General features: G+C 37.4%; 3 protein-coding genes across 5 annotated transcripts; 1 reads left to right on the top strand and 2 right to left on the bottom strand.

The window, feature by feature from the left end:
• Positions 1-15,728: 15,728 nt before the first annotated feature.
• Positions 15,729-33,439, top strand: LOC122667250 (integrator complex subunit 9). The gene is made up of 11 exons (XM_043863498.1): positions 15,729-15,777; positions 15,869-16,255; positions 16,341-16,555; positions 20,877-21,233; positions 21,412-21,622; positions 30,023-30,115; positions 30,227-30,318; positions 30,469-30,586; positions 30,716-30,801; positions 32,311-32,362; positions 32,513-33,439. Exons 1-11 carry the CDS (start codon positions 15,769-15,771, stop codon positions 33,059-33,061), a joined length of 2,169 nt encoding a protein of 722 aa, XP_043719433.1. The 5' UTR covers positions 15,729-15,768; the 3' UTR covers positions 33,062-33,439.
• Positions 33,440-34,814: 1,375 nt separating this feature from the next.
• LOC122667251 (CBS domain-containing protein CBSCBSPB3-like) lies at positions 34,815-45,243 on the bottom strand. 2 transcript variants are annotated; one of them, XM_043863499.1, is made up of 14 exons: positions 44,808-45,241; positions 44,530-44,698; positions 44,294-44,426; positions 41,931-42,101; positions 41,034-41,112; positions 40,799-40,912; positions 40,592-40,658; positions 37,961-38,066; positions 37,832-37,890; positions 36,009-36,115; positions 35,781-35,911; positions 35,593-35,675; positions 35,417-35,506; positions 34,815-35,230 (listed from the first exon to the last, which is right to left on the bottom strand). In XM_043863499.1, the coding sequence occupies exons 1-14, from the start codon at positions 44,948-44,950 to the stop codon at positions 35,057-35,059; spliced, it is 1,626 nt and encodes a 541-aa protein (XP_043719434.1). In that variant the 5' UTR covers positions 44,951-45,241; the 3' UTR covers positions 34,815-35,056. The 2 variants fall into 2 exon arrangements, 1 of the variants encoding a protein (XP_043719434.1); XR_006333779.1 differs by lacking the exon at positions 34,815-35,230 and having other exon boundaries at positions 35,490-35,506; positions 35,593-35,701; positions 44,808-45,243.
• Positions 45,244-50,549: 5,306 nt separating this feature from the next.
• On the bottom strand, positions 50,550-63,165 carry LOC122667253 (probable E3 ubiquitin-protein ligase XBOS32). 2 transcript variants are annotated; one of them, XM_043863500.1, is made up of 10 exons: positions 62,352-63,165; positions 62,159-62,218; positions 61,914-61,985; positions 61,633-61,808; positions 61,378-61,538; positions 60,385-60,443; positions 60,231-60,277; positions 56,699-56,839; positions 52,631-52,722; positions 50,550-51,232 (listed from the first exon to the last, which is right to left on the bottom strand). In XM_043863500.1, the coding sequence occupies exons 1-10, from the start codon at positions 62,544-62,546 to the stop codon at positions 50,727-50,729; spliced, it is 1,509 nt and encodes a 502-aa protein (XP_043719435.1). In that variant the 5' UTR covers positions 62,547-63,165; the 3' UTR covers positions 50,550-50,726. The 2 variants fall into 2 exon arrangements, with proteins under 2 accessions (XP_043719435.1, XP_043719436.1); XM_043863501.1 differs by lacking the exon at positions 56,699-56,839.
• Positions 63,166-63,408: the final 243 nt, after the last annotated feature.

Genomic DNA, 63,408 nt, shown 5'->3' with positions numbered 1-63,408 from the left:
CACATATCGAGTTTTAGTCAAAACCAAACAAACCACGTGGAAAAATAGAACTTTTAAATTTTGTTAGCAAATGATTGGAAATGTGTAAAATTTGAAAATAGTTGGAAAAAAAACCCTAACAACTAGAAATAGAAGAGATAATGCCACTTCATAGGATTTAGTGACATATGTTTAGATTTTACTTTGAAATGTGACAAGTGGCCAATCCTAACCATTTTTTATCAATCCACTTGTTAGAAATTCGACATCACCCGCTGCATGGTAAAAATAGATATGATGTGTAAAGGACCTTTCACCTACAAATATTTCATGATAGATTTTGCTATGAATAAAACGGTAATATTGCAAGGAAAACATGATTGAAAATAGAGAGAAATTTTTTTCTAAATGGCTCACTTAGGAAGGCCTTCTATGTGTCTCTAAAAATTTGCCACATGAAAGATGGGGCCTAAATGTTGTGGACGGATAGCACCCAACGTCGTCTAGATCACATATCAAGTGAGATCCTAGATAGAGTGGCCATGCTGCATTGTACAACTTCAAAAGGCTATTGTGCAAATGAAACTTTTAAAAGAATAATTGAGAACAAATGGAGGATTGGAAAAAACGAGCACATATTTTATTAATGGTGGTATATGAAGACTTTGAAATTTTAGACCTATGTAATTCAATCTACCTTATTAACCCAACTATCAACCTTGCTATGTCACGCTTCAATTATCACAATTTGGCATGTCAAATAGAAGGCAGTTATGTGTGGTATGCAGAGAAAACATTTTAACATAAGGGGAAAAGAAAAAGAATACGAGTAGCTACATTGCAAAGGCTTGTTTTGTTGCAAGTGGGACCAAGTGAGAGTGGTCGTATAGCTCAATCTCGTTAATGGTGGCATATGATTGGATTAGACTTTGAAATTTAAGATATATATGCAATCCAATACATCTTATTCATCCAAACTATCAACCTTGCTATGTCATCCTTCAATATATCACAATTTTTTTAATAAATAAAAAGAAAATAACTAAATTAAAAACGAGCAGCATCACATTTCGTAAAGTCAAATAGAAGGCAGTCATGTGTAGTATGTGCATATAACCTTTTTAACATAGGATCCAGATCCTCTACTGTCGAGTTGCGTATATACGCAAGGTGGGAAATGATCGCCTTACCCCCACTCGGGCAAGGCGTTTGGGCAAGGGTAAGGCGGTCAATTCTCGCCTTGATGTGTTTGCACAACACGATGGACATGGCAGCTTGGCAGTAGAGGATCCAAATTGTTTAACATAAGAGAAAAATATCATATCATACTATTATATAAAAGCACGTTGTGGCAAATATTTCAATTACCTATTCTACCCTTTATTCTTATATAAAATTTTATTATTTAATTCTTAATCTTTATGTCATTATTTCTTATAATTTCATAATCTTAGATATCCTTAGTATTAATTAATATTAATAATATTTATTTTTATTTAAAATAAATCTTTCCATAAAATTAGATTTATCAAAAATAAATCGATTAACAATTATGGAGAGAAAATCTCTTCAATTCTCTCTCATAAAATAAAATCTACCTTTAGTATTAATTAATATTTAATATTAATAATATTTATTATTATTTAAAGTAAATCACTCCACAAAATTAGATTTACCAAAAATAAATCAGTTAACAATTATGGAGAGAAAATCTATCCAATTCTCTCTCATAAAATGAAATCTTTCACTCTGTATCTCATGTATTCTATAAGAATCCTTCGGATCATTTTTTTGGTAGGAAGAATCCTTTACATTTTAATCGTGTAATTTTAATTTGAAATTTTTTTAATACCCTTATTATTCTATTTGCTTAATTATTATTATTATTTTTTTTTGTATATTGTGTCTAATCTTTTGGAACCCTTTCGTTATAATTTTCATTTGTTCTCATTTATTGCTTTTATTCTAAAACCCTTTACAATTATATTAAAATTTTCTTCGAATTCTCTCGGGGCTTTGAAGTCTTCTCCCAATCTCCCCTCTTCCCTCTCCCTCTCCCATGGGTAAATCTCTCTCGCTCTCTCTTGCTATCAGTCTAATCTCATTCCCTCTACCCTGCTTCTCTCTCTCACCCTCTCCTTAAATTTCCCTTTCTATCGTCCCTCTTTGAGTTAGGGTTTATACATTGCTTTTTTCTCTCTGTAATCTATTTGATTCTTACCCCATTGCAGATTTTAGTTGGGATTTTTCTTGCGTTTTCGACTTCAGGCATTTGTCCGTATTGAATTCGGTATGTTGTTCTCTATAATTGTAGCTTTTCAATTTGAGTTTTCCATTACCTTGTTATCGATTTTTGTGGCTTTTTTCTGTACATCATCTGCCTCTCTCTTTCTCTTTTCCTTTCTAGTTGTTTTTGTATGTGGTTCTTCTGTATTTATTGGATGCCCTATATATATTTTTGGGATTAATTCTGCAAGGAATCTGGGTTTTAAGCACTAATAGATCTCTCCTTTACTGTATCTATTTGTATGTTTTTCTGTGTTTAAGCCCTCCAATTGGATCTCTCTCCCCTTCACTTTCTGTGTATCGATTATAAGGCATTGGTTTGAGGAGAGAGCATCTTATCGATTTCTGTGGCTTCTGGCTTCTTTCTATACATCATCTATCTCTGCTTCTACGACTGTGTCAGTGCAGTCCATCCCCCAACCTCTATGAATTGGCATCGATGTTTAATGGGATTTTCTAAGAATTTTCTTTATCTTTTGACTTTAAATTTGCAGTTATCAAAAATAAGATTGTAAGGACATTGCCTTGTGTGGGGAGAATTTTTCTTTTTCTCTTGATAGCTAGGATTGTTCAAATGGAAAATACTCTTCTTTTGTTTTTTGTCTAGGTGATTGCTTGAGACATGCTGGCCAATTATCTTTGATAACTCCTGAACATTGTTTCAAGATGTTCTAGAAATGAATCTAGCTTCAGTCCAAATACTATACAAAATCAATTTTGATAAAATAACAAAAAAGTGCTTTGCAAGACTACTAGAATTGAAGTTCAAATTAATTGTGGAGGCCTACCATCAATGTATCATCTTTTTTCGTTTTTTTGAATAAATATATCAGTGTATCATCTTTATCAGCAACCAAGCAGATATGCAAATCCGATGTTCTAATTGAATCCCCTCCCCCATCCCTCTCTCTAACTTTCTACCCTACCATTCTGCTCCATAAATCAGGAGGGATTCTGTGAAAGTATTCAATACCGTATCGATCTGGTTTGGGGCTAAATTTCTTTCCAACTTCCTAATTTATTTATTTATTTGCTTTGCATGACCAACATAAACATGGATATGAATAATCTACATTCTTTTAGGGAAGAAACATTTGATCGTAATAGAATGTGGGTGCATGATGTGAATACCACCTGTAGGAGACGTTGCCCCCATTTGCAAACCCCACAACTCTTGATATATTTGGCACTGACCCGGTGAGTTCACACATCCATTTTTGAGGTTTTTTATTTCTAATAGAGAGCCTCCAAAATAAGACTTGTCCACTCTGTTGTCCTTTTCTGCCTAATTGTTGCCTCTGATTTATTTGGTAACATGTTTTGGACATATAGTTATAAATTACGAGATTATTTTGTGAAAGGTCTCCATGAAGTTCAACGAGTTTCAGTAGCAATATAGATCCAGTATGTTGGACTCCTGTTGATCCTAACATTTGTAATTCTGCAAGAGCAAACTTCAAACCAGAGTTGTCATGGGATCTGATTGTTGATGGTCTTCAAATAAGATTTGTTTTTTCTGTTAGGCAAGTAGGCCATAGTTTAGTTCTTAGATGGTTATGACAGCTTTTGAACGAAACAGTGTCATATGGCTCACTTCTGGATCATTGGTTAGACCTTAGAAGGTTGAGCCTTATTTGGGCAGTGAGGGATGTTTCTGAATGTCATATATTATGATTTTGATGATGCATTAGGTGGTGAGTGATCAAATGATTATAAATGTCTGAAGCAAAGTATGAAATTCATGTTGAGATGGATCAATAAGTTTATTGATTACTTGTTTGCATGAATCAATGAGCACGAGTTGTATATATAACATTTATCTCTCTAATATTTGATCATAAGAGTTGAAAGACAGGTTGCATGTCTTGAATCTTCAGGAAATAATGCCAGCTTGGGGTATGGCCAACTGAATATATAGTCCAACATAAGAAGATACAGATCATTTATGTTGCTGCTTGTAAAGCTCAAGTCCTGAATGGGGACCTCATACAAATTGGTTTGCGGCTTTGAAGAGGTATGGATTTTAGAAACATGTTGATATGATGTGAAGATTCAGAATGAATCTCAAAATTACTGAAACGAGTTAATATCATCCTCTTCACTGTAATTAGATTTGACTCTCTCTGTCATGATTGATAAGCTCTACCAGTAATTCTATGTGATAGTGGGCTTTGGTAGCTCATAACAGTTTAAGAAAAAAACAATAGAAATGTTTTATCATCAATGGTTAATGTCCTGAGAGCATACCTTCTACAACAACCGTGGATTTACTCCACAAAAAAACATCTCATTGATCAAGGCATGTGATAACTGAAGTATTGTTCCTTCAATTTTCCTTTCTTTCTTCTTCAATTGGTGTTGAAACCTTTAAGAAGTTAGTTTATAGAGTTTAGGATGAGTCGGTTATAGAGTTGGAAATGGCACAAAATGGATTAGTACCCTATACTTTTGAAAGGGCATGGTCCAGTTCCTATGCATGATCACCATCTAACAAGGTGAAAGGGCACGGTCCACTTTCGATGCTTTCGATAATTTCTATTCAAACCTGAATTGTCATAAGATCTGATTATTGAATGTCTTCAAATAAGCTTGGAACTTTATGTTAGGCAAGTAGGCCAGGTGTTAGTTCTTATTTTGTTAAGACTGAAGTCAGCTTTTGAACCAAAGTCTATCATATAACTCATAACAATTCCTTCGATTCTGGGTCATTGGTTAGTCCTTAGAAGGTTGAGTAATATTTGGGCAGTGAGGCATGTTTAATTGTTTCAATTTCTGAAGGTTAGATTGGTAACTTGATCCATGGTGTTGTACTGTTGTTTCAAGCTTTACATCGTAATTCTTGGTTCTGATGCTTATTGCACTGAGGTTTAGAAAGTTGGAAAGAACCATCTGTGCAACATAAAATGAGATTAAAAAAAACATGAAATGTGATCCCAAGAACTTGTTGAGATGGGTATTTTCTCCTCAGTCTCAATAGATTAGGCAACCGATACTAAATGGCTTCATAATTTGTTTTCGAAACCTTAAAAAAGTGAAATTATAGAGTTTAGGAGTACCAATTACTATATCCCATTGCAGAAGCAACTACATAAGATAGAGTAGAAACTGAATCTCTTTTTTTTTTTTCTTTTGGAAAGAAGAAAGAAAGTTTTGGCAAATTCTGCAGTACTGTCAACTGGATAGGGGGGGTTGGGGCAGAAGGGAATGGGGTACCTATTTTAATTTAGACCTAGAACTGGCACTATTTGGTACTTCATGTCTGACTTGAAAAATGGCATTCACTCACTTACCAATCTTCTAACCTAGCCATTTACACTGAATTCAAGGCCAATGTAACCATTTCCTACAATTGCTATTCAATCAGGAACAAACTGCAGAAAAAACCTGCTTTTCATCCATAACCAAGAGTTAGAAGAGAGGTACTAGAGTCAGTCTTGTTTTAATTATTTGTTTTTCTCCTGCAATTTATCCCATGCATTGAACATGAAGTTAGGGTCTAATGCCATTTAGAGACTTAGGAGAGTAAAATAAAATAGGTTGGGGTGTGTTAATTGACTAAAACAAGGGGTGAAAGAATTGGTTGATTCTCAGATGTGGATCCCTATCACTTTTTGGATAAGTTCCTCATATAATAGTAAATCATTCTCTAAACACGATCAGTATCTCTCTAAAAACTTTGCATGAATGAAGTTCCAATCAAAATACAGCCCATGCACCTCTACTGCGTAGTCAATCTACTTACTCAAGAACTAAGGGGCCCTTGTCTCTAGGACCATTGTGTCTCACTTTCATGTTGTCATCTTTGATTAACATTATTAAAAACCAAAACGACAACAAACTTTATAGTTATTCCCCTCATTTCAGTTTTCACTGAAAATTTTTCCCATCACACCATACTCTTCTGTTTTAAAGAAAGGAAGTAGTTAAATAAGAACTAAAAGATGAAGCTAACTTGAATCAATTAGACATTTACTTGGTTGGAATTTTCATATTTTAGAGGCCGGATATGGAAGAATATGGCCCATCAAGGTCAGGAAAGACAGTATGAAGATGTCAAGATCGGATATATAGGGTGTCTGAGGATATTAGATTATTTTGAAGAAGAACCACCATCAAAAGAATTTCTATTACGACATGCCAACGGGCACAACGATCTGGAAAAGATGTTTATTCCCTGGAGAAGTCTGATTGAGTTTCCAATTGGGCTTTCCCTGCCACAGCAAGTAGAGAAGAAGGCTGCTAGAGAATCGGAGGTCTGCCTGCCATTTAATATTCAATAATATTTGTTATTGTTTGAGAACAATTGGATTTGCTTATTTTCTTATTTGATTCTTTCAGGCTGAGGTGATCAGGAAAATTCTAGGCCAGGACTCCAATAAGAAGAGGCATTTTTTCACCAACAACTGATAATCAAACATCTTTGTTCTTGTTATTTGACTTGAGAACCAAGCCAAGCAGGTTAAAATCGGTTCTATTCTCTTTGTTCTTGTTATTTGACTTGAGAACCAAGCCAAGCAGGTTAAAATCGGTTCTATTCTCTTTCAACCCAAAAACAGTTACCCCCTCCGGGTGATAAGTGTGTGGAGCCTTACCGGGATTCCAAGGATGAGATTGTTTTCTAAGATATTTGAATTCCCATGTATGACTCACTATACAAAAAATGTTAATTAAAATAGTAATAGAAATTTTCTGTCCACCACCAAACAAGTGCCTACACGTGCAAGTTTGCTAGTATATATATATATATAGCAAAATTTTATGGGAGGGGGGAGTTGTATAGGAGAGAATATAATTTCTCCCCACCCCTTAAAAGCTATCAACCCCATCCAGTGGAGGAAAGTGTCGATCCTATGACCTCCTTGGACCCCTACCATCAACTGTGTTGAGTGTTGACAATGTCCTCAAATCTATCACTTTGAATCCAACCAACTGTACCATCTAACAAAATAAAGAAAAAAAATTATAGTTAAAGCAAAAAATCCTTAAAAGACTTTGGATTGTTGAGAATGCCATGCCAAGAAGATCACTACAAACTGTCCACGTACTCTAATGGTCTTGGCTGTACCCATTTGACTGGCAAAATGTGGGGTCATACCTGCTGATTTTGTCTACATCTTGTAGAAAGACATGTTCTTCATAAGGACCAATTATTTATAACTATAAAAGTATCTGTGGCACAGAATATTCATCTTCTTCGTCTCCTTCTCCTTCTCACCCCCCCCCCCCAAAAAGAATAAAATAAAAAAACAATATATATATATATAAATAAAATAAAATAAAAAATAATGGTTTTATTGAAAGTAGTTTCAAATAAGGAGGTTTGTTGTTTTAGCTTGATCGTCCTTTCCTTGGTTTTCTTGAAGCTGTTTGTGGATGTTTTTTCTTTAACATTTTATAGTAGAATGGTGAAGTTGTATTAAATGAGCACAATAAAAGACAACATGGATAATCCTTGCGCATCCATAGTTGATATTGTGATTCAAAAATTTGGGTGATGTTTTGACACGTCGAAATGCTAGTGAAATAACCACTAACATCCGTAGTAAATTTGTGCTTCTTGTTAATATTTGTTGGGAAAAAGTTTTGTATAATGTCAGCTCAAAAATGAAATTGCACATCTCCTCAGATATCATTGTTCATGTGAAGGGGTGATGTCATAAATACTTATCCCTGGGGCTTCCCTTATTCATGCGAAACTGCATTCAAGCAGTGTAGGGAACCATCTCCAATTCTTTTTACTTGTTGAAAACAGTAGTTTTCCATTTTTTTAAAATTTTATACAACAATCAAATCTTCTTTTTTTTTTTTTATCAGATCATGAGCCTAATAGTTGTTTATAATTTTCAAATCATCTACATCATATCAGTATGTGCCCAAATTTGTTGGTTAGATAGGCCTCAATCCTAAAGGACCCTTGTAACATGTCAAGTATTATTGCAACAAAATTGACCACAATACTGAACTCATAAATAAAAAAAAGGGAGAAAGTTCTCTGTCCGGGAGTGTGGCCTATGCAGCACTCCCATGAGTCTATCTCTTTCCTCTCCATATGAAAAGACACATTTGCTCCCTTGTTTTGAGGAGAAGAGAGATAGACACATGGGAGTGCTAGCGTAGGTTGGAGAACTACTTCCCTAAAAAAAAATTCAAATACTATGTTTGGATGTCAATAAAAAAACAAAAAAAAAAGACGATAGATTGATAGACATATAAATCAATCATTACTTCTCATGATTTTTTGTTTTTTCTTTTCCTAGCATCCAAACATAATCAAAGATGTATTTGTGGCAAAACACAAATCCCTCTAAACCCCATCACTCTCAAGTCTCAACCTCCAAAACTCCGTCTCACCTCACAACCGTCGACGGAGCACCTCCACCCTTCTCCGCTGCCTATATCAGTTTCTGCTCATCCATCTCTTCTCCTCATCCCGGACTCCATTGCATGCGCAGGTTCGTTCTTCTCTCTCTATTTCACTCTTCTTCTGATATTTTTATGTTGTTTTTTTATATGCTTTGTTCCTGGTTTTGGAACAGCTTCGGTACTGTTTTGTTTTTGTTTTTTTTTTATCTTGCTGCCTAAATGGTAATGGCTGGTGGTTCATTATACTGCAAGATAAAAATTTGGGGTTTTCTTACGGCAGTAGTAATGGCGTCTACAGTATTAGGAGTGGGGTCAGTGTGACATCAATAGCTTAGTAGTCTTTCAGTCATTGTTTCCTTGTATGGCAGACGCTAATCCTTATTAGTCATGTAGCATAACACCTCCTCTATGTTTGAAGCAGATATGGTTTTAGATCTTTCTTTCGTCCATGTCAGTTTCTGTGTCAACTACAACATTTCTGTTTTATTGAAGTCTGGTTGATGGATTATTTCCTTGGCTGTTCACTTGTCTGGCTTACTGAATGATACTTTGCCATTCTTTACCATTTTTCTACGCTGCTATAAGGATCTAAAATCCAGTTAAGGAAGTACTAGCCTTTTCCTGTAATAAATACTACGAGCTTTTGTGAATGTTAGCTGCCCTCTTCTCTCATTCTCATAATTGTGGGTGGATTTGCTAGTCCTGCCTGTCAGAATTTTCAGTTCTGTCTGAAGCAAGTAATTATATATATATATAAAAAAAGTGAGTGGGGTAAGAATGAAGTTAGTGTTTGGCCTGCTATTGGTGGAACCTTTACTATCCTATATCAGTTCCACTTTCCCGAACTTGAACATGAGAATCAAATGATTGTGCTGTGCTTAAAAAACTGCCAATATCGATAGCTTGAATGGATTATCATAGTCATGAAAAAGCAGATGTAGGTCCTTCTATCCTTGTGAAATTTAGCAGTGCATGTTATTACTTATGTTGCCACTACTCTCTCAATGATTTAAACTCCTTATCATACATATTCAGATATCCTCATGGTATGGATCTTTACCATTTAATAACATTTTTTTTTGAATGATGCGCATGGCATTATTGCCTAGTTAATGAAACAAAGTTTTAAACTCCTGGGAGGGTCAAGGTATTTAGGGGGTCCACCTCCACCTCCACCTAGCCAAGTTGTGTAGGAATGTAGGTGGTTTATAAATCTGACAAATGTGCAGGGGATGATGTTTCCACTTTATTTGTTGGATCCATGGTACTAAAAATGTTGGATTGAATTGATTCTCTAAAATTTCATACTGCATACTCCAATATCTTGCACCTCCATGTGTCGGTCTTTTCTCTTTGCATTGTTAGTTATGCAACTATTTCTCAAAGCATAACTCTGCCAGATGCATATGATGAAACACATTGGGTTAGAATTTCTTTATGGATGGTGGTGACTTGGGGTGGGTATCTTCATCTCCTTGATTAAGCTAGCACATGGTACAGGTGAGGCGAAGCAAGAATGTTAATAGAGTCAATTTCTGAATTTTGATGACAGTGAAACGTCAAAGATACTTTTTATTTTAACTAAAATAGACAAGCTCTCTCCATTGCCATGCATCTAGGCTCTAAAACATGGGCATTGTATTTCCCCCCCCCCTATTGATACTTTATTCTACTGGCATTGAAAAAATAGGTTTATGGAGCAATTGTCTATTAATCCTACTTAAAATTGGTGTTGTTGAAGTGCTTTTGATAAAGTACCTTCTAAATGTGCCTCTGTTTTATAAACACTTTTTACGCCTTGTTACCAAAGAGTCCGGCTCACCTCCTCATACGAGGTCGCTCCTTGGGAGCTGGCCTCCACTCAGATGGAATCCACTGGACCCACTTGATGGTAGTGGATTTCATCTTAGCCTCGTACGAGGAGCTGAGCTCGACTCGATACCAAACGCCTTTCACTCCTGTAAAAGTGTTCCCCAAGAACAAAAATAAGTAAAAACACTTCTAGCTCATAAACACTTATGCAAAACAAAGTGTTACCAAACGAGGCCTCAACGATGTAGAATGTAAGAGTGATAAAGCTTGTATCATACAATGACTCGTGCCAACTGCCAAGTAATATAGCAGGGTAAGTAGGTTGCAGTCAATAGTCATCTTGCGTGGGACCAATGCAAACAACAAATCCAATTTAAACCCTAATTTTGAAATCATTTTCAGCGTTTATTTTTTATTATTACATCTTTACCTCAATCGCTTCTAGTGCCTAACTCGCCCGTTCATTTTATCTGCTATGAGCCCTAGGGTTTTTCCTTCCCCCTCCTATTTTTAAGGTTCTACTTTCTAGGGTTTAGTGTTTTTTTTCTCCTTTTAGTGGGTGCCTCTCTTTGAGTATGGACTGTTTGTTTCGTTTGCTGTGAACCCTTGGGTTTTTCCTTCCCCCTCCTATTTCTAAGGTTCTACTTTTTCTAGGGTTTACCATTATTCTTCTTCTTTAGTGGCTTCAGTTCTTTTGCACTCCCTTCTATTCATTTCTTCATTTGATTTCTTTTTATCCTGATCTGTGCTTGTAGACAATGGATTTTGGACCGCTCGTAATGGCAATGGAGGACCTAAAAGATCCAAGCAAGGTTTGAGGTAATGTCTCAATTTCTCTGTCACGTTGACTATATGCACCTGCATTTAATTTGATCAAATGTGAGAATGTTTCAAGGTAACATCTCATTTTTTTTTTATGAAGCTCCATTGTTTTGTAACTGTACATGTCATACCATTCATGATGTAGGTAAGTCACTTGGGGCTTATTTTAGTGGAAATAAGCTTTGTTTGGTTATATGTATTGAGACTTTGATCCCATGGGTTTACTTTGTAATTGGCCAATTTAATGGGCCTAAAATATGGATAGAAAGTAGAAAAAGGGATTTACTTCCTTAGTTTGGTTAGAGTCCTGTTTTGAGTCTCATTTCTTTATCTTAGTCAATTTAGGTTACCTTATTAGTTAAGGATAGGGTTAGGCCTTTCCTTTTTAGTGTCTAAGTTTATTTTTGAGTCTTCTATATAAGTTTGTAAGAGAGGCCAGCATTGTAGACGAATTTGATTAATGAAATATTGGCTTTAGCCTTTATGAAAATCATGAGATAGGATGAGTGAGATGCCCAGGCTGAGATAGCCAACCCCACTTTTCCCCATCCCCTTCCATCGGTTCTTGATTCTAAACCTTAGTTTCAGTCAAATCAAGTTCAAGAGTGCTGCAAGTTTTTGGGATTTCTTTTCAACAAATTGGTACATCGGTTTCTTGAAGATTATTGCATCAAGATCATTGCTGCTTCAACAGGTTACAAATTTGTGGGTTTATATTTGTTACTTCAACCAAGCAAATTGTTCCCTCATTTGAGTTTCCATTGTTCTCTTGGTTCCCTCACATGATTTCTTCGATTTTCAAGAGAGAAGTTAAGATTTCTTTTGAGATCTCATTGTTCTCTTTGGTTACTATTTGATCCTGTCTGGGATTAGACCTATTCTGGTATAGTCTTACATTAATCCATGGTTTCGGTAAAGGTAGAAGGCTGTATACAATACTTTTTCCCCTCGTATTTCAGCTTTCAAATTAGTGGAGGGTTGATAGTTATCTTCGAAAAAGAACACCTAGTGGCAATCGTCTTGTCTCTACCGAAATGCCTTGATGCACCTTCGGCATGCAACACCCATATAAGTGATATAACAAACTCTCTAATGGATGTACTCAGAAGGCATAACTGGGAGGGTATATTCTATGCTCATTTTTTAGTATCCCTCACTTAAAGATGCATAAATGTCCCCAAAATCTTGGCACAATGCATAGTCGCATACATTTCTCTCGAATCCAGTCACCTTGACACTCATAGAATGTAAAAGGGCGGAATACGACTCAAGGCATCAATGGGTTTATTTTCTACACCTGCTTTGTATTTCAATACAAATGTGTATTCCTACAGAACTTCAACCCTCTTTGCGCATCGAGGACTAAGCTTCTTTTGCGAGCTTAAATACCGCAAGGCCTGATGATCAGAGTAGAGAACAAACTCATGTGGAAGTAAGTAATGTCTCTAATACCTCAAAGCTTGTACTAACGCATGGAACTCTTTATCAACTCTTTATCATGGGTGGACTACCTTTGCTTGGCACAACGGGAAGGTTGCTCCATTGTGATCTTCGAGTCTAGAAACAGCCTCTCCGCAAAAGAGGGGGTAAGGCTGCGTACATTATGACCCTTCCTAGACCCCGCAGTGGCGAGAGCCTCGTGCACTGGATACACCCTTTTTTTTAGTAGCATTGCTTGGCCTCATTTAATTTTTCGCTAAAAAAAGCAACGAGATGTCCTTCCTGACTTAGGACACCAGCTATTCCTACTCCAAATGCATCACACACCACTTCAAAGAATTTAAGAAGTCTGGAAGGCGTAACACAGACACTTCGATCATTCGCTTCTTGATTTGTTGAAAGGCTTTGGCAGCAACCGTTGTCCAACTGAAATCTCATATCCGGATGCAATCGGTGACTGGACCCATAATCGACCTGAAGCGTCGTATGAAACCTCTTATAAAGCGTGGCTAAACTGTAAAAGTTATGCAGTTTAGGCCACTCAGAAATCGCTCTAACCTTCTTAGGATCAGCAACAACTCCCACAAAAGACACAACAAACCCCAAGGAAGGCCACTTGGGGACTCAGAAAGGTGCACTTTTTCAAATTCACAATCAATTTCTCTTGTCTGAGAACAATGAAAACCTGCCTCAGATGAGAGACATGATCATTCCTGGTTCAGTGGTTCTACTCTAAATGAGAATGTTGTCAAAAAAGACGACCGAAAACCTTCTTATGAAAGGCCTTAGCACCTATTGGATGCATTTGTAAGGCCAAATGGCATGACTAGCCACTCATACAAAGGACACAAAGGACATGTCCTTTGTTTTTAAGGCAGTTTTCCATTCATATCCAGGCCGGATGTGTAGCTGGTGATTTTCACTTCTCAAATCTATTTTGGAAAATATCTTCGAACCAACCATCATGTCGAGCATATCGTCAAATCTGGGAATTAGGAAATGATACTTTATGGTAATCGTATTGATTGTTCGAGTGTCTACACAGATGCGCCAACTGCCATCTTTCTTGGAGTTAGTAACGTGGGCACTGTGCATGGGCTTAGAGTTTCGCTGATGAATCCTTTTCTCAAGAGTTCATCAACTTGTCTTTTCAACTCAGGCTGTTTTGTAGGATTCATTCGGTAATATAGAAAGATTGGGAAGAGATAATGCCGAAACAAGGTCATCGCATGTTGAATTTCCCTCATGGGAGGAAGTTCATCTAGCAACTTCTCGGGGATAATGTTACTAAACTCAGAGAGTATAGGAGCACAACCTCTCTTGGGATCTCTAATGGAACATCTAGGGAACATGCTTTCACTTCTTTTGACAACTGGATATAAACTACTTCAAATGCTTTGCATTCTCTCTCAAACTTTCGTCTGTTAAGGAAGTGCAGTTGCTTCTATTGATTAATTTTAGAAGGATTCACTGTCTCGCCACTCACTTGCAACTCTTGAGGTTGGGGAGGATTGAGTTTGATTTTCTTCCCTTTGTAGACAAACATATAAGTGTTTGACCTACCAAAATGTGTCACACCAAGGTCAAATAACCAAGGCCTTCCCAATAGGATGTGTGTCACATCCATGGGAAGTACGCTACACCAAACGATGTCCCTATACTCAGGAAATTGTAATGGAACTAAACGACGCTGACTAACTAGAATGGTAGTCTGATCTACCCATGCAACATTGTAGAGATGTGGATGAGGCTCCGGCTTAAGGCTCAATCATGAAATGGTGGCCTGAGAAACCACATTCATACAATTGCCGCTGTCTATAATGACCTTGTCTTAACTCCACACTTAGTGTATGGAAGATACTGGTTCTTCGCCAGTCATCCTCTGACTTCTGTTTTGTGACCATACACCTCACAATATTCAGTTGGGGTGTCACTTCTCTAGGTTTTTGGGCTTCTTCATCATTGGTCCCTTCTTCAGGCATGTGTACATACCCATCCTCAACATGTTCAGACTCTTCTGCACTTTCCTCGACTCTAGTATAAAGGTTACGGATTGGGCATTCATAGGCATAATGCCCAGTGCCATTGCAGCGATAGCACGTATCTTTGCTGCCCTTAGAACTTTCCGTAGAAGATCCTTTCCCTTTTGCATCTTTAGGTGTGAATTGGGAAGAACTGCTTCCTCTAAATACAGCAGGGACAGATTAGATGCCCGTTTACCATCAGAGAATTTCTTGAGAATAACTCTACTGATTGGGACCCATATATCCTCATGAATGGTTGCCTAACGTACTGTTCTAATTCCAGTGCCAATTGGTAGGCCATTTCAACTGAATCCACTGTTTGTGGAATCATTTCCTTTCTAATCTCAGGCTTAAGACCAGTGTGAAATTGAGAAAGAGTCTCTTTGGGATCTTCATTCACATCACAATGGAGCATTATCATCAAACTTATTCATATAATCAGCAACAGACATGTTACCCTGCCGAGGATTAATCATCTGGTCCAAAATCTGATCTCCTAAAGGATTTTGGACCAGATGATCAGACATAAACCTATAAAATATTGGACCTATAGAAAGGGGGCTTGGCTCCACACCAACTTGGATTCACTCCAAGGTTTGCAGGGAATCACTCATGCTGCAGAGAATGGGAGGAGATCACACAAGTGCCAACATATTTTCATTGTCTTCCATCCCAGAATACAGTCTTTTAAAAACCAAAATTAGAAAAGAGAAATAACTCCCTAATAACTACTTTTCTGTTAATAACTTCCTAATTACTACCCCACTTAGCATTACAACATTAGTAGATAACAGTTTTGACAGCAAATAAAATAAAATGCAACAAAATAAAATAAACTACACATAAATAAACAGAAATATGCATCCACACAAGTTAATAAGGGACATCTAGACACAATGAAGTGATGTGTGGCTGTGTACATCCGCATCTCCTCTGATATGTCCTAAATCCCTAAGTGATGTCCTCATCAGTTTCTGAATTTTTGTAGGGTCCTCGTGGAAGTGCTAGTGCAACAACACTGATTTTGTGTCTTCTTGTCCCGATGAAGTTTGTAAGTCTCTTTCCACCCCCTCTCCTCTCTGTCTTCTCTATGAATGTGTGTTGACTTGTTTCACCATTTACTTTTACTTAATCTTCTGCAGACATGTTTGAGCAAAGGGAAGGGCTTCCATTTTCCGCCATGTCAGATGATCAATATGTGTGGGTTTCAGATTTTAATTGATTGCCCAATTGACCTTTCAGCCCTGGGAATCTTTTCTCCTGTTCCCACTTATTCTTATCAACCCCCAAACATCCAGTTCCCAAATTCATCAATACAGAATTCAGTTTCTGATTCGAGGGATCAGAAAAGGCGTAGAGTCAATGAAGCCCTCGAAGCAGATGATCTGATTAAAGCAGTGCCTTGGTATAAGACTGTTAATACAATGCACTTACTGGATATTTCATTCATTGATGTTATATTAATCTCCAGTCCAATGGGTATCCTTGGGCTGCCATTTCTTACTCGAAATAAGAATCTCTCAGCTAAGGTAAATGAAAGGTATAAAACCAAATTTGTTATTAACTTCTTGATTTAATGTGTATTAAATTTGTTGATTTTGGATGACTTGTCAGATTTATGCAACTGAGGCAGCTGTAAGGATTGGACAGCTTATGATGGAAGATCTTGTTTCAATGCATATGGAATATAGGCAATTTTATGGGCCTGAGGAGGACAGGTTCCCTCATTGGTTGAAATGGGAGGAGCTTGAAACGCTTCCATATGAATTGAGGGAGATTATTATGGGAGAAGATGGGGCAGATTTGGGTAGCTGGCAGCCCTTGTATAAGTAAGTTCTCTATACATGTTAATTCATGGAACAATTGAACTATTCTTAGAAATATTTGTTTCTTCAGTTTGATTATTTGTGCCTTATCCATGTTTCGGTTTGCTAAATCTAGTATCATGTAATGATTCTACATTTTTTGTGTTTTGATGGACTAAAATGGTTACAATAAATTGAAAATGTTTGAAATTGCTAATGCTTCCTATCTTTGATATATTGGAGTATTTTCTGCCCTTAGGTAGTTGTAAATACAGCGGCATGAATCCTCCTGAATTTTGTGGCTTCGGAGACTTGATTGCATTTTTCATTCTTCTTGATTGAGCCTCATGTATCGGTTGTTACCTCAATAAACTAATGATAATAGAGCACCAAGGTACAATTTTAGCAGGTAAAAATGTTTCAAATTGTAGTGGATTAGCATTGGATTGTGTTGTTGAACTTGGGTGCATCCCCAAGGACTAAAATATTGATACAAAATACCTCTTTTGTATTGTTTGCATACGAAATGGGCGTGAGATACCAACATCTAGAATCTGTAGCTGATGCGATCCCGAGTTCGAAAACCCTGTTTGGGGTTGCTAGGGCTCCCCACCCAAGCTAGTAAAGGGATCAAAATGCAAAGGTAATGTCAAATATGTAATTTCAAAAGCAGGTAAGGCCCTTAAGGGTAAAGCAATTGAAAAAGGGGGACAAGTTGGGAATTAATTCCAAAGGTAGAGGGTACTTCTGAAACTAACAATAATAAAGATATTGAATGAATTAAATCAATGTATGAAGGGTAATATGGAAAGTACAAAAGAAAAAGAGTAAATAACGAGAAGAACTCTCCTTCCTTCGTGAAACAGAACCTGCGGAGGGTTTGCTTGTGTACGGGTGCTAGAACTCTCCCAATAGGAACCCAATCGTCTTGAAATTTTAAGAGAAGAATCCCAACTCCTAATCCTCTTGAATGTAACCAACAATAGGTCAAATCTTCCACCAAATAATTGGGATTGATGCTCTGAAAATCAGATCAGGTCGCTGATACAGTTGCAAATCCCAACAGCAGGTTGGATCTTACTACACATGTGAGATGTGTGTGCCAAACTCTCCAGGTTAAGTCACCTCAGGTAAGGATTACACACATGAAATTTTAGGAAGGTTGAGGGTTAAGGGAGTTCGAACCAATCTCTACTGCAATTAACACCCACGACAGGGGTCGCCTGAGAGTGTGGAAAAGAAACCAAGTAACTAGAGAAAGATGGAAGATAAGAACAATCAGAAGAAGTAATAGAAGAAGAAAGAGAGAAGTGAGAGGAGTGAGAGCTGCAGAAGAGGAGGAAGGCACACGGCCACCAATTGCTTCACATTCTCAGATCGTGAGAATTCTCAAAGTCAATTTCATTCATTATCAAATCTGTTCAATGCATTGGGTTACAAGCATATTTAAAGTAAATACAGATTCTTACAAATGTAAACTACTATAAAGCTAGGAAACTAATTCAACAAGGAAACTAAGCCACTAGGAAACGTGAAATAAGGAAACTAAATCCTTACGTATTTCACTTTAACTAAAACGTCAATAAAAAAAGATAATTAAAAATTACAAAGAATCCCAAGAACAGAAACGTATAAAATCCTAAAATATTCTACTAGATTAAAGGCCCAAATTTGGACTGGGTTCTCAAACAGGTTCATTCCGGTCTAAGGAAGTGATCCTGCAGCAGTAGCGTTCTATGCTTTTCATAGAAATTTTATGAGAAAACTTGTCTGTTAGAAACAGAAATCTTTATTGTAGACATGTTTTCTGTAATCTTTGCCCTACAGTTTTGTTTTTCAGTAATACCTATATTGGGATGTGTTTAATATTCTCTATTATTATCTGTGCCTGCCCTTTTTCCATTATTTTTCGCATCAGTCCCATCGCCCCTTAAATATCACCTTAGAAGCTTATTTTTCTTTTGTAATATGATAGATCAGATACCAGAGAGAACTTGATTAGAGCTTCCTGGCCTTTGATTCATTGGATTATCATATCAGATTTCCCCTTAATGAAAGGGTGTACCCAGTGCACAAGGCTCCCGCCACTGCAGGGTCTGTGCACAGCCTTATGGCCCTTACCCCTGCTTTCGTAGAGAGGCTGTTTCCAGACTCGAACCCGTGACCACTTGGTCACAATGGAGCAACCTTACCGTATCAGATTTCTCCTTATTTCTCTTTAATGTTCCCTGGTTTCTGATTATTGATTTCCTCTATTTCTTATATCTGAATTTCTAATTTTCCGTACATTATGTTATTCCATTATTCTTTCTGTTATTTCTGTTTAGTTTCATAACTGTATATTTTTCTACATGTCTGTTCTGTTCTCCTGGAATCCTACCAGCAGATCCTGTTATCCTAATTTCAAAATTAGGCTTGGGGTTATTGATCTGCATTACTTATGTAAACAGTTCACCATTTTTGTCGTCGTAAAAACAATTAGGGGGTTTCTCTTCTCATTATCAGCATAATTAACCCTTTCTTGTGGGGATGCATAAGAAGTGTTGTGCCTCTCTTTCTCAAGATTCAGGTGACAAGTTGCTGGTCCCATGTGAAAAATATTTGACTGCATGATTATTAATTTGTGGTCTTGTTGGTTTCTTCGCTATTTCTGCATTTGTAATCAAAGATGGGGCTATATGATTTCTCTGAGTGGCTACTCGGCCAATCAGACCACCCCTAGCATTGTGATCCTTGATTCCTTGTGATTCCCATCTCATCTCTGAACAATTGATATCCATTTATATATATATATATAGCATGGTATCGGATATTTGTTGGTTTCATGCAAGCCAACAAATGTAGATAAGTTGATGAATTCGGCTGTATCCTTTTTCTTGTAGGTGAAAACAAGAGTTTATTAAGAAAGGGGTTTGGGTTTTTTTTTGGATGGGGGGCGGAAAAGAAGAGAGAGCAGAAGCAAGGCCGAGCCAAAAGAGGGCAACAAAAGATAAAAAAAGAGAAAAGAAACAAAAGGAGGCACTTGCTTTTCAAGCCCCTACCCTCTAGCAGATTACCTATTTCAAACATGGCCATCACCTAATCTACAATAGCAGCACCCTGTACCAACACCCACTCCCTAACAAGAATGAGCACACCCGAAGAGAACTGTCAAAGAAAAGAGAAGGAACAGAAATGAAATGGAAATGGAGAAAAACCAAAGTCAAGTGACAGGAAACTTTCACAACTGAAAAGCACTCTGCTGTTTGTTTCCTAGACTCGAAAATTGTAGTGGTGTAATAGTTGAGGTCCTAGAGGTGACAGTGCTTCCTCAATTTTCATCTTCATATGCTTCCAAATTCTAACCTTAATTTTCCTTGCCTAGCCCTTTATTTTTCATACCTTTCCTGCCATTGTAATGCTGCCCCTTTTACTTCTAAGTTTCATGAACAGAACCTTTGTTCCACTATGTATTTCCACTCAAAATAGTTCTGAAAAGTAGTATCTCAATCTAGAAACTTCTCAACATAGCTATCCATGAAGATTAGGTACCCCAGTCCTGAGATCTTCAACATTCAATGAATTTCAGGTTGTTCATGAGTGGCGGGAGCCGTGGGACAATGAAATGGATTTTCTTCTTCGTTTTTGGATCCACCTTCTGGTAGATCTGAAGGTTATGGTCGTCTTCTGGTGCCTCCATTGACCACCTATGATTCTTGGCACTGCAAATTTTGGAATCGCAACCTAGTTGATCAAGGCATGATTGTAGCCCGGTAAATGGTCCTGTAACTGAGATTTCATACTGATCTACTTTGTCTATGATGCCATATTTGACACAGGAAGAAGCAAATTCCAAATGTATCATGATTTTGTTTGTCAGGAAATTACAAAAAAAGTGAGAAATAGATGGAGCTAGGGAATGATTAAACACAACTAGTTGCTCTTCTAGTTCAATGGTCCAGGTTTGAAGAGAATTATTTCTCTTGTTCAAGGGAATATTTCAAAGTCTGTGTCTACATCCATAATAGCACTTCTATGCCTTAGGTGACTTGCTCAAGAGGCTAGAAGTAGCTTGATCATGAAATCAGTCTTAGACTCACATGGCTGTTTAACAAAATAATAGGTCATAAATCACCTTTAGAAAAAAGATAAGATTGATACCCATGATGACATCTCTACATTCGACTAGCTATTTCGTCTCACCATAAACCGTTTTCTAGTTCTGCAATGGGTCAATTGGTTTCTCATAAGACTGAGTATGCATGGTTTCTAGTTTAATGGTAAGGATGTCAATCCATAATTGCAAACTATAGTGTTTTCTGTTTATTTCGAATTTAGTTATGTTTATTAATGAATAATGTGTCAGTGTAACAGATGTGAAGGATTGTATGCAGAAAGTACAGTCTGTTAGATTTGCCGAAGAAGTCTGCTACAATGGAACATTGATTTTAAAAGCATTCAGTTCTGGCCTGGAAATAGGAACATCTAACTGGACAATACATGGTCCAAGAAGAAACATTACCTGTTTGTCAAGCTCCATCTTCGAATCTGCTCATGCAATGAGTTTTGACTACAGTTCTCTTCAAGGGAATGATCTGATCCTATTTTCTGATTTCTCATTGTTGCATGATGAAGTTGATGTTAGTAAGGATTCCCTTGCCCATATGAATCAGATAGAGTCTGAGGTCAACCACCCAACTGCCTGTAGTTTCTCAGCCCTAAGGTATAACCCTATTTAATTTTAATGTAGTTTATAAAAGGCTTCTCATTGTTTTACTGGTTCCATATCATTTAATTCATTTAGAACTCGATCATCTGCCAGCTTTAGCTTTTCTCCTTTCCCTGCCCCTTTTTAATAGCTGCAGTTGGAGATTCAAATTTCAATGCTTGACATGTTGCAGGAATGATGATAATGATGGGAAGAATTTCATCCAATCACTCATTGGTACTGAAGAATATTCAGAGGAGATGGACAAGCTTGCTTTCATCTGCTCCTGCGCCATAGACTCTGTTACACAAGGAGGTTCTGTCCTTGTACCCATTGGTCGACTTGGAATTGTGCTGCAGCTTTTGGAGCAGATATCACTATCTCTTGAATCTGCAAACCTAAATGTAAAGTGCTTATGCTTGGAGTCTGAACCAAATTGATGAATTATTACTTTATTGCTCGAGATTAAGAAAAGATTTTGTTTTTTTTTTATGCGGCAGGCCCTTGTTAGCCTAGTCACGGGCTCTTTAGAGCCTCGTTTCCTATTGCATACTACTTATTTTGTAGCTTAGGTGATCAGTTTAGAAGTTATGTTTGAATTAGGAGTTGAGACTCATTGGGAAGTTGTGACGGCATTAGGATTTTCTAATCTCCATGTAACTAGTATAAGAAGCCATTTACCCTGCCCTAAGGAGGCCACGGATTTTTATTGATAAATCTTAGAAGTTCTTCTACATGGCTTTACGGATTTACTAATGTGGATCCCTTAGTTTTTTTGGGTGGATTTCTATTGATAAATTAACTAGTCAGTAGCCCTTTAAATTTGTGCCTGCAAGTTGGGCTTTGTTCTCTGCTACTATTCTTTAAATCTTAATATGAAACTAAAATTCTTCTCAGTTTGAATTGTTCTGTACATTTTAGATTATGTAGCCTTTTTCAATCAATTAACCTTCTTTCAAATTAAAGTTCCATTGTACAGTTTAATATTGTCTGCAAAACCTTGAAATTCATACCAGAAACCAGATCAGGTTCGGTCACACCCTTTCAGATTAGAGAGAAAATTTTCTAATTGAACTTCTCATTCAATTGGAAGGCAAAGACAACTACTAATATAGTAGACTTGTTAGCTAGGCCAGAGGTTGCATGCGGGGCACTCCCTTCCTTTGCTCTTTTAGTCATATATTTATCTGTTCTTTTCTTTATGGTCATGTCTTGGAAGGTAGAGTAGGACCCCTAGACTGTTGACCTAAACTTCAGAGCTATTGGTATTTTAGTTGTCAAGTTGTACTGCTGCTCCTGAAGACCCTAATTTTTAATTCTCATAATTTCTTATATTTCTGCTAAATTCCTATTCTGATTTGGATTTCTCTTAGTGAATTTGTAGTCCAATTCAATATCTATCTCTCTTGTCATTGTTCTTTAGTTGTCATAGCCTAAGCAGGAAGCTACATTTTTAGTTCTATTAGTATTGGTAATTTTGGTTTCTATATAATCCATCAGGTTTTATTGATTTCTGTTAAGAAAATGCTCAAGTATATCAAAAGATAGGTAGCTGTGGCAGCACTTTTTTTGTTTTTACATTATAATTGAACTTTTCTCTTCTGTTGATAAAATTTAACTCATTTTATTATTGGAAATTGGGAACTTTTAACATAATGATCCTATTTCTGAAATCTTCAAAATTTAGAAAATTCTTCTTGGAGTATTAGAACAGAAGCAGAATTGCCCATGACAAGAATGACTTGTATGCTATTTGGAGAACATGGCATTGGGAACCTTTTACTTTGCTACTGCCTAGGGGGTGGGAATTTGATGGTTGCTTTGGTAGGCCCTTCTGGTAGTGGGGGAAAGTCTTTTAAAGTCCTTTAGAGATTCTTTGGGTTTTTGTGTGGAGGTTCTGTCATAGTATAGAATCAAATAGGCCCACCTTGCTCTAGATGAAGATGCAAGGGTGGTGTTACTAAAAGACACCTTCTCAGCCTTACTATCTAACACAACGGTATTAGCTAATTTTTTAGCCCATTCTGGTTACCATGTCTAGCCCAACATGTCTCAACTTTATGATTGGGCTTGCAACAAAAGGAACACTGTATGGATGAGGAAGTAGCAGTGGATGACTCAAGATTTGGAGATGTTTAACTATTTGATTATAGCTGTCTCGGAACACAGAACCTAATGGAGAAGCTCTAGATGAGGATGCAAGGGTGGTGTTGCCAAGAGACACCTTCTCAACATTACTATCTGACACAACAATATTAGCTAATTGTTGAGCCCATTCTGGTTTACCATGTTTAGCCCAACATGTCTCAACTTTATGATTGGGCATTTGGGCTTGCCACAAAAGGAACATTGTCTGGAGGATCAGTCAGTCTGTTGTTCATTTGTACCATGACCACGACCTCTCATAGGAAAGGTAGAACCTTGGCCACAACCAACGACAAACATAGAACCTTCCTTTGGAGAGGGTGAGATGTCAACAATATGTTGAAGAGGAGAGAAGGTCTCATTCAGGGAAAGCACCTTCTCCCGGTAAGCAACTGGCTCTTAATAGACTGATAATTAGAATTTAACCTGGCCATAAATATAGCAACCTGAAATTCAACCCGTTGAACCTTTAACTTTTCTAGATCAATAGTGAGAGATTGATGAATATTGAGCTCCTCTCACATTCCCTTAAAAGCACTGAAATACTCATTCAAAGATTTGTCCCCTTGCTTGAAGATAAATATTTTTATCATATAGATCATAAATACATGACATATTCTTCTCCTGGGAGAAGCTTTCCTTCAAGTCATCCCAAACCCCTTTGTCAGTGGTGTGGAACATGACGTTTGTTGCAATAGCTGGGTGCCTGGGTCCATACTACTCCACAACCATATGAAAAGAGTGTCATTCTCACGCATCCACTCCTCATAGTCTTTGGAATATGAGGAATGACAGTTCAGATCTGTGATACTGCATTTGTCCTTTAGCATTAATATAAACCTTAACTGCCTGGGCCCATAATAGATAATTAGAAACTCCATTGAGTTTGATAGTAGTAATCTGGACATTAACATTGTCCAAAGTAGGTTCGGAATCAGCCATCGTGATGAAAATAAAATAATCAGCAGTGTAGGAGAATGCAACAATCGATATACTAAACCGAGGAATATCACAGGGCAGATATGGATTCAGCCACAAAGCACAGAACAGAACAATGCTGCTGAGAATAATAACTCAAAAGATATCACAGTAATCTGTCAAGAGGGGGAAAAATCTAGCAGCAAAGAAGTCCAACTCTGAAAATGTAAGTCCAGATTCAAGAAGATTTTAGATCCTATAAAATCCCGGTTTCAGATTGACACCATATTCTTCTCAAAGGACTGAAATAGGGGGTCCTCAATACCCCCAAAATATCATGCAACTCTAATGTACGGATTCAAAATAATCTCAGATATCAATTTTGTCCAGGAAACCAGTGTATCGCCAATCTTGAGAGAATGTAAGCCACAGTAAATCAGGGGCTTTGGCCAGCCCCAGATTTAAGGTTGAAGGACCTTACCAAGAGTTAGGAGGATCTGATGGTCAGATCCTCAACTGGAGTAGATATTATTCTGCTAAAAAACCCAAAAAACAGAGCATCTGCCAGCTCTGAAATCGACCAGAAAAATCCAGATTATGTGAGCTTCAGGTGGAGAACCAATAACAACAGCCATAACCTTATCCCAACCAAATGGGGTTGGCTACATGGATCCGATAGAGGCTATGACAATAGTAGAAAAGAGAAGTAAAAAGTAAAATAAGTAAAGAAAAAAATAAAAGCATTAGTCAAAGCAGCATCCCAGAAACATCCCCCTACAAAGGGTCGGCGACACGGGTCCTTGTCCTCTATACAACTCTATCCGCGGTCATACTAAGATTGAGTCCTACCACATGCATATCCTTTCTTACCACTTCTCCAATAGTCATATTAGGCCTGCCTCTACCTCTTTTAGCTCCATCAAACTGAATCTGGTCACTCCTTCTTACTGGTGCATCCGTAGGTCTCCGTTGTACATGACCATACCACCTCAAGCGGCTCTCACGGAGTTTGTCCTGGATTGGTGCAACTCCCAATTCGGTTCTAATAGAAACATTTCTTATTTTATCTCTCCTAGTTGCTGCACATCCTCCTTAGCATCCTCATCTCCGCTACACTCATCTTATCTATATTACTCTTCTTAACTGCCCAACACTTCGCACCATATGTCATAGCCGGTCTTATTACTGCCCTGTAGAATTTCCCCTTAAGCTTAACGGGCATTTTGTTTGTCACACAATACTCGGATGCACCTCTCCACTTCATCCATCCTATTTTAATTCTGTGGGAAACATCGTCTTCTATATCACCCTCTTTGTTAAAGGTTGACCCCAGGTATCTAAAGCAATCACTTTGTGGTAGCTCTCGCTCCTCAATTTTCACCACTTCCTCCCCTCTCCTGGTTTGACTGAAGTTACACATCATATATTCTGTCTTGGTTCTGCTTAACTTAAATCCTCTTGATTCCAAGCTTGATCTCCATAATTCCAGTTTCGCATTAATCCATTCTATTGTCTCATCTATCAAAACAATATCATCCGCGAATAGCATACACCAAGGAACCTCATCTTGAATGTGCCTAGTTAGATCATCCATGATGAGTGCAAATAAATAAGGGCTTAGAGCTGATCCTTGGTATAACCCTATTGTAATTGTGAATTCACCACTTTGGCCCTCTACAATTCTGACACTCATCACCACGCTCTCATACATGTCCTTAATTATATCCACAAAGTTATTTGAGCTCCTTCTCTTCCCTAGGGCCTGCCAAATGAGCTCTCTGGGGACTCTGTAATAAGCCTTTTCTAGGTTGATAAAGATCATGTGGAGGTTCTTTTTGTAAGCTCTAAAAATTTCCATAAGTCTCCTTAGAAGGTAAGTAGCTTCTGTCGTGGATCTCCCTGGCATAAAACCAAATTGATTGTCCGATATATCAGTATATCTTCTTAGGTGCCCTTCAATGATTTTTCCCATAGTTTCATGGTATGACTCATTAGTTTTATGACCCTATAGTTATTGCAGTTCTGGATATCATCTTTATTCTTATAAATTGGAACTACGGTGCTTCTCCTCCAGTCAGCTGCCATTTTCTTTGTACTCAAAATCTTTTTAAACAGCTTGGTTAGCCAAGATATCCCCCATACTCCTAAGCTCTTCCACACTTCAATTGAGATCTCATTCGTTCCTGGTGTTTTGCCTACCTTTATCTTTCATAGTTCCTCTTTAACTTCGGCCTCGTCAACTCGTTGTAGATGTCCATGACGTGTGTTTACTTGAGGACTACTCCTTTCCACTTCCGAGTCCATCCTATCAGTCAAGGTAGCTCCATTAAGTAGGTTGTAAAAATATTCACCCCATCTCTCCATAATGTCCTCATCCCGTAATAGTACTCTATCATCCTCGCTCTTAATACATCTAACATGGTCCAAATCTTTGCTCTTCCTTTCTCTTGTTTTTGCTATTCGATAAATCACATTTTCTCCTTCCTTTGTATTAAGTTTTTCATGGTCATCATATTTCTTCGCTCTTGCTTTTCCTATAACCTTTCGAGCTTCTTTTCTGGTTACATAATATCTCACTTTATCCTCGGCCTCGTTAGTCCTCTGCCAGGTCTTAAAACGATCTTTCTTAGTCTTAATGGCTGCTTGGACCTCGTCATCCCACCACCCAGTCTCTCTAGGGGCCAGACGCAAACCCTTTGATATCCCCAGGACTTCTTTAGCAATCCTCTTAATACAAGTCGACATCTCAATCCACATCTTATTGGTATCTCCCTTAAAATCCCATTTCCTTGTAGAGCCACTTTATCGGTGAATGATTCTAGGAGAACTCCTTGTAGTCGCCCCCATCTTATCTTAGGGAAAACCTTTTTCTCCTTCTTATGTTGCCTCGTACCAAGGTACATATCCAAGACCACCAATCAATGTAAGCCATAGTTATCAAGGTGTTGCCAAGGCGTCGCCATGGCGTCCATGCTCTTTGGTCGCCTTGGACGGCTTGGGCGCCATGGCAGGCGCCTTGTCACCATGGCGGTGCCGCCTTGAATTTTGCCCCTCTAAAACGCCATGGTCGCTTTCCCGCCTTGATAACTATGATGTAAGCGGTTAAGCTCTCTCCTTACAGTCCTTACATAATAGTTTGTCAGACCTAGTTAGGAAGAAATCTATTTGGCTTGTATGTTGCCTACGCTTGTAGGTAACTAAATGTTCTTCCCTCTTTTTAAAAAAGGTATTTGTAATGCACAGGTCAAACCCTACTGCATAGTCTAACATCTCCTCTTCATTCCTCTCCCCAACTTCGTATCTTCCGTGAACCTCTTCATAGCCTCTACGATCTCTGCCCACATGTCCGTTAAGGTCACCTCCGATAATATTCTCTCCTTGATCAAAACCTTGCGCTAAACCATCCATGTATTCCTAGAATTGTATTTTAACACTCTCATCTAATCCTGTCTGGGGCGCGTACGCGCTAACTATGTTAATAACCTCATTGTTTAGCACTAGCTTGATAGATAGGATCCTATCTCCAAATCTGTTAACATCCATTACTTCGTTCTTAAGGTCCTTGTCCACCACTATGCCCACTCCACCTCTCCCGCTTTCATCTCCTAAGTACCATAGCTTGAAGTCATCTAATGCCTTGGCTTTGTAACCCTTCCATCTTGTTTCTTGAATGCAAGCAACATTAATCCTTCTTATCCGCATAACATCTATCAGCTTCATACTCTTACCCGTCAGAGATCCGATGTTCCAGGATGCAAATCTTATCCTATGCTTAAGAACAAGATTAGTATTAAAGGACATGATATAAGAAGAGGTAAAGAATAATAAAAAAAATAATAGGATCCATACAAAAGGGATTGGCTGGATAAAATATAGTGCCGACTGTCTACCTGACGCACCAATGTAGAATAAAAACTATATAAGATATAGATATAATATGAAACGTATGGTTAATAGAGTAAAGTGCCAAGAGGTTACTTAATATAATGTATACATTATACAGACAGTCAAATACCAAAAGTGATAAATCAGAACAAAGTGAGGTAAACAAGGCAAAATACCCAAGATTCAAATAAAATACAAGATAGTTCAGGATAGATCAGATTACTACACAGTAAATCACACTATACCAATGGGTACAATAGTTTAATAAAAACAATAACTTAGAAGAGGTAATGCAATGCAGAGGTACAATAGCGTATTAAGACAATAGGCAAGTAGAGATAACGTACTACAAGGGTGGAGCAGTGTATTAAAACAGTGGCAGTGGACAACCCAACCAGTAGAGGTAAGGCACTAACAAAGTAGTTAGCAATGAATCAATAACCACTAATACAACAATTAGTAATATTGCAATACAAAGGGATATAATAGTGTAATACCACAATAAGCAAGAAGGTAGTGTTGTAGGTAAAACAAAAGTCAAGTAAAGTAGCAGAGGCTAAAGGTTTTTAAAAAAAATTATTAATGGATGAACAGAACACCAAATAGGATTAAACAAGTATGCTCCTATTTGCTTCAGCAGAGTACCCTTATCCTCCGATTATATGATCAGGTCCTGGGCCCTAGTGATGGTGGGGGCGGTAGGGAAGGTGAAAGGAATGGAATTGCAGGTTCTGATTCTGGTTCTGGTTCTATCTCTTGGCACTAGTGTCCTAGAGTCGTTAGTTAAACAAGAATGGGTATAGGAAAATTCGGGGGTTGAAAGTCAGGGAGTGAGAAGTGGGTTGAAAAACAGGGATTGGGTATAGGTAGGGTTGATGATGGGGTAAGTCAGAGGATATATATATTTTAATTAAACCTTCGGTTGTGGTAGAGATAGTAGAGAAGGTGAATATCTGAAGTCTGAAAATCAGGTGGTGTAGGAGGTAGAGAAGGTGCAGGTATGAGGTTTGTAAATCAGGGAATGGTGGAGGCGGTACAGAATGTGAAGGGTGAGGGTCGGAGAATGGGGTTGGAGAGCAAGGGTTCCAGGAAAAAAAAAACAAGAAGTTTATTAAACCTGTAAACAAACCTGGTATGCTTCTAAAAATCCAGCAGCAGAGCAAGGGGCCGCTCCTTGATTGAAAATTGCAGGTAAATTACTCCATATTGTGATGTCTTCAGTCTAGATTCATACTGTACAGGATCCACACAAGATGTAATCAGTAAGTAGATGAAAACAGCAACACACCATGAAGATAACCCCTAGTTTTTCATGTTTTCCTTAACTAGGGTTCATAGGATATACAGAAACATAGGGTGCTGCAATCTACAAGAAGAAACTCCTAATGGAACTTTTAAAACATAGAAGTAGTGGTAGGTACTGATTTGGAGAAGCTCTGATATCATATAATAATATCAGAAATAGAAAACAGAACTAACAATGTAGAAGAAGAAGCGAGGAAGAAAGGAGAGAAGACACTGCCACAAGGAAGAGCAACAATCCATACTTGTGGCAGTCCTCTCACCAACAGTATATAAACTAACAATTACAATGCCGCAAGGACTAGAAGACTTTTCATCTTCGGTCCTTGCCGTAATAGAAGACTAATTAGACTATAAGATAAAGTCTGAAAGATAAAAACTAACACCAACTAAAACTAAACAGAATACTGCAGGGTTTGACTATAATGCCCCTACAGTACCATATACATATCTTAACGGTTGTTGTTTTTTTTTTAAAATTTTGAGTTGATCATATTTCTGGTTGCTACTGGGTCATTCTTTTTAGTAACCCATACTGTTTATCTCTGTTGTAGGTTCCCATATTTGTTATATCTAGTGTGGCAGAAGAATTGTTAGCATTCACCAATATTGTGCCCGAATGGTTATGCGAGCTGCGTCAACAAAAGGCATATTTTCTTCAGAACTTAGTATTCCTAATCCATGAACACATTAATTTGATAACAATTGACGTCATGAAGAAAAATAAACATAATACTTTCTCAAATTTAATTTTGCAGCTGTATTCTGGCAATCCATTGTTTGGGCACGTGGAGCTAATAAAAGAAAAGAAGCTTCATTTGTTTCCAACAGTTCATTCACCAAATTTACTGTAAGACATTGCATTTGTTCAAAGACCTATTTGTCAGATTTCCTATTGTCAGTAATGTAACTGAATAGGAACCTCTTTTGAAAGATAAATTTCAGTGCTTCCTCTTCTAGGATCTATTTATTTTAAACTAGGTGATGTTTTTGTACACAGGAAAATGTGGCGAGAACCTTGTATAGTGTTTTCTCCTCACTGGTGTCTGCGGCTTGGTCCTGTTGTTCCCTTGCTTCATCGGTGGTTTAGGGATCAACACTGTTTACTTGTACTGGAGGTATTCTTTATTCTGTAAATTTTTTCTTCCAACATTGTATGTAGCTTTTCCAACATACAAACATACTTACATTTAAATTCTAAAGCTGACTCCTCCACTGAGTAGTGTTATCATTATGCAAACTTGCAGCAAGAGGTGGATACTGCTCTTGCTCTTTCACCTTTCAAGCCAGTAGCGATGAAGGTCCTTCAGTGTTCGTTTCTTTCCGGAATGAAGTAAGGGTTCATGATTGGTCTTGTTAATTAAAGGTGTTTCTGTATTGGTTAAGCTAACGAAAACTTGTATAGTTTCTGTTATTTTCTTTTCTTCCTCTCCTTCCCGCTCCCCCCTCCCCTTTGAGAGCACTGTAGAATGATTGAACCAATCCCAACCATACAACCTTCAACCTGATCCCAAGTTAGAGTGCTTATTGCGCAAGCATAGAACCTGGTAGACTTTGGTGTGTCCATGAACTTAGCTGTAATGAAATATAAGCTGGAATGACCGTCAGAATCTGCCAAATGCTCCTTGAGCCCTATGCGGTACCTAAACAAAAAACTAAGCACTTAAACTCTATGCAATACTCAAGTTGGAATTAGGTTTGCATTGATGCGAGGGTCTCAACTCCAGCCCAAATTCACCTAAATATCGTATTAGGTTTTTCAGCCTGATCAAGCAAAACAGTATGTTGGTTTGAGGTTTAACAAGAGTGAAGACATGTCATTATTTCTGTCCCATAGAAAGGAAATAAGTAGTGTTGGAAACCATGGAATGCTGTGGAAATATTATTGATATTCTGGAATATATGGAAGTGGAAAGTTTAGGAAACATTAAAAGATGCGACTTAATCTAGGGAATGATGGAATAGACATGGGAACAACTCATTAAACCTACACTTCACTAATCAATCATTTGAATAAAGGAAAAAAATAAAAGGAGATTTTATAGCTATTGGTCCATTTTGATGGGTATATTTGAAGCCAGCAAGGCCGAATCGAAATTACACCAAGATTTTAAATGGAATCTAGTTGGCAATACAATTTGGCCCAAGAGGTTGGGTTTTTATGGCAGATGTTATGTATGTGATTAACTTATTTGGAAACAGAGAAGCAGGGTATTATTTGAATACAAGTCAAGAGAAACATCAAAAATCTGTACAGTCATTTGGCTCTTATCTTTATGATTGGTCATGTTCTTGAGAACACTTGACGGATGATATATAAAAGCCAATTGAAGTTTTCAATATTACAGAAAGTAGGGGTCACCAATCAAATGAAGCCAAACAGTCTCGTATGCATCCATCTTTAGTAGTATGTTCAACATTTGTAATCTGATTGTTAATTGAATCCTGAACAAGCATGCATGTGCCATTTTTTAACCCCAGTTTCTGCCACATGGAGGACTCTGTTTGGACTGAAATTTCATAGTTTGATAGAGGGCAGTGGGACCTACCTATGACCTTAACAGTGTGCTAGCGGTAGCACAACAGTCTCTGTGCTATAGCCTTATGTTCTTTAAGGTAGTACCCATCAGCATTAGGTATTGGTCCCTCTGAGCATGATAAACCTGGCAAACATTTGCGTATAGATCTCTACAAGTCCTAAGCTTGAAACACAAAACCTTGATAAGGATAAAGTATCTAGCTACTCTCTTAAATTTCAAACAATGCTATAGCATATCTACTTCTGCTATTGGCTTGGTCCTCGTAACCATTCTTTAAGTACAGTTATGTGGCTTGTTTGCAGGATGCAGAAAATTCAGCCTTTGCTAGAGATTTTACAGCCGAAATTTGTTCTGGTAATCAAATCTAACGTCTCGATTTTAACTGTGGAGATATAACCTTGCTTTATTGTAAAGGCCTAATTGGAGCTTGCCTTCTTTCGCTTTTCTTTTTAGTCTTTCAATTCAATAATATAAATGTTTTTTTCTTTTAAATGCTTATCGCAGTTCCCCGAGGATTTGAAACAGAACTTTGCTATCAAGATGAATTCATGTTCATTCATTCACTACTCAGAAAATGAAGTTGTATGCGTTCCAACAGTGATGGATGATTTTAAAGTTGATTTGGATACAGACTTGGCAAACCAGCTTCAGCCAAGAATAATGAAACAGGAAAACATGAAAATTGCAAGATTGAAGGGGCAGTTACATGTAAATCACAGGAAACATTTCTTGGTCTCTAAAAGGGAAGTGATTGATTTTTCACAAAGTCAAATGCTCCAGAAATATTGTACCGCTTTAGAAAAAAGAACATTCCTGCAATGGGGTCTGCTTGATCCAGATCTTGTATTGCTAGCCTTGCAGGAAAGGGGCATTGCTGGGTTGGTGGATGAAGACAGAAATGCTGGAGAACATAATACATGTTTTCTACGCATCTATAAGCCCAAGAATGCTTTGATAGAAATTAGTCCAACACAGACTGTTATCAGTACAGCCAATGAGACTTTGGCATCTACTCTTTTTAAAACCATAAACAATATTTTGGATGGCATTTAGTAGATTGGGAGTTCATATTGTGGATTTTTGCTTCTACTGTTGCTTCACTCTATTTTGATACGCAGGACATCAAGTTCGACAATGAAACTGGTACCATAATATTCAAAGAAGCGGTGGGATTCACCCCTTTTGAATCTTTCACAAAGGCCATTGAGTGAGGTATAAGGAATGTGATAATGTCGCAGCTCCTAACTTCTGAATCTTCTATACTTTCATCTAAGAGATTACTTAATCCAGGTTTGGTAGTAAGATGGTGAAGGACGTCCTTGTTACTGAAGCCTCTACCGTTGTTTGGTATTTTCATTTAGGCTCTGTTTGTTTTCCTGTAAAATATTATATTTAAACCTTTCACTTGGAAATTTACATGGAAAATTTTACAAGTTGAAAAATTTTCCCATGTTTTTTTTTTTGGTACAAGATAAAATATAATGTAAAATGTCATTGTAATATTCTCCAATGCTTGTTTGTCATTTATTCTACATTGTAAAATCATTTTAATAATGAACTGTCTAAATGACTCCTCTATAGTTGTATTCAACTTGACACCTTTTGATTGCATTCGTATTCACACCGCTTAATGGAAATTTTTTCGGAATTGTAACTTGGTTAAAACATTATGGCCTTTTCATTCTAGAATAGGTAGTTATTTTTTTCCCCTTCTATTGAATATTAATACTTTGTTAATTGTATAAAGGTCAGCTTTGCCGATGATGTTAAATAATGATCTGTATGTGGCTTGGATATTCTTGAAGTTGCCAGATTAAAAACTCCCTGAAATTTTAACTGAGAAATAGTAATTAATGTTCTGGGACAGAAATGGATTCTTTTTCAATTGGTATACAAAGCAAATCGAAGCCATGCACCATTTTTTTCAGGTTCTGATCTTAACTTGTCTAAAGTAAATATCCTGAACTATATTTCATCTTCTTTTAATGCTGACTATGTAATTCTGGTAATAATTTATTTTTACCTTTCTCATAAGCAATAACAGTCATCCAAGTCTAATGAATTGGACATTTTTAAGTTTTTACACAGGTTAACACTCATGTACTCTAACATGTTGATCAACAATAGCAGTGTGGCATATAATCACATTTCAATTGGGATGGAAGGATATCTCTATATAATGTTCATATTTTGTAGAATATGGCTTAAATAATTAGTACATACCTTTAGCTATTTGCGTTTCAGATTTAGTGACTTGACACCGTTTTTCCACTCCATTTGATTTCTTGTGCACTTGTATTTAATTTGAGAGTGGTTCAAGGTAATGTGTTATGTGTCTAATGGGGCTTGATCTAGTATATAGCCATTATAGGCAACATAAGACCTTTTTCCATTATTGAAAAGATTGGGATTAAAAGGAAAAAAGATCCCCATCACACAAACAACGTAGGGATGATTTCCCACATCCTCTCACATCCTGACCGTGTGGGTTCAGCACTGACATCCTCACATCCTTATACCTCGACCATATGAAACCCTCTATTGGACATAATCCTTTCTTGTACCATGATTGCTGTAGAGTAGGAGATTCCCCAGACTGACTGTCGAAAATCCTTCTCCCCTTAAAAATGAGGACCATATGAACCCCCCCTATTGGACATAATCCTTTCTGGTACCATGATTGCTGTAGAGTAGGAGATTCCCCCAACTGACTGTCGAAAATCCTCCTGCCCTTAAAAATGAGGTTTGTCTGAGACGTGGACGAGATTCTGTCTGATGATGCACTTGTTGGATTTATTCATTGGACTACCATGCTTTCGCGCTTTGCTTCTTTAGAGTTGTGTTTGAAGCATTCACTGAGTAAATGATTATTTCTTTACACATCTTGGCACCTTGTCAGCCCCTGAAAGAAAAAAGTTGAACAAAAGAGCAACAATTATGGCAACCAAGGGAAATACAGAGTATTATATTTAACTCAGATGGATCTTCTAATAGCTCCTCTATGAAACACTACAGAGTGCAGAACTTTTAGCGAACCATACACCAACATTACTGGCTCGAGCGGTTCAAGTATGCCAATAAACCGATGCCTGCCAATGCAGCTGAACCAGCCAAAAGCCCTGACTGGAGAGAGAGCCCATCTGTTTTCTGAATTGTGGTCATGTCCATTGAAGATGATGCCTGCTTGCTTGATTCAGAATAATCAAGATGCAACCTTAGGACCTGGAAAGGACAAAAAGTCAGCCAATAGGAAACATGATGCAGCACACTAGAATTGCATCCCTAAATTGATCAGATGTAACACACTTGTAGAGATAAATTTGGCCTTGAAGAAATTGATAGTGATTTGAAAAATAAGATGGCAATACTCATTTCTGACTTAATGCAAAAGCATGGATGTTTGTTTACCTTTAACCCGGCTTGTCTGGCATGACTAACAGCCCCAATAAGGTCACTATCAGTCAAAAGTAGTACTTTGTCCCCTTCGTCATCTTCATACTACAGGATGAAACAATAAGATTGAGCTAAACTGTCCTAAACCAAGTGTAGGCAAACAAGAGCAGAGTTTGATAGGAAAAACACACAAAAAACTTAGGATGATTTTGAACATTGTCAGTCCCTATCCTCTGCATGACAGCAGACACAAGTTCATCCAAATGTTCGGTACCTATGGGACATCAAGAAAGATAGAAATTGGTAATCAGGTTAGTAGAAACAACCACAGTGACCTCCATGACCCAGGTAAAGCAAATGATATTTCTGAAACACATACCATAATTAAATCTATGCACATGGCCCTTATGATCCTGGAACTTGAAGGGAAAAGAATTCCCTAGTCCAAGTGATGGATGTATAAGATTGCTAGCTTCTGTAACCTCTGATGCCATTGGTGCAGACATTTCGCTGCAAAGCACATGCAGAATCATTAGTGACAGAAGATAACCTCAAGTCATAAGAAGAAACCAAGACACAACACATAAATAAAGCAACAAAAAGTTACCTGTAGGTGTCACACTCATCTGGTGGCTCCGAGGCAAGTGCAGAATCCCAAAACTTTTGCATCATTGTGTTTGCCATATCATTGGCAGTTCCAGAGCAACCCTCAACCTACAAAAACTGGCAGCTCAGTGCACGGTGCTAAAAGAACTCTGCAGTGTCCAATTATGACCAGCATAAACTAGATACTAATATATCAACGGTGACCAACTTTGTTGACCTCTATTTGCCTGTTAACAAACTTTCATCCCCTCCAAGTGAGCCAAGGAAGTTACTCACACCATCCATGTAATAAAGCAGCCTATGGAATATGGACTGGCAACATGAACAGACCCCTAACAGGATTTCAGCTTTCCTTGCATTAACTTTTCCCATTGTATACAAAAGAGACTTGACTTAGTCTTTAACATTAATAGAATATGAAAAGACAAGGTCTATCTTTCACCATGTGGCAGAGGTCCCTAGCTGAAACTTGCCATGTGAAGCAAAGTACTAGTGGAAAATACCATTTGGTCAATATGCGAAAAAGAAGTCCAAACAGCAGGGACTGGAGAAGCTTAATACAGCAGCCAAAAAGGCAAAGGAGGGGGTAAATCATCAAGCTTGAAGGAAACTGCAGCAAAGATGTCTGGTAGGGCTTGCTATGGCTAGACAGTTTTAAAAAAAAACTAGGCTAGAGCATGGGTTGCAGATACAGAGAACAAGGGGTTCGACCAAAAATGGGAATCAGAATCTTTTACATTCGGAAAATATCGTGAATAGTTTTGGTGCAGGATCTTGATTTATTTTATCAAATTTTCTAGGGAAAATATTTTTAAATAATGGATTGAAATTTAGTCTATGGCCTTGATTGCAGAGACTAAAGTTATCCTCTTAGAAAATTTAACAAAATGCTACTTACATATCTTATATATCTCAAATATTCTCATCTTAATGATCTAATCAGCAATTTGAATTTCGTGCTTAATTGTCCCAATTTTTTATTTTCTTATTTGTTTCTCTTTTCCAGAGAAAAATGTGTTCCCTCACTTAAGCAAGTCACTGATTTAAATAGTTCCAAAACAGATGTGTTTGATTTGGTACGGCTTCAGCTAAGGACCCAAGCAAAAGTGAATTACATCACCAACCCATTTAATGTATTCTGTCATTTGAGCTGATTTTTTTTCTTCCTATGGGATAAGTTACAAATACTTTATTAAAAATAAAAATGGGGATAGCAATATAGCACATCCTCTGAAGAGGAGAACAGAATCAATAGAGACCATAACTGAATACAATCAAACATTTTGGTGTTATAAAGTGATAGGATATGTCATATTTAGTTGCGGGTTGATATAATGTATCACTTCAGAATCCTTAACAGTGGAAACTTATGGGGAACATCATATTTTGGATCCAATGAATTATACCACAACAAAAATATCGTTGTAGTAGAACATTTAGCATCCATTTTATAGCTACATGATCATGATGATTTGCTTAATTTTATCGATCCCCAATAGATGTGATAGTGATTCAGAACTGTCTTGATTGGGTATGTGGCCTTGACTATAAATCTAGGTTGATTTGATCATTCTTTGGATTTTTTAACCCTGGGTTGCTATGTGTTGGACTATTAGCTTGGCATGCATTGCACAGGTTTTACTTGCTAGCATGGAAGCTACAAAAAAAATTATGTAAATACATTTCCAATCAGCAAAACAGATACTAAACCAGATAAGTTTCTCCCACTAATTTTAAAGGTTTCCATCTTTGAAAAGATAGATATTAAATATGAGCAGATAAGTTCAAGATAACAGGGAAGTATTCATTAACATGATACTCTACCATAGAAATTGCTGCATGAGTTATCTGGAGGACATCCACGCAAGCAGCAACGAATCCATCTGCGAACGAATTATTATCAATCCAGGATTATGTAACCATGTCTCCCCAATCTAAGAAATTAATGCTCACCTTTATCTACAACAGGAAGATGTAAAAAATTCCCTTCATGCATTATATGCAATGCTTCAGGTATTGTTGTCTCCAATTTTGCACATTCTGGGTGGGGAGTCATTACCTACAAAAGAAACCATAGAAGTAAGGTAATGCTACCAAACTGAAGGTAAGAAAAGCATCCATTCATTCAGACAGCTTAATGTTGGGGGAGTCATCTTCAGTGCATACAGGTATAACATTAATTCACTAATAGTGAATATTAAGCAACACAACATTATTTTATATCAATAGTATCAGGAGTTAATTCTTTAATGTCCAATATGATGGGAATGTTATTTAGTATCAAACATCACATTAAGCTAACTAGCTTGTGTAGAATTTGAATAATCAATAGGAACTGCCAAATAGTCTAGGAAGAGAAGCATAACATCTCACGTCCGTAAAAAGAGTATGTAACCAGTAGGTCGACTAGATTACTTCAAAAAGCAAACTTTTATCCAAGCCCTGTATAAGCCTTGTATAACTTCTAGATCCAACTAACAAGGGATTGTATCAGCCTACAACTACATACCACAAAAGGAAGGTTCGATAAGTCAACCAGTTGGATAGGATCTACAAGTCTTCCAGCTGGGGCCCATATCTCCCTCCCAGTATTATCTTCTTACCAACCTTGTGCTCATGAGGTAGATAAGCTTCCAGGAAGTCAAATCCCACAAGAAACACAACCTTCTACCATCTGTGCACCCTTAGTTGATTCTGTGGAAAAAATTTACCATTTATTCAGGAACTATTGGTGTCACAACTTGGCAGATTCATGGTATTAAGAATCCCTAACTGAAATAAGTTAGTGTATCTGGATATTTCCATAGCACCACTTCAGATGGCTTATATGAAGTTTCCCAAATTTACAATCCACTTGTGAAATTTTAGGAGGCCAAATTCTCTGATTTTGGCAAACCTAACTGTGTCCAGTTCCTTCCAGGCGGTAGAGGAAGGAAGTGCACTAAGTTCATGTGCCCATAGATACTATGTATTTCCTAAGTGAAGTTAGATAATAAGCGTCACAAAATACAGGTGTGGCGTGAAGAATCTATATAGTGCCTGGCCCTATTGAAGTGAGTAGATTCAAGGGGAAAAGAACCCATTTTCACTGAACAAGAAAAACATCATATTGCATCCCAAAAGTCTACTTTAGAAACTTTAGGAGTTCATAGTATTGGCGGTAATAAGTTTAACTCTATTAACAATTTAACACAACACCTCAGAGGAGGTCTATAAAAATATCATGACCTCTGAGGTTTTTTATCATTATAAGCTTCCCTTGGGATTTTAAGGTCAATCACTTACCTCCCTCAATTACATGTCCGTCAATTTAAGCAACAAATATGCTGATTTCATTCAAATGGTACCTTTCAACCATTGTAGCCCTAAGAAATTGATTAGTTATCAATTAGAAGGCCTACTTTCCCTCATTAATGTTTTTAATTCCTCTAATGTTCTTACTATTTTTCCCTCTATCTGAGGTATTGCTCTCTGTTAAATTGTAGTCCTATAGGTGTCGGGGACCCCCATTGGGCCCATTCTTCCTGTTGGTGGTATTGAAGTTAGGTAGTAGTCACGATAGAGGGAGTGTCCCTATCATGAGAGAGTTTTAGTTATTTATGGTTTGGTAGTTTCCTTTCTTGTTTTAGTTTCCTCGACTGTAATTCCTACTAAGAGTACAATTGCTGCATTATAAATAAAGTACGGAAGTCCAGCGATAGAATATACATTGATTCCAACGCTGAACCAGTTCTCTTCTCATCCCTTCCCTCTCCATCGTTTCTCTCCCTATTTCTCTCTTTGTTTCTTCTCTTCTTCAATCTCTGGTTGACTGGTTGTTAGGTTATCCCTTGTTACACACTCAAAATTACAACCCAAAACTTGTTCATTGCAATTGCATAGAACTATCAACTGATTGATAAACAAGTTGCGAGAGCTTCATTTTTTATACTTAATATAGAAAATGATTACTTTTCTTCACCTTACTTTATCTCTAAACCTATCAAAAAGTTCATAGTTATTGTTATGATACCAATTGAAATATAGCTGAGAGCCTCAAATCATTAACTAATTTAACTAAATCTCTTAACCACACAGAAAAGAAAGCTCAAGTGAAAGCTTTATCTCCCTCTTTGAGGTGCCTAAAAGCGAAGAGATTGAACAACTAACACTAGCCTAGTCCCTAAACACCACTAAGATTTTGACTCTATAAAAGGTGATAATCACCAAACCCAGCTTTTAGAAAATTAATCTGGCCAGACCAGCCAGCTTCTGTACAGTTCTGATAGAGGTCAAGGTCTGACATTTCTTTTTCCACTTCAAACCAGGCCCAGAACTGTGGTAACATTACTCTCCATGACTGGCATGACCATATAAAACCTACTTCATCACATCAAATAAATAAGAAAAAAAAGACCTACTTAACCAATGAAACATTTAAAACATAACGAATGCTGATTCTTTAGGGTCGCATTTAAAACGGTCACAACTTGCTACAGATAAGTAATAAAGCACACCACTGAAGAAGAAAACAGGGTGAATGCACACTTGTAAAGATAAATTACAAAAAGGAAGGTTCGGTAAAGCACAAGAACATGTAAGAACCTTTTCGACAAGAGTCAGCTCAGGGGAAAGATTTTGAGCCACAACTCGCATAAGCACATCTTTTGAACTGCAACCCAGAGAAACAAACAACTATATAAGTATGCAGAAAAATACAAGGCATTGGACACCACATAATGTGCATCTTGCACATGACAGGTGTTCTAAACCACACACACACAGAGAGCCAAGTTGAGAAAAGGCTCATACGTAAGTATCCCCTGAGGTTTGTTTCCAGTTGCAATAATCACTGAACTAACTTGCAACTCTTGCATCTTTTTTGTCGCGAAATAGACACTATCTGATGGAGATACTATTGCAACCCTGCAAGTGAACACAGAATAAAAATTGGTAATAAGAAATCATTTCCAAAATAACAACATGCTAATGAAAGACTTTGATAAAGAAAGGCCAACAAACAACTCATAAACAAATAATATAGTACTTGGAATTTTCAGGGATGGCCGTTGACAAGGAAGGCTTAAACATCCGCTCCCTGAGAGTTTCAATGAAGGCATATGGAGCTGCAACCAAAAACATAAAATAGAAAAGATAGGAATATATCGATTTGCCACCTTGCATGAAACTAATGACAGATTAAAAGTGAAAACGTTTCCAGCCATCCAGGTGGGTCATATAGATTCCTTTACTAGGTGAGATTTCAAAGATGATACAGCTGAACATCCCCGCCCAACCCACCCACCCCCCCAAAAAAAAGAAAAAAGAAAAAAGAGGGACCAGACCAATGAAATAGGAGGCACATTGGGTTGGTCCCTTGTGAAGTTTCACTGCCCACCACCATTGTCCAGCCAACGATGAATGACTTTTCAGCTTGTAGTTTAGGCTATCAAAATTTGTCTTCCCATTTGAAATGGCATACAAACAAAGAGAGACGTACTTCTTCCCTCAGATATGGCACTTAAGATAGAATTCACCAGACAACAATGGCATAGGAACATGTCAAGCCTTTTTTGGCAGCCAACTAAAGCCACTATTGGAGGATTCTATGATCACCTAGATTTCTTTGCCAGTGATCATCTGACCTACCTAGCAAGCATGTCCCATATATTAAATTGACCCAACACATAATATACATTGTTTTATACTCAAGGGAAAAAGAAAGGAAAACTAAAATGGATAAGCTTTTCTCCTTGCATCATCATTTCAGTATTTACTGGAACTCAGCCATGTAAAATATCAGTATGGTTTAAACGCAAAATTGTGATACCATGAATGTAACTTTAGTTTATCAAAAAAACACTTTCTTAGTCTCCACTCCCCAGATATAAAAGATTCAATAAAATTGAAACCACCCACTGAAGATCTTTCTGGGGTAACTAACCTGAAAAACTGCTACCCCACTGATGCTCCACCCGTTCCACAGCGGCTGTAATGGCACTTCCTTTCTCTGCAGCCTTTTCCATTCTAGATATAGCATCATAAAGGCACTTTGTAATATCCAACATAGCAATAACTTCATCATTTTCAACGACAGGGAGGTGCCTAAACTTCCCTGGAGAAGAAATGAGTAAATAATTAAAGACAATTTGAGGAGCCATCTCTAGGTATTTGTTAGTACTCTCATAGAAGATATTGCATACACACACACTTTCAGTGCGAACCAGAGAATATTATAGCCATTAACAAAGGAAATAAAAGGGGGGAAATACCAAAAATAGATTCTTTCAAAAAAAATTGGAAAGAAACAAAAGCTTTGGTGAACTACTACAAAACAGATCGTCCCGGTCAATAGTTTCAGCAATTTTAATCAGTGGCAAGATGCAACATGAGATTGTGTTATCAGCAGATGTAGTCACCTAGTAGGTAGGACCAGCCAAATGTTAATTTTTAAATTGCATTTGTTAATGTTTCATCCACAAGAACTTGATTAGAAGACAAGATTTCCATGCACGACATCCAGTATACAAATGTAAAATTGGCTATAAATGCATCAGAAATACTAATAGTCCAGGATATGCATAGCAACTAATATTGATCAAAAGAAGCTAAACACAAGCACACATAGGCGCACACACAGGCACAACCCCAACTGACCAACCGTCCACCTGTACACCAAAACTGAATGGAACTCCAAAGTCTTTATAAGCAAAATAAGAGAGGAACTACAAATGCCTAAAGTACTAGATAGACACTAGATTTTCCACTTAATCCTAGGGTAACAGACACAAAAGAAGCCCTTGTAAAATTTGAAGGTCCTATGCCTCAACCGACAGATGTTTTACTTGACATTCATCACAACAAGGCACATAAAGTGTGCTTCTTGCAGTGACATCCACGTCAAAAATTCCAATGGCAATTTAAATCTTTGAAGGCGTGCTGGGGCTTTTCTTTTCAATCAGATGCGCTAGTACCCTTTCGACCCTAATAGACTTATGTAATCCAGTCATATAGATTCCACTGCTTTGCTGGGTGAAGTAAAGATTTCTTTCTTTTTGATCGGTTTACAACCACTTGAGGGCTCTGGTTGGGTGAATTCATTTACCTCTTCACAAAGTTAGTGTGCACACATGTGCCGTGAGAGAGAGATCTACTGTTTGCTTAAGGTGATAGCCTAGGTGATGTAGATCAAGAGAGGTTTCAACACAAGTATTCACACTGAAAAATCCTAATCTAATGGATTAAAAAAGTAGCCTAATAGGTTATATAGGTCATGGGCTGGGAATTTTTATGCTCTCTCTTGTACTTGGCCTATTTTGAAAGCTGAAATATGAGGGATAAGTGGTCCATACGAATTTAACTAGTTAGTTGTATCTAGTCCTCTAAAGTTATGAAGTCTTGGGGATGTCAATAAGTTAGTTTCATTGTTAGTTGTGAAAGTCCTTGAAAATGTAAAATTCATTAAAAATCTTGAGAAGTCCCAATGTAAGTCCTAGGAAATGTATAGGCCATTAAATGTAGGAGAAAATCCCAATGAGAGTCTAGAACCCTCCCAGCCACTGTATAAAAGAACTGCTTCTAAGCATTTTGAAATTTGTTTACCAAAAAGAAAAGGCATTTTGAAATTTCTGGTTTTGTGTCAATAGCTGTGTTGCAGTGGAGCTAATGAGATTGATGTAGAAAGGACCAAAATCAAATTCAAAACAATGTAGTGAACAGTACCCGAGTACTAACGTGAACATTGTCACAGCCATATTGGGAATCCTTCTAGAAGACCCAAGTTGAAGACCAGATCTGCCCCCTATTTTGTCTTAATAAGAAACCAAGAAGGGAGATCAGCTACAGTTCCTAGAAGACTGATTTACTTCTTTTTTTATTTCCTATGTTGATTATTCAACAAGCAAGCAAGTTAGTTTTTAGTAAGTCCTTGCTGGACAAGTAGTTTCAATTTTAGGTACCTTCTAATTTTATGTTCTTTCCTTTTTAGTTGTAAGTTTCTATTTTCTTAACTTTCTAAATTTCATCCTTCTATTGTTGAGAAGTCTGGCCAACCTATATAAATTGCCCATCAGTTGAAATGTTAAACAGTTATAAAAAGAATCAATAAAGTTGCAATTTGCTTGCTTGAGATCTGAGAGAGATCTTTGTTTCAACAGCAGAGATAGCTGTGGTTTAGAGACCCAGGAGTGAGAAAGTCCAACCCTTCTTCCTATCCATCTTCTACCCTTTTCATCTTTTATTTCCCAATCAATTAAGTGGTTTTCTAATCCAAGCAAACGAGCAGCAAATTGAGAATATGAAACTAACCCAGAACCATCTTCTGCAAAGCCTCAATGGCTAATGAATCTGACGGAACAAAAACTGGATTCCTCGTCATAATTTTTGAAACAATCGTCTGTTGTGGCTTCAACCTTTCCGCTACAACCCTAGTGGAAATATCCTGAACCGAGAACATAATAAAATTAGAGAAATCGAAAAGAAGAAATTAAAGCAGATATGAAGACTAAGACATAAAGCAAAGAAAGAATGAATAAGCACCAAACCTTGTCAGTAATGATTCCAGATAGCAAACCATTGGCATCAGTAAGCAAAGCTGCGGCAACACGGCGAGACGCCATTCGACGACAGGCATCAGAAACAGTCGTTCCCTCAGGAATTGTGAGAGATTTTGACAATCTCAACTTCTTCACCGTCCTCTCTCCAACAACATGCCTGTCCAATTTTTTTTGCAAATCTATTTAAATAGCAATTGCAACCAAAAAAATAATAATGTGAAACCAATCAAACTAAAGCAAACAAAGTTCAGAGAACTGGAATCTACGATTGGATAGGAGATGACGGCCTCGTTTGGGTTCCATTACTGTTGCCGTTCTCAGAAGCAGGATCCGATTTCTTTACAGTTGACGGACTACGCCTCGGATTCAGATTGTTTCTCCTCGGATGAGAAATTGCTTGGCTGCTCATCTTGGAGCTGTTGAATTACAGAATTGAGAAGAGATCGACTCTTCAGAAGGGGGAAAAAAAAAAACTAGATGCTTGAAACCATGAAAACCCAACTTTTTCTGTACAGAAAATGATTCTAGCACAATTAACTGAGAGAGAGAGAAAGGAAGAGATTCGAAAGGTTACTCGCCTGGGGTTTCGATTCCCTTCCCCCAACTTGCTCTTTTCCCTCTCTCTCTCTCTCTCTCTTTCTCTTTCTCCTTCTCAGTCTTCGCTGTTCTTTCCCACCAGTTTACTTTGCAATCTGAGATTTTTAAATTTAAAATTTGCTTAATTTTTTTCTTTTTTTTGGTAGAAAATTTGCTTTAAATTATCATCAAACGGATTTCGGAAACGTAATGTATCTTATGTATGTTCCATTTGGACGGTGATGATTTGGTCTTGAAATTCTCTCGGTTTACGTCAGCGTAATCTTTTGATGGGTCCCACTTACGCATTTATATTAAAATTTTTAAAAGTATTCACCCAATTTTATTTTATTTTTTACTGAGTGCGCTGACTCATGAGAGAAATGAATATTTCATCCTTCAAAAGCAACATTTATTTTAGGGCAAGAGTCCTCTACAAAAGGGAGTGGCCCCTGTGCGTACGGGGCCAATGGAAGAGTGTGTAGTGGTATCAAAATGGTGATCATTATCGCTAGGGGTGTCAAAACCTAGCCCGAACCGTTAAGACTGATCGAAACCGATCGAAAAAACCCAAGATCGAATCAAACCGATCTTTATTGGATCAGTTTTGGACTGGGATATGACGAGACCGGTTGAAAATCGAACCGCACAGGACCGACCAATAACAAACCGAACCGAATGAAACCGTTAAAAAAATAATGAGGATACGGTTATGAATCATTGAATTGATTTTAATATAAGTGAGCAAATTTATGGTTATAAGATAAATTGTTACAAATCAATGAGTATGAGGTTATGAAATTAGGGAAATTGATTTGTAACAATACTTGTTCCATTGATCTTCTTTTTAAGTGTGGGGCTAATGAAATATTTTATGTAGTTGAAAAGAGAAAGAGAAGAAAATAGGCACAAACCGAATTCAACTTGTTTAAAAAAATCCGGTATCGAACCGAATCCAAACCGATATCAACCCGTTATCATAAATCAAAATCGACACGAAACCAAACCGCACAGAAATTGAGCCGAAACTGAAAAGTTCTTATTGGATTGGTCTCGGTTTCTCTAAAAGCCACACCGAAATCAAAAACCCGAACCAAAATCGGACCGAACCGACCCATTGACACCCCTAATTATCGCCATTCATAAGGGCATGGCAGTCATGTCACCCCCTCTGTGTTTAGATGCAAATCGCACACTCCTTCATAAGGAACTTTTCTCCTTATTTTTAGGGCTGTAAATGGATCGGATTCGGCTCGGATAGTTCTATATTCTGCATCCGCATCTGATTAGCTATCGGACAGATTCGGATAGTGCTAAACAGATACGGACCTACGGTGATCGGATATTTTATCCGTTTACATGTAAATATAGCTTTTCGGATAGCTATAGCCTATCCGTATCCGCATCCGTTTAGCTTTCGGATGGATTCGGATAGTGCTAAACGGATACGGACACAGATAGGAAAATGGATTTCGGCTATTCATTTACACCCCTACTTATTTCTAGAAATGTGCTAAATTTATTTTTTTCTTAGGTATTTTACACATACCACCCCTGAGGTTTAACGAAAGTATGATTTTATCCCCCAATTTTGAAAATTTCTATGTACCCCTGTGGTGTACAAGCGTTGACAAATAAACCTATTCCATTAGCTTATGGCTAACAGTGTTAAAATCAAGGGGTAACGTTATAAGAATACCTCTTCAAGGAAAATGAAAAAAAACAAACCCCTGCAACTCAGCTTTCCCAATCGATGAGTTGCAAGTATCATTGAATCTTGAGTGTGCTAGGGTTTTGGTTCTGAAAATGACGCTTTTGAATAAACTATCATGGCAGAGAACGAGAATCGATCGCAAAAGCAAAAACAAATTGATTTCGGTGTTGATTCTTCCTCTTTAGCTTCTGATCATCGCAAGAAAAACTCGACGGAAATATGATTGCAAGTGACTTTGCTTGTTATGAAGGACAAATATCAAATCCCAAATCGCAATTATCCTACCAAAGAGCAGGAAATAAATGTTCTGATTAATGAGGGGACTAAAAAGAAACCTGAGCAGGGAATCGGAAGGCCATACGGATGAGGTCGGTATCACCGATGCCGGCGGCAAAGAAGGAAGCAGTGCCGGTGGGATTAAAGCTGGCTCCACCCATGGCGCCGCCGAGCAAGGTGAAGATTAAGACGAGGAAGGCCACGAGGGTGGTCGTGATAACGAGGGCGGAAGCCATACTTTCGAATCCCAGCGCCTTCTGGATAATGGAGGTGGAGACCTGAAGCGTAGACGCGCAGAACACCCACATGGAAGTCAATACCGCATCACCGATGGCTGTCTTGATCACACCCATCCGGCCCCTGCTTCACTTGTAATTGATGATAGTTGTATTCCTCTTCTTTCAGAAGAAAATTGAATTGCAGACTAAGCTTGGTGAAGAAGATGATGAACCCTCCCGAGCCTCTTTGCCTTGGTTTTTGCAGACTAAGCTTGATGAAGATTGATCTCACAGACGCAAAGATAAAGAAAGAAAGAACCTTGGAATCTCTCTCTCTCTCTCTCTCTCTCTCTATTCTGGTGTGAAAGACCTACCCCTTTTCAAGGATAGGATCAGAGTAGAGTAGAGCAAAGCAGAGCTGATGATCCCCAAGAAATCCCAAGAAAGGCAGGTAGGTGGTGTCTCTCTCGCTCTGTGCGTAATGCCTTTACGAGAGGAAACAGAGAGCTCTGTTTTGGCTTTCTCGTCGGAATACGTCAAGCAAGAGACGTCTGACCAAGTCTCCGGGGATGCTTCGACAGATTTTCCAACCGAAACCAAAGCTTTCCCGACGGAATCCTGAGGAATCTCATCCATATCCGACCATATCCCCATCGAGTTTTTCTTGCAATGATCAAAAGCTAAAGAGAAAGAATCATCGTTTTTGCTTCTGCGATCGATTCTCATTCTCTGCCATGATAGTTTATTCAAAAGCGCCATTCCCAGAACCAAAACCTTAGCACATTCAAGACTCAAAGATACCTGTAACTCATCTTCCCCATTATTCAAAAGTGCCATTTCCGGAACCAAAACCCTAGCACATTCAAGACTCAAGGATACCAGCAACTCATCTTCCCCAATCGACTCATCTTCCCCAAATCGATTTGGGGAAGATGAGTTGCAGGCGTTTTTTTTTTTTTTTTTCCTTTAAAGGGTATTTTTATAATTTTACCCCTTGATTTTAACACGATTTGTTAGTCATGAATTGGCGAAATGGGTTTATTTGCTAACATTTGTAAACCTCAAGGGATACGTAAAATTTTTCAAAATTGGGGTAAAATCATACTTTCATTAAACCTGTGGTATTTCTAAATTACCTTTTTTTCTTTTAAAAGCAACACATGACAGCAATGAATAAAGAGTTGACAACTAATTTCATTCATCAAACCAAAAAAAAAAAAAAAAAAATCACTCGTCGTGCCTCTCACTTTTAAATCACGTGGATGGATGTTCTGATAGACTAACTACTAGATAGATTTAGAACCCTTTAAAAATTTTTAAGTCAAATTTGATGGTTTATCTTAATTTATAATTTATTATGTATTAATTCTTTTACTGAAAAAAAAATGTTAACTCCTCTTTGATTTTCCATTTGCTCCAGTTGGATTGTTCTTGAACTCATTTTTAGATGTTTTAAACATTTCAAACACACTTACAATGATAGATTGGGATGTTGGATTGATACGAAATTGCATGTACCCTAAAAAAAAGAGAGAAGAAGAAGGGTGATGTACCTAGTCCTACGTACTGATTGGATGATATCACTTAGGACTAGGGATTGCTTTATAAGATCGGCTTCGATGTTCCCCCTTCTTTTATAACTAAGGATATTTGGTGGAATATGCACAACAAAACTTGTTATAGATGGTTTTTTTTTTATATCCTACTCAGGGCCCATAGGCCAACTACAAATTACTATTACTACCACCGGGGGAAGGGAGAGAGGGTGCCTTTTTGGCACAATATCCAATCCAAGAGAATCGATCCCTTGACGTCATGGGGTGGCATGCACTCAACTGGCAATACCACCAACCAACCGAGCTATCGATTGTTTGTGTTATAAATTTGTTTGAGTCTTTTTTGGCTTCTTGTTTTGTTAGAACACATTTTTTCTGCTGATGGCCATGCCCAAGGTGGAAAAGTGAACTAAATGTTGTCTGGGTATGTCTAGACGTTAATTATGTATATTCTATCTTTCTTTTAATTTAATCGTTTGTTGACCTTTAGCTAAAAAAAAAAAAAAAGATATGTGATGTTGGCATATCCTGTCATGAAATTTTCAACTGTTCTTCATTAATATCCCACTCACATGCACACAAACATTATATATAAAATTGTTCACAAAATTAACAAAAAAAATCATCACAATATAGTCAAAGAAGACTTGCATCAGTATGAAAGAGACAAGGCAAGTAGGGAGGAGTCTGGTCTCCTGCTTTCCTCAACCTCTTCTTAATCCTTATTGCAACCTTGTTAGTATACAGTGGCTTTCTTCATCTTCTTCTGATAAGAAAAAAATAGAAACTTGGAGCCCAGAAGCCTCAGTTCATCGAGTTGCAAGAGTGAGGAGGCAAAAGATGTGAGAGGAAGTATTACAGTAAAGATATTTTTCTGACAGATGATTAAATCACATAACTACACTACCTTCCCTCAAATCAGTTACCATTTTTGGACTTCAATTCTCACTTTTAGCTTACTTTTCTACTCCGATATAGATCGACTTATGGTCACTTTTTCCCTGCTCAGCAACTATATTAATGCCCGAACTCCTTTCATGGCAGCATCTCCTCTTGCCAATTTATATCGCTTCACAGCACCATAAACTTGTCTTTAATTTTGTCCCTTTTGTCTCTTAGTCTTCAACGACCTCTTTCTTGGATTGCCAGATTATTTTCATGAGATTTGACTGTGCCTTGTGCTTGCTTACAAAACTTGAGACATACAAAAAATGGAGGAAGAAACAATAACAGCATCCATAAGGTTTGGTGGTATCTTTGTTGAACTTCCCTCTCTCCTTTTTTTTTTAAATGAATAAAATATTAAAATTCCTTCTTTCCTTCATTCTTTCTCTTTGCAAGTTCATCTTTTTTCTTGACCTGGCTAGACTTGTCCAAGATGAATTTCACAGCCACTCTTTACTCTGTTGCAGTTCATGAACCTATCATCACTCTTATCAAACCTCCCATTTTCATACTGCACCCTGCGGCTCCTGTCCCTCAAGAGCTTGACTCAAGTTCATTAAGATGTATTATTCAGTACATTAAGTTTCTGGGTTCTCATTTTCATGCTTTGTATTTGAATCTGTTCGTGTTTAATCTACGCTTCTTCTATCACTGTTCATCATGCCATATGTAATGGTAAGAAAAATCATGAGATATAACTCCTACCCATCTGATTCTTGTTGAAACACTGTAAAGCAGTACCAATTCAGTACAAGTTCCAAGAGTTCAAAGAATATGTGTGGCTAAATCAGTTTGTATTACATGGAAGTAGATATTGATGTATTTACATTATCAACTCATTATGGACTTCTAATAATGAAAGAACACTCCAGCACAAAAAATTTTAATACCCACCAGTGGCTACATATTGAGTGCAGAGAGCCAAGACCTTCTACTCTCATGGTGTGAAGCTGATCTTCGTAAGCTTGATCTTGAACACTTGCACAAGTGATTCCGCAGGTTCCGTCTGGCGTCACTAGGAACTAGGGAAGGACTAGTGTCTGGAGCTCCCATGCAAAAGCTTGAGTTGAGCTTTACCAATGGGAAATTCTGGCAGCTGAGGTTCCGGAAGGAGGAGGATCCAATAGGTGAAATACGGGCACAATGGTAGTCTGCCTTGCAGAAGGGGGTTGAGATTGAAGTGGGCTCTGATTTTTCAGTCGAGCAGGCACAAAAAGTCAAAGATAAGCTCGTCCTAGCTATTTCTTTGATTCTTGGGGTATTGCCTGGAAGCTTGACAAAAGAAACTATGCCATGCCGGCAGAGAGGACATGCAATGGAACCTGGAGGGCCATTTGTGGCAGTCGAGGTGCTGTTGGTGGAACAGAGATACAAAGCACAACGAGTGCAGAACTCATGGCCACAACCTGCAACAGGAAAACGACTGTATTTTAAGTGACGAATTGATCATGCTTAATGACAATGCATGGTATGAGATAACCAAAATGGCAATTACAAAACAAAGCTGCAAAATGTAGACCAGTGTTTTGAAATACCATACACAAAAGACAAACCTCAGGTTAAGTCAATAGCCCTCATGTTATAAATATTGTGTTCTGTAACTTCTGATGGATTTGATAAGAAAAGATTCAATTACATCAAATCGCAAGAAAGTAAAATTCGAGAAGCCAAACACAAGTGAGATTATCTTTAATCTGATATACAGAGGCCTCGTCAATTTGTCAAGTTCTACCAAATTGCAATCGTCCAACGTGTGAGGAAACCCCCCCTCCATGCAAAGGAAAAATGAAAAAGAAATGAGCTGTACACTTAACATTGAAGTTTGTTCCAACATTCACCCACAGTCAGGTTATTTGAGTCAGAAGGTGAGTAGTAGTTCGAGAACCTGACTGTCCCCAGGAAACAACCCAGATGTTCCCAGGATACCGATGGCTAGGATGACTCAATTTCATGCATGTTTATCCATTTTGGGAAATAATTAGTGCTTAGTAGATTGGTTTGCAAATGTGATTAGCAGCTTAAAGATTTGAGAGGTTTCTTTTTTGACTGCTCTAGGACTTGCTTATGTTGTGATTTCTCTAAATTCATACGTATCAACCTTCTTGTTGATCTGAAATCTTCATTTGTTAGTCCAAACTGTCAATGGATGAACTAGCATCTTTGAATCTTTGATCATTACATTATTTATATCTGTGGTTTCAGAAATGAGGATCCAGCATACTTGGTCATTGATCTATAGGCTGGCTAGATGCTGGACTTATCTCTTGGATTGTGCAAGACAGAAATTGTTTAGTTTTGGGATACTGATATAATGAACCATTGATTCTGAACCCTCATATATTATGGTTTTGATGCTCCACAAGGTGGTGAGTGATCAGATGGTTATAAATGTTTGAAGCAGAGTATGAAATACATGTTGTGCAAGTCACGAAAATTCTCTAATATATTGAGGTGGATCAATAAGCATATTGATTATTTGTTTGCATGGATCAATGACCACGAGCTGTATATATAACATCTATATCTCTATATTTGATCATTAGAGTTGAAAGGCAGACTGCATATCATGAATCTTCAGAAAATAATGCAAGCTTGGGGTATGACCAACTCAAGTTATAGTCCAACGTAAGAAGATACAAATCATTCATGTTGCTTCTTGTAAAGCTCAAGTTCTGAATGCAAACCTCACACATATTGGTTTGCAGCTTTGACGGGAGAGGGATTTTGAGAAACACGTTTCAGTAATTTAGAGAAAAAACAATAGCAATCTTTTATCACCAATGGTTAGTGTCCTGAGAGTGTACCTTCTGCAGCTACCGTGCATTTCCTCTCCAAACAAACAGCACATGGATCCAGGCATGTGATTACTGAATTATTGTTCCTCCATCCAAATTCTCTACATAAAACAAATAAATGAAGGAATAAAAGTTCACATATGTGTTTCCTGCGTAGTTTCAATCCTTCACATCCCTCAACCAGACGAAGAAAAAATTTACCACCAAAAGATAGTAATGTATCAACAAAAGCCAAGATTTGATTGAGGTTATCAAAGGTCATAAGCAGGTTATAGAAATCAGAACTTATATCTCATCTCAGCAATATATCATACTATATCTCGTAAAAGTACTTGTTGAAGTACTGTTCATGTGACACTGTTCACGTGAACAGTGATTTGGTTGCTATGTGTATCTTCTATTTTCCTAGTCCTAGTTTCTAATTATGTCAAGTCCTAATTCTACTGTGAGTTGTTAGTCTTAGTTTCAGTTTGAGTTGTTAGTTCTAATTCTTTTCCTATTGGAACTTGGAATCCTATCATGATTAGGAATTCCTTATTTGATTAGGAGTTCGCCTTTCTATTGTAATTTGAGATTATAAATACAAGCATTATGAGGGAGACTGATAAGTTCAACAGTTCTCTCCTCTTCCTCATCTTTTCTTCTCTCTCAAGTTACTGGTTACAGGTCCTAGGTTTTCTACATGGTATCAGAGCTATGAAAAAGAAGAAGAAAAAATTTGTAAGTTTAAGAAGAGGGACGATCTCTGCAAGTCCTTTTTTTTAAAAAAAAAAAAAGGTTTTCTTATCATATTACTGGTGTGCTTCGGTTGTTGAAGACTGCAGCTGAAACCCCTCTCGTGGGTTCTATTCTTCCGACAGCGCAAGATTTATTTTCTGCTGCTATTTGGTATGTGCTCTGTGATGCAGTTATCGAAGGAGACTGGGATCCCTTCTTTGCTCTCGATTATTGCTGATATTGTTATCGATTGATCAATACTTGAATCGATTCCGCTGCTAATTTATTTGCTGATTTATTGCTCATGGGTTGAAGACTTGAAATCGATTTGCTGGTTTTCTGGTTGCTATTGATGTGCTGTTTTTCTGCTCAAACTCTGCCTGAAATTTGTTGGGAATTGATCAATGAAAATTGTTTGATCGAAGCTCAGCTAACCAGTGTCACTGCTGCTCTTGGTTTCAAACCAGATGCTGGAGATTTGTTTGAATTGATTTATTTCTCTTAGAATCCACAAACAGTAAGCTGATTCTTGGAGTGGTGGTGATTCTTCTGCGTTGCTATAGTAAGATGTTGATATCTGCTGCTCCTTCGAATCTGATTTTGAATCTGGTGTGATTATCTATGTTTGCTGATCGAAGAGAGAAAACAACATCATGCCCCTTTTCTCCCCCACGGTGCTGCTTCTCTGTTCACTTTACCGTCTCAGGTTCTGAAGGTTGAAGACAACCACAAACGTGGTGTCTTTATTATTATGTTTTCTGAATCCCATTATTGCCCCCACTTTTGCCCTTACTTTTGCCTTCAATTACTTCATAGTCTTTACTTATTTTCCCTTCCAAGTCTGTTCCCCATTTATAAATCTAATTCCCTACATGACCCATTACTTTCTTATTTACCAAGGGACCCTTGCAAAATTCTGGTTATTTACGGAACTGCCATTACCTTTTTAATACATTCTCCTATTTGACTACCCAATTGACCCTTGAAAATTCTGGTTTATTATCAGTTTGCCCTTTGGCTTGGATTGTATTTAAAAGTGGATTTCCACCAACTTACAGCCATGCCATCCTTTTTTTTCAACACCGTTCTCTTTCAATAATTCTAATTCCCTTCATATCCCATACCTTTGGTATTTACTCATAACACCTTTGGAAACTTCTAGTAAGTTACAATTTTGCCATTCCTTCCTTTTTTCACACCCATAGCACCTTTGGAGAATTCTAGAAGTTTATACTTTTGCACTATCTTTGACATAATCTCCGTTATTTGTCCACGTGTACTACTACACGTGAGGGAGGGATTATGTACAATACACCTGCAGACATTACAGAAAGCAAAACTTGCGGAACATTGGTGCAAAACATAGAAGATCGATTTTCTCCACCATTGCCATTGGGTATCCTTCGTTATTGGGTTGAGTTTGCCGTAAGGGAGATTGAAGTATTGAAGAGTATTGAAGATATTTGGTTGTTGCCTACTTGAGGACTTTCGGTTGGGTTGATACGGTGTTTTTCCATTGCCTAATTCAACTCGTTTCCACTACTTGCTGCTCTAGTTATTTAACTTCTTATGTCATTATGATGATCGAGATTCATCATGGTTAGCTATTGAAGATCTTTAAAAGTCGCTTTTTTGGAAGAAATTCTAGTCCGGTTTTTTGATCATGTCATCCAGGTTTTGAAGATCAATTATTTCAAGTTCTTGAATGTTTATTTGGGAGCTACATTCATCTGTCAAGTTGGATTCTGCTGCAACTTAGTTTCTTCTCATTTTGTTCACGTTGGGCATTAATACTTTGTATGCGCCAACTTGAGGGGGAGTGTTTGCATTATTATGTTCTTTTCTTTTTTCCTTTTAGTTCAAGCTGGATCTTCTTTCTTTGCTTATTTGTATAATCCAGCTTGAGGGGAAGTGTTGAAGTACTGTTCATGTGACACTGTTCACGTGAACAGTGATTTGATTGATATGTGTATCTTCTATTTTCCTAGTCCTAGTTGGAGTCCTAGTTTCTAATTATGTCAAGTCCTAATTCTACTGTGAGTTGTTAGTTCTAATTCTTTTCCTATCATGATTAGGAATTCCTAATCTGATTAGGAGTTCCCCTTTCTATTGTAATTTGAGATTATAAATACAAGCATTATGAGGGAGACTGATAAGTTCAACAGTTGTCTCCTCTTCCTCATCTTTTCTTCTCATAGTAGGTTAAAAAAGTTACACTTACAAAAAGGTAAAGATATGATTTCATTTCAAAGTATTCCTATTTTCTCTCCAACAAAGCATTTATTTCTCTTATCCAGATAATTTCCTAGGTAACAAGGTGGATAATTGAGATTTATATGCAATTAAAATCACATACGATATTAGTTATAGCGGTTTTTGTGGGTTCAGGACAGCAGGACTAATCTGAAAGAGTAAATAGGGTGAACTTCTTTGCTGTAAAATTTCATAAATTCTTTCCAGATGTTTGGGTGCATGGATAGATCCTTAGTCTCAACAAAGAAGGCAGCTTCCCAAAGTCAAGGAAAGAAATTGTATTTGAAGGTCAAAACTACACCCTTAGGATCCAAACTTTGATCCTGAGGTATAAGGAACAACACCAATTAAACTAAGGAATCACATATCCTGCTTCATCACAACCCATCCGACGGTTGTTGTGCATGGTCATGGTCGTGCACCATGCACAACCGTACACAAAACCTCTCCCCTAAAGCTAATAAGAAATTAAAAAGAAAATAAAAAACCAGCTCAAAGCTAGTCTCAATAAGCTGGTGGTCCCAGCCACCATTCATCTTAAACAGCCTACTAAGGCCTGTTTGGAAAAACATATTAAAAGCGTCTCTTTAAGGCATGTTTGCCTCCAAGGCCTTTAAGGCCTATTTGCATCTCCTGCAGGAATAGATGTTAAACTCCCCAGCAACACAGGATCTAGACTTCGAATAGGTCATAACATATGCATCTAATGAACAAGGCAGAGAAACCTTGTTCTGAACCATGTGGATATTGGAGTGGATATTGATCCATATTAGTGAATCCAAATTTGATCTATTCTGGGTCACAAATGCACCAGATCTGCAAGTTCCTGATCTGGATTTGACTCATTTTATGTCCTAATGCCAGCTTGCTTTGTTGGTACTTGGTAAAGTCCGAATCTTTTTCCTTTTTTTTGGGGGGGTCAGCACAAGCACAGACACACACATTGGAAAAGGGGGGAGGGGGGGGGGGGGGAGAGTTTGGAAGTTCACTCAAATCTCTCTGCAAATGAAAAATTCAAGCAATGGTCTACAAGTGAAACAATCTGGATAATTCTATATACTTAAATACAATGGAAGATCGTTGGAGACAAGAAGTTAGAGTAATTACCTTGCAATTTTGACAATGCTCATAAGGGGAAGAGAGAGGAATGGTGAAGGAGGAACTTGGGGCTGGCCTTGTGGCCGTACACTTAAAATTCCCTCAAGCCAGTCTCTATGCCACGACCGAGCAACCATGAAGGGTGTCAATCTTTGAACAAATAAAAGCAGGTATAAGAAGACAGTTTGATTAATAGAAAACACAAAGGCATACTCTCAAGTCTTGCAACATATCCAAGGACCATTCATCACAACAATGGATCAAGAATTGGCTACACAAATGTACCATATGAAAAATCCTTACTATATTTGCTTAAAATAATATTCTTCTTCATCTCCTTCCCAAGCTCCATATCACATGTTTGCAGCCTCTGTTGTGAACTCCCACCAATTCACACAATGAATCCTACGATTCAAAGTGAATCAGTGCGAAAATGACTCACAAACCCTTGTTAAATCTCTTTTCAGAAAAATCCTTTGAATCTGTATCACTCAAGAGTCCGATTCGGATGATTCTTGTGATTCATACAAATTGCAACCAGGTCCCTAATTGAGTTGATTCAGTTGAAATATGACTTTAAGATAAGTGGTGAGGAAAGAGATGCATAGCTTAGGACTAGTAACAAGTATGGTTTGAATAGAGCTGATTGGAAAAAAAAAAGTCTCCACGTAGCAGACCCCATTTAGTTGGAGTTTTTCTTCTTTACAAACCAATGAGAATGTTTTAATATGTGTATGAGTTTCCAAATCTTCATTACATGATTTTGAGTTGATTGTGGGTGCATTTAATTAGATAGATAATTAATTCTTCCTTCATTTCTGATTTTTTAAAATTCTCTTATATTTTTCCAAATTATTTTCTTGAACTGTTATAAGATTCATGATTCGAATCCTGATTTGATTCAATAAGACCTGATTGAGGTTCTACAATTCGACTCAACATTAACAACTCTGCTCTCAACTTCATCATTATTTAGGATCACAATTATTCAATATTCATGTTCTAAAGCAGGTTCAATTTATGCATCTACTATAATCTTGCTTCTAAAACATATTCTGTATTGGGAAAGCTATTGCAAATTCTTCTTGTAGATATTCCTTTTCCAGAACATTATATCTATACATATTTTTGTTTATTATGAAAGAGGAAATTATATTTGAATTTGCTCACATATAGACAACAATTATAATAATTATCCGAGTGCTGCACTACTGTAGTATAAAATATAAATCACAAATGTAGCCCTCCAAAAAGAGATTCGTCAGGAGTTTTGTGCTTAACTATTCCAGATGTAACATTCTCCTAACAAAGTTTTGGTGAGAACGGCAGCAACTTGTTCATTGGAAGGACGTTGGGATGCCTAATAAGTCCTACTATCACTTTTCTCTTAGAAAGTTATATTTTATGATCTCCCCTCAAAAACAAGATTCATGATCAGATTGATAAAGATATTTGTGTGGGATTGTGGGATCCATAATGAAAACGGATTCCATAAGCAAAAAAAAAAGATATATATATACAATATTAACTATGTAGCCATTTCTTAGTATCCTAGGACTTTTTGTGGTAGAGCAGCTTAATGAAACTGAACAATGGAACAAAAATCAAAGCAAATATTAATGACCCCTCTCCCCCGGCGAAAAGGAAAAGTACAAAATTAAGTGAATTTAGGCCGGACTGAATTTGGAATTTGATTTCTCTATAAATTACTGGATTTGATCTCAAAAGAACCTCAACTGAATTTTGATTCTTGGTTTGCACTAAATAATTCAAAAAAGAAAGAGAAATGGACTTGCAATAAATGTTTGGATTTTAAAAAAAAAAAATTTGAACTCAAGGAAAGTTTCCTCAGGAAGTCTCCATCTTGGCAGCATTCACACAAATTGCATTGGAAGTTAGAAAAATTATATGATCTCAACCCAAATAATTGGGAATTTCCCAATGCCTTATGGATCATATATTCTCCCTAAAATATAGAGAAAAAGGAATATACAAAAAAAGGCAAAAGGTTTTATGGACAGTCCCATCCATAGAGTATCTATGGATAACCCACCTAGTTGTGCCATGGGGACTGGTGATGTGGCAATTCTGACCATTAGATATCTAGAGCATGAATTGGATTGGCCACTTGCCAAATCCCATAATTAAATTCAAGTATGTACCATCTCATTTATTGCCATGCACCTTCTTGATCATCTAAGCATTGTAAAACGCCCTCTTGGCAGTCCTTGATTTTTTGAGGCTTTATTTTGCCACTTGGCCAATTCCCAATTGAGCTGAAACATGACATGTGAGTAGGGGACCCTTGGGTCTACCTATCTACCAAATTTCAGCCCTGCTATGTGGTACAAAAGGTGGGCCGTCCATAGATACCCAATGGACAGGTCTGTCCATAAGCAGGAGCCGGATTTTATCCAAATCTTAGAGGCTTGTGACCATTTGCCCTCCTGTTTGTTAGTGTCTATAGATACCCTATGGACAGGGCAATTCATAAACTAGTGATGTGGAAAAACATCACTAGTTTTTTTTTTTTTCTTTTTACATGCAGCCATTCCAAAATCCACCCACTGAAGCAGAAAAACAATGAATGCCTTGTTTTATTTGGGGTCATTCCCTTACAGAATCCCTTAGGAACCTTCTCTCATTTTCTTCTTAATTTAAAGCATGATTTCACGGTCAGACAAATTTTGTCGAATTCTTTGTAGAAAAATCATGTTCAGTTCTCAAAATCTGGGCCTAGTTCTCAGGTTCTACACTTGTGCCAACTTTCATTTCTTCATCCAGTCGTGCCTCACTTTAAATTGTCCCATTTTCCTTAACTGGTTTTAATGCCCTAATGACTTCGTAGAAGAAAACAAAATGCCTCTTGTGTGCTACTACAAGAAACAAATACTTTCACGATGTTAAGATTGCATTCTGTATCTCCAATTGCATAATTTTCTTCATGTTGTTTAACTTTGGAATATGATGACTGGCACAAAGCATTATAGATATGTTGTTAGTTTTCAATATGAATACAAACCATCTTTTCTGCACCTATCTGGACAAAAAGGTTTGGTGGTGAGATATTTAATCCAATGGTTAGGCTAGCTGTTCTGGATCTTAAATTCTAGCACTACTGCGGGAAACTTGGAAAGTGGAATGAGACAATCTAAATTAACAAATATCCCATACTATGTTTGAACAAATCTAAACGCAAGACTATTTTCATCTTCAAGCCTTATGGCACTGTAGCAGTTTAGTATTATAATGTTCAAAATAATTTTAAGTTACTTAAATGATATTCTGGCAATCCAATTTGATGGACGAACTAATCTAACAAATGCAGTGTAATTTCTCATACAGATAAATAGGTCATGAAAACCCAAAGGTAAACTGTTAAAAAATTCTAGTTTTCTCTTGTATGCCCTTATGTGTGCCTACTCTTAAAAACAGAAACTAGGCCAAGAAACTGAATATTTGACCGATTGAAAGTTGAAACTAAAAAAAATCTTGTGTTATGTACAAAGACAAAAATACAGATTGTAAGTTAAGGAGATACCCATTTGCATTTTCAGCAGTTAGGCTGGCACCCCTGGCAATCAAAACCTGAATCACAAGATACACATAAAGAATAGGCTCGTTCAGGATGAGATTGCAACAAACATAATTAATCATCCCATATAGAATACAGTTACAACATAATGTCAACATACTTGGCAACATTTCATATTTCCACCACAGGCAGCATAATGAAGTGGTGTGCTTCCGGCACCTGCAGAGTGGAAACAAGGTGATTTTACAGAAGACATGATCGTGAACAAGGCCAAATAGTTTCATAGTGAATGGAAATCAAGAACTGTAAGCATATACTGAGAAACGGTAGCCAGTTGGCAACTTTTGTTGTAAAAAATTGTAAATAAAGATTAGCATTTCCAGATGGGTTATTATCTTATCACTTAAGTCATAGTGCTCAAACCATTTTCTTCCTTTCATCATGCTTATACTAGAAATCCAAATGAAATTGAAGAAGAGGAGAGAGAGGGGGGAAAAAAAAGGAAAATATGTGAGCAGGTTGACACTAGGCAATGGAAACCTACATATACTCATCAAGCTCTCATACAATGTAGAAACCTTCGATTTCTCCTGATAACTTAATTATAGAGTAGGTAATTTCTCAAAGAATCCAAAAAATGCTAGCATCACAACAAAACACTAGGGATCAAAAACCAAAACACAAAGTTGACCAAGGCTCCCTCTCTGCTTATTTGGGAGGGTGAAAAAGAACAAACCTATTGTTATCTATTTTCCATTAGTATTGCATTGTTTAAGTCTATAGTAAAAATCTCACAAAATCCTTATTACAGAGAAAATGATCCGATAGGTAGGTTACAACCGTGAGATGAGTAGCATATAGAAAGGGGGGAAAAAAACTAAGTGCTAAGCAGGAACCATCTAGGAGTATCATCAGAAGAATGGAACCACTTAGGCAACTGTCATGCACAATTTCAAAAGTTATTAAATTATGCTAACATAAAAAATTAAATCAGAATGGTTAGACCTTGAATCTTTTTCAAAAGGGGAAAAAAATCATACAGGAAAAATTTTGCCTAGGATCTTCAACCATGATCAAATGACAGAATAAATTGTTTTGTAACAAAGGATGAGTAATAATCAGAAATTAACAATTAAGCACTACAGTGAATTACCAATCAGATCAATTGTTGTACCATCTTCCACAGTAACCTCTGAAATGCAGGCACCTAAGTCTAAGAGCAATTGTACAGTCTCCACATGTCCATTTAGGGCTGCCATATGAAGGGCAGTGATACCTCCATCGGCAGGTGTATTTATTATTTTGTTGAGGGCACTGGCCAAAAGAAAACGAAACCGAATAAAGTTACACAAATCAATAGTTTCCAGAATATCAAAAAGCAAAAGGGAGAACAACAAGGTCCGTGTACCCTTCATCAAATTCTTCTGTGGATTCTTGTTTAGCAGATCTTTTCCTTAGGATATTCCACACATCAGGAATGTTGGGAATGTAATCCACAAGGAGGAGCCTAATGCATCGGGAATGCCCATTTAAGGCAGCAAAATGGAGTGCTGTACCCCCATTTAGATAGTCTACTCTGCAAATCTAAAATTCAATTACCCAAGTATCTTTCAGAGAGTTACCCTGAAAACTTTAAATCAATTAATTGCCAATGGAATAGGAAATAGTTGGATGAAATAAAAATCTTACATTGGCTTTGAAAATCATGAGAGTCTGAACAACCTCCCAGTGACCATGTTGACAAGCTTGCATCAAAGCAGTCTGTTCAACAGGATGAGTAACTCAATTATGAATAAGAATCAAATCTAGTTTCAAATTCAAATTTAGGTAGTCTAATTTGTGAAAAGTAGTAAGCTGGAAAGAAATCCAATCCAGCTCAAGAAAAATGAAGGATAAGGACAACAGATTCCAGTGAGACAATTGGATTGGCTTACCTGGCCACGGTAATTCCTGAGATTAATATCAACTCCGGATTCAAGCAAGAGAGAGACAATCTAAAGATTCAATACAATTGAACCATTGTTGAGAAAATAATTTGTTAGTAACGGTGAATTCAAGAGAATAAGATTGATATTGATAAAAAAAAACTATTGAGAATCTGAGATAGTGAGACAATATGTGAATTACCTCATGGTGGCCTTGAGCTGCAGAGTAATGGAGGGGAGAATTCCGAACACCAATAGTCGAGTACCTCGCTAGGCGCGGATTATATTCCAATAAGGCCTTGGCTTCCTGAAGATCCCCATCTCTCGCAGCAGAAACCAGGCGCTCCCCAGAAGCAGAGCACCCAAAAGAATTACCCATGATGTTCAGAAATCTCATGATTTCCACAGGTTACAGATTATTATTAGAGAAGATTCTGGTCTCTTCTCTGTAGAAGTCCCTTAAGATTTACTAATAGCATAAGAAGCCATATTGTGAAAATCCTCTGCTTCTCTGTGTAAAAATGTCTTCTTCATCATCAAATAACGAATAACCCCAACCGAATTTCCAAAACTATATCCAAAATAATTGGTTATAATGTGAAGAAGCCTCCCTTTTCTCGAGGTAGGAGAGTCACAGAAATGGAAGCAACCCTTTTCTCTCTCTGCAGAGAACCGTTTAGCCAAAACAAAAACAACCCACAACAGAATTACAACCTAAACGTCCAATTCGATAAGTGACTATCCCTATAAACCTTGTCAACTTCGAGAACTCGAGACCAGAGAACCAACAAAACACCACCCTCTTTTTCTTCAAAAGCATTTAACTCTCACAGAAACAAGAACAACCCACAACAGAATTCTCCCTGAAAAATGAAAGATCATCAACCCCCATATAGAAATTCTCCATCATTTGCCGTTTTCATCAAAACCCAGATTGTATATGATCCAAAAAATATGTCTGATTCAAGGAATTCCTGGATGGAACTTAGAACAAGTAAAAGAATGGGTGTTGATCGAGAAAATTGGTTAATATGGTAACATGTTTAAAATCAATTAAAAAAATAATAAATAAAAACACCATAACAATTGAATCGATAAACTTACACAAAAAAAAAATAAGAAATTTTAAGAATTTGGAAACAAACATTTTTACTGTTGCTTCAAACCAACACGCCTGCAAGGAAAGCGTGTCTCCATGATTGGGAGCCCACTCAAATGGTAGTTGGTTTGTTTCGCCATTAAATATTTATCATTTTTAA

This window comes from Telopea speciosissima, chromosome 7 (genome assembly GCF_018873765.1).
Source record: "Telopea speciosissima isolate NSW1024214 ecotype Mountain lineage chromosome 7, Tspe_v1, whole genome shotgun sequence".
Classification (NCBI taxonomy): domain Eukaryota; kingdom Viridiplantae; phylum Streptophyta; class Magnoliopsida; order Proteales; family Proteaceae; genus Telopea; species Telopea speciosissima.
The sequence above is the reverse complement of the archived record's forward strand: the minus strand, read 5'-3'. Positions and strand labels throughout refer to the sequence as shown.

What these genes read in the sequence shown, in the direction of transcription:
- LOC122667250 (XM_043863498.1), top strand. An exon ending in ATAAGAATCTCTCAGCTAAG is followed by an intron (nt 16,256 to 16,340) that starts GTAAATGAAAGG and finishes ATGACTTGTCAG; the next exon opens with ATTTATGCAACTGAGGCAGC. An exon ending in GTTCATTCACCAAATTTACT is followed by an intron (nt 30,319 to 30,468) that starts GTAAGACATTGC and finishes TTTTGTACACAG; the next exon opens with GAAAATGTGGCGAGAACCTT.
- LOC122667251 (XM_043863499.1), bottom strand. Translation starts at nt 44,950, where the DNA reads ATGAGCAGCCAAGCAATTTCTCATCCGAGGAGAAACAATCTGAATCCG. An exon ending in CCGTCATCTCCTATCCAATC is followed by an intron (nt 44,699 to 44,807) that starts GTAGATTCCAGT and finishes AAAATTGGACAG; the next exon opens with GCATGTTGTTGGAGAGAGGA. An exon ending in GCCATCCCTGAAAATTCCAA is followed by an intron (nt 40,913 to 41,033) that starts GTACTATATTAT and finishes GTTCACTTGCAG; the next exon opens with GGTTGCAATAGTATCTCCAT.
- LOC122667253 (XM_043863500.1), bottom strand. Translation starts at nt 62,546, where the DNA reads ATGAGATTTCTGAACATCATGGGTAATTCTTTTGGGTGCTCTGCTTCT. An exon ending in CAGCTCAAGGCCACCATGAG is followed by an intron (nt 62,219 to 62,351) that starts GTAATTCACATA and finishes TTGAATCTTTAG; the next exon opens with ATTGTCTCTCTCTTGCTTGA. An exon ending in AGCATTGTCAAAATTGCAAG is followed by an intron (nt 52,723 to 56,698) that starts GTAATTACTCTA and finishes TGTTTTATGTAG; the next exon opens with AGAATTTGGATGGAGGAACA.